Source organism: Nicotiana tomentosiformis, chromosome 7 (assembly GCF_000390325.3).
Source record: "Nicotiana tomentosiformis chromosome 7, ASM39032v3, whole genome shotgun sequence".
NCBI classification, from domain to species: Eukaryota; Viridiplantae; Streptophyta; class Magnoliopsida; order Solanales; family Solanaceae; genus Nicotiana; species Nicotiana tomentosiformis.
Window position 1 is genome coordinate 118,034,435 of NC_090818.1, and position 68,872 is coordinate 118,103,306.

At 38.8% G+C, this 68,872-nt stretch overlaps 6 protein-coding genes and 1 long non-coding RNA gene across 8 annotated transcripts; 1 reads left to right on the forward strand and 6 right to left on the reverse strand.

Moving 5' to 3' along the window:
• Window positions 1-1,976: 1,976 nt before the first annotated feature.
• Window positions 1,977-6,040, reverse strand: LOC104100456 (auxin response factor 18-like). 2 transcript variants are annotated; one of them, XM_009607683.4, is made up of 4 exons: window positions 5,334-6,040; window positions 3,980-5,215; window positions 2,536-3,437; window positions 1,977-2,429 (listed from the first exon to the last, which is right to left on the reverse strand). In XM_009607683.4, the coding sequence occupies exons 2-4, from the start codon at window positions 5,093-5,095 to the stop codon at window positions 2,354-2,356; spliced, it is 2,094 nt and encodes a 697-aa protein (XP_009605978.1). In that variant the 5' UTR covers window positions 5,096-5,215; window positions 5,334-6,040; the 3' UTR covers window positions 1,977-2,353. The 2 variants fall into 2 exon arrangements, with proteins under 2 accessions (XP_009605978.1, XP_009605979.1); XM_009607684.4 differs by lacking the exon at window positions 1,977-2,429 and having other exon boundaries at window positions 2,629-2,747; window positions 2,825-3,437.
• A 10,165-nt stretch (window positions 6,041-16,205) lies between these two features.
• LOC138896270 (uncharacterized) lies at window positions 16,206-16,831 on the reverse strand. The gene is made up of 2 exons (XM_070181066.1): window positions 16,396-16,831; window positions 16,206-16,273 (listed from the first exon to the last, which is right to left on the reverse strand). The coding sequence occupies exons 1-2, from the start codon at window positions 16,829-16,831 to the stop codon at window positions 16,206-16,208; spliced, it is 504 nt and encodes a 167-aa protein (XP_070037167.1).
• Window positions 16,832-26,492: 9,661 nt separating this feature from the next.
• LOC117279130 (uncharacterized) lies at window positions 26,493-33,102 on the reverse strand. Its single transcript, XR_004509536.2, has 2 exons — window positions 32,486-33,102; window positions 26,493-26,801 (listed from the first exon to the last, which is right to left on the reverse strand). It is a non-coding gene; the product is annotated as an uncharacterized lncRNA (long non-coding RNA).
• Window positions 33,103-35,286: 2,184 nt separating this feature from the next.
• Window positions 35,287-37,454, reverse strand: LOC138896271 (uncharacterized). Its single transcript, XM_070181067.1, has 2 exons — window positions 36,995-37,454; window positions 35,287-35,381 (listed from the first exon to the last, which is right to left on the reverse strand). Exons 1-2 carry the CDS (start codon window positions 37,452-37,454, stop codon window positions 35,287-35,289), a joined length of 555 nt encoding a protein of 184 aa, XP_070037168.1.
• Window positions 37,455-37,466: 12 nt separating this feature from the next.
• On the reverse strand, window positions 37,467-38,714 carry LOC138896272 (uncharacterized). Its single transcript, XM_070181068.1, has 4 exons — window positions 38,620-38,714; window positions 37,899-38,277; window positions 37,654-37,778; window positions 37,467-37,536 (listed from the first exon to the last, which is right to left on the reverse strand). Exons 1-4 carry the CDS (start codon window positions 38,712-38,714, stop codon window positions 37,467-37,469), a joined length of 669 nt encoding a protein of 222 aa, XP_070037169.1.
• A 1,137-nt stretch (window positions 38,715-39,851) lies between these two features.
• LOC138896273 (uncharacterized) lies at window positions 39,852-45,418 on the reverse strand. The gene is made up of 8 exons (XM_070181069.1): window positions 45,173-45,418; window positions 44,897-45,091; window positions 43,344-43,582; window positions 42,855-43,145; window positions 41,702-42,506; window positions 41,180-41,560; window positions 40,776-41,137; window positions 39,852-40,332 (listed from the first exon to the last, which is right to left on the reverse strand). The coding sequence occupies exons 1-8, from the start codon at window positions 45,416-45,418 to the stop codon at window positions 39,852-39,854; spliced, it is 3,000 nt and encodes a 999-aa protein (XP_070037170.1).
• Window positions 45,419-51,020: 5,602 nt separating this feature from the next.
• On the forward strand, window positions 51,021-51,773 carry LOC138896274 (uncharacterized). Its single transcript, XM_070181070.1, has one exon. The coding sequence runs from the start codon at window positions 51,021-51,023 to the stop codon at window positions 51,771-51,773; it is 753 nt and encodes a 250-aa protein (XP_070037171.1).
• The last annotated feature ends 17,099 nt before the right edge of the window (window positions 51,774-68,872 follow it).

Genomic DNA, 68,872 nt, shown 5'->3' on the forward strand with positions numbered 1-68,872 from the left:
CTATAAAAATCTATACTTATCTCTTCTTTACTCTTTTTACTCCCCACGCACCCCGTTACCCTTTCAAACAAAAAATAAATATATATATATATATATATATATATATATATATATATATAGTAATTTCTGATACTCGTATTAAAATCCGACAATATTCAGATTACGATGAAAAGTTCCACAGTAAAACGCTTTCTAAAAATTGCAGTTCTATACCCATGTTCAAATTTGAAATCTCTAGTTCAGAGGCGGAGGCGGGGTATTATTTACGGTTTCGACCGAACCTAGTAGCTTTTGCATAGGCCCTATATTTTCAGTAGAAAATCTATTAAATATATACTAATGTATAATTACGAACCCAATAATTAAGACATATTATGAGTTCGACGTCAAGTTCAAAACCTACAAACTACTCTGATTAAGTAGAAAGAATACAAAACACTCTTAAAAAAACAAAATACATAAAAGCCTTTTGTGGGTGTTGCTGATGTTGTCATTGCGTAACACATCTTTGACTTTGTGTTTGCTGCTGTTCTTATTGTTTGTTGCTGAACTTGAGGTCAATGTTTCATTAAATTAAATTAATACTTATTAACATTACCTCAAACCCAATACTAATCACGTAAACAAACAAATAAAATTATTAAACAAATGTTAATTTTTCCAATTCTTGCGGCAACAAAATAGCAGTTTTTAATGTTAGGACTACTTGTTCAAATGTTTTGGTCTACCATGTGACTTCTGCTCTTTTAGGGTCTGCAGATTACGTCGTACACATGGCACTTGTTTGGTTGTCAAATAAGTAATAATCATTTTCTCACTATCTTTTCTTTGGTTATATTTTATTAGACTTATACTTACTCAAAATAAACGAGGATGTTGAGATGAATGTGTGGGCATACCGAGAAGGATAGAATTAGGAATGAAGTTATTAGGGACAAGGTAGGAGTGACATCCGTGGAGCACAAGTTGCGGGAAGCTAGGTTGAGATGGTTCGGACACGTGAAAAGGAGAGACATAGATGCACCGATCAGGAGGTGTAAGGGGTTGTCCATGGCGGGTCTGCGGAGGGGAAGGGGTAAGCCTAAGAAGTATTGGGGAGAGGTTATTAGGCAGGACATGTCATTGCTTCAGCCTACCGAGGATATGACCCACGATAGGAAGGTGTGGAGGTCGAGGATTATGATTGTAGGTTGACAGTTAGTAGTGTGTTCCTCCTAGGCTTACGAGTAGTACTAAGACTAGTTTTGTATTATCTTAGTCATGGTTCTTTATTATTACATGTTATGTTTGTTGTTGTTGTTGTGTCATTCGGGCTCATCATCATAATACATTGTTGTCATCTTTGTTTACTACTTGGTTGCTTTATCTTATCTCTATTATTCCTTGAGTCGAGGAAACAACCTCTCTATCTGTATAAGGTATGGGTAAGGTTTACGTACACATTAACCTCCTCAGACCCCATATACGGGATTACACTGGGTTTGTTATTGTTGTTGTACTTACTCAAAATTAATAAAATCCAACTTCAAAAATACCAAATCTTTCTTTTATTTATTTAATATAAAAAGAATGCTTGGAATTTCTTCCTCCCTTTAAACATAACATTATCTTGCACGCAAAATATTCAAAATCCTTTAAATATATACTTTCTAAATCCCCTTATCCAAAAATGATGTTGACAAAAAGGCTTCTTAGATTCCTTTCTTATTTTTTAGGTTTAAGTTGTATTCCTAGAGCAGGCTCTGCCTTATATTCCCACAAGTTGAGTCTGGAAAGAGTGGAATATACGTAGCTTTACCCTACCTTGGAAAGGCAAAGAGATTGTTACCGATAAACCCTCGGCTGAAGAAAAGAAGAGAGAGAGCAGCAGCAACATATAGTTACAGTGGATGTCTGCACTCGCTGCCGGGCTAAGAGCTCAAGTCAAGAATGATAGCTTATAGTTTGTGAAGTTTTGAAACTGTACGCAATTGATATAAAAGAAGAACAGATTTCCTTTTACAAAGTAAACATAAAACTAGAAGTAGCATTACTTAGCCTTCTTAGAAGGCTTTCCATTAACAAATTCTAAAATCAGCAGACAAAGCCCACAAAAAGCAAGTCCATCTTGTTCTTTGTAGGTATTGTCTGAACAAAACTCAGAAACAATTCCAAGAAACATAGAAAGTAAACATACTGCTCTGGAGAAATAGCTAGCATTCGAACTGAAAATTTTGCTGAACCGCAAACTTCCACTCTTGAACTTGGTAAATATCTTCTTTAGCGTGTCCGAAATCGTTAAAATGTTAGGAACAGAGCACTCGATCATCCAGCTGTACAGCTCGAAAGGAAAGTGGAGATTTACTCATTCTCTCTATTCCCTGAGTCCTACGTTGTCGCTGCTTGAATCAGTTAGAATTGTTAACCTTCGTGCTGTTCTGATGAAGTCGCTGCAAAATAAAGGAAGAAAAGACACATAAGAAATATTACATTAAATTTGGATAGAGTGGATATAGAGTAGAGTATCTCGTATATATGGGAAAGTTAAAGACGCACCTATAGGGTTCGTCACCAAGTTGCTTGACCGTGCCAGTGATATCTCGGTATAGCACATGACTAAGAATCTCTGAGTTTTCAATGCCAAACATATTTGCCAATTTCCTGCATAACTCCTCATAAGATCCTATCGATGAAAGATCCAGAGTGCGACCTACATCTTCTGATTCCATAAAAACCTTGCAGTGTCCAATCTCAGTATTTGGTTCGGACTGAAATGTGTCACGTGGTGAGCTTTCCGTTAGACCACGTTGATTAAGTGCAGAGCCTGAGCCATCAGAAACATTACCTATTTTATCTGCATTCCCGTCCGAGGAACTATTCCCTGTACGAACAGTAGAAACAGTATCTCCCGAGCAGCTAAGAGAGATCTGCTGCTCAGTAAGTATAGGTTGACCGAAAAGCACGAGTTGTGGTGCTTTCCCAATATCAGATTTCTTCGTAGTTTCATGAGTGGAATTTCCCATGGTTAGCAAGCAAGAAATATTCTCGCTGTTGCATGGCTTGCGAATCATTGGACTATTCGGGGGTCTTGGGTTTGCTGCAGCCTGATCAAGTGGCGGAAAACCAACAGGAAACAAACTAGAATGCAACTTACTAAGGTGGATATCTGATAATGATAAACCATATTGAGCATGCCTGGCTCCCTGCATGCCAGCAGGGGTGTTGTCGGGAAGACAACCAAAGGGGCTACTAGGCCCTAGGAGGTGGTTGCCGGAGAAAGTCGGCATAGGAAGGTGGTGGCCATCAAGCGGAAAATCTGGATGTTGAGGTAATCTTAGTTTCTTTCGTGGGGGTGAGAAGGGAGAAAGATGAATAGTAGGCATGTTCGAGACTAACTCCACAAGCCATGGGCTGACACGTTTCACATTTTGAAGCAGATCAGGTTCGTCCCACGTCACCTGCAGCAATTTATCTCAACTTAAGAGAGGAACATATTAAATTAAGTAACAGTAGATTAATTGTCGGCTTCCATCCCCTTCTTTGGCAAGTAAGCACTAATTCAACCCCCTTTTGGGAAATATAAGCTACCATTTTAAGTACAAAACCTACCATTTTTACCACTCCGAAACGGAGGTAGCAGAAAAATTGTGCATTACAGAGTTTATACAGATAGAGCACTCCAAGTATTTTTCACCAATATACAGGATATATCTCCAACTTCAGAAGATCATAGAACTCATCAGAAATCTTGTTCTAGAACATAAAAATCCCTGATAACCAACACAAGGAGCATATTTCTCTCTTTCTATACAAGAAATATTAAGCAAAAGACATAATCAAATATGATTTACTCTAGAAAAAATGTTTGCCGCACACCATTTAAGTTTATCTTTTCTTTGAACAGATTAGAGTCGTTTTACTACTATGAGACTCTGTCTATCGAAACAAGACGAAATATGTGTGCTTACATCAGAGATGCTGTAAACAGAGATCATATTACCTGAAGAAGCCTCCACGGTGAATCTGGCCATCGCATGGGATCGGCAACCTGAACTGAAGATATAGTTCCCATGAACCAGCTTATCCGTGAAGAATCTTCAGTTTCGAAAGGCATCTTGAACCTCATCCCCGAGCACCAACGGATCTGCAACGCAGACTTCACAAGCGAGGCCTTAATGCAGAATTCTGGAGTGCTCGCACGAGGGTAGTAGATCACCTCAAATGACTGTCCACTGGCTGCAAGATTTGCAGATTCAATCACTGATTCTGCCTTCACCTTTCCCCTGCTCATCAAACTCCCACTATTGTTTCCATTCCCCCCATTTCTCATTAATTTATTCTCGTCTTCCCTGAGAAAACTGGAAAACCCTCCGTATGGTACCATACAATTCCCACCAGCCGGATTCCAGCCAGAAGAAGTCTCAGGTCCACCTCCGATTCCCCTCTTTGCCCGCCTAATGCCTACACAAAGGTCCCCGTTTTCGGCCCTCAAGAACACAATGGAATCGCCAGCAACAAGCTTTTTATGGTTCACAAAAGTACTCCATCCTGTTGTTAAAAGATGGCGCCTTGGCGTACCCCTGTAAATATGTCTGAATTTCCACGTCTCCCCGTGAACATCCTTAGCAAGGATAGTCTGGACAGGAGGATCCGCAGAGTAGTCCAAACGAGGAAAGATCGTCTCCGCACAATACCTCGGAACAGAAAAACCTCCACCATTATTTGCATCCGATTGCGTCAATGTCTTTGCAAACGAAGTAGGTTTATCTTGGTTATCCGAACCGTTCATCCCAACAACCCCATCATCATTAAATTCAACTTCATTCCTACTAACAGGAATCAACCTAATCTTGGCGAAAACCTCATCAGTCTCAGGATCTGCCATATATTTAATACCCGAGACTTTACAAGGAATATAAGACGGGATTCTAATATTGGAGCTCCTAAAATCGACATTTCCACAGGCGTGCTCTGAGTGTCCTTGAGGAAAGTAAAACACTTTTGAACTAATTGGGGGCATTTGTACCATACTACCAGCACAAGCATGCCATAGTTGAGAATCTAAGCACTTATCTATTTCCTTCACTTTGTCCTTTGGATCCATAAAAGTAATCATCTTGATTTCAACAGAATTTTACGGATATGACAATCAATTCAAAACCAACTCTTTAGCTCATAAATACTACTTACTTCCCCATTAGGATGACTTGTTCTCACACTTGCAATGGAAAAAATGCTGTCATCAAATAAAAGAAACAAATATTCTTTAGGCATATTAATTGTACTATACCCATTATCAAAACAATAATAGAAATGAAGCAAAGTAAATCACAATATAAATTCAAAGTCCATACCTTTTCTATATCTGTTCAACAAAGAAATCTATCTCCAGAGATACCAATTATAAGTACATAGTACTCTCTCTGCAAAAGCATCTCAAAATTCAGGCAATTTCTCCTACCACCAGTTTTCAAGTCCCAAAAAAAGTCAAATTTTCTTGAAAGTTTCAGGCCTCTAATACTCAAGAAAGGGTGTTGAATTACCACATAATTTAAAACAACTTGACCAAATTGAACCCAAAACTCCTCATTTTCTTCAATTTGACCGCTTCCAAACAGGAAATTCCCTTCTAATCATCCATTAAACACAAAAAAATCCCCTGCTCCACCAAAATTATTAAGGTTACCAGTAATCTTGACTCACTTTGAGTTCAAAATCAGCCGAAAAATCCAAACTTTTCTCCCCAAAATCAAGAAACTCAGTAATTTTGCTCCAAAAAATCAAAAGATTCCACCTTTACACTGTGTTTCCAACACCAAGAACAAAATAACAGCACCCCACTTCACAATTCACCAGACAGAAACACAACAAGGAAAAAAAGAAAAGAAAAAGAAAAACAAGAAAACCCTAAGAATCAATCAAAAGTCATGGAAAGTGAAAAACTGGTTTACAGTGTGGCTTTCACTACAAAACTCTTTGTCATCTTTTTGTCTCAAAAAGCAAACAAATATATTCACACAGAGAGAGAGCGCTCTGTTTTTGTATAGATGTATGCATGTATGTGTTACTATGTATACTAATGTCCACACATGTATGTGTGTGTCATGTAAAAGTTCTCTCTCTCTCTTTTAACTTTCACTATTTACCTTTTTTCTTTTTCTTTTTTCTTATAGAAAATTTCTACGGAAACCCGCAGAAGCTGTGCAACGACGAAGCTAAAAATTTTGTAAAGGTTGTTCAAATTAAATATATATATATAAAAAATAATTTTTTACACAATATAAGTTTCTATATATACAGTATAATTTTTCGATGAAGAGTGTTCAGTTGATAATCCTTTAGTGTATGTGGCTACGCAATTGTCGCTACCTTTGGTGTGCGTAATGGATAACCTGTTCACTGTATAATAATCACAAACTACACTGTACATGTAAATTATACTAGACAAACTCAGTGCAATTAGTTTTGACTGAGAAGGTTGCGGTGATAAATTTATTTTCATGGGGTTTGGTTGGTTGAATAAAATTTTATTTTTCTGACCTTTTTCTTCGGATCTGAAGAAACTCTGCTGTATCTTCAGAAGCCAGCAAAACAACAAAGATCTTTAAAAGCCAGCTATTCATTTTCCTTTATGTTTTCTTGAATTATAGTATTAGTAAAAAAATATAGTATGTTAGGAAGTGTCATTTTCATATTTGTTTAATTGATTAAAAAATAATTTATTTATTCTCTTGGATTTACTTGATCATTTTGATAAGGGAAGTTGGATTAATTTAATGTAATAATCGTTATAGTTTGATAATATAGATGCTGGTAGAGAGTCAGTGGAAGATGGGAAGTCAATACTACTCTAAAAGCAAGGCAAACGCTGTGATTTATTAATTAGCCAAAGAATATCAAAATATAGAGTTAGTTTGACTAACCATGGTAGGACACTAATTTAATTTTGACTGAGGTTAACTAACTGTAATTTGACATAACCACCTATTGGTTTGGTTTATTATTAAATTAGTTGCACCTACTATATAATTATACTGCTAATTGTTTGTGTTCCTCCATTTATGTGAGATCCTAAAGGGCTCGTGTGGTCTCAAAAAGGTATTTACCACGGCTGATAGCACATAGTTAGTCGGTTTTTATTTCCTAGATATCGTCATTGCTTATTTTTTGAAAAAAAAGTTCATGATCCGAGGACCTTCTACCTTCATGCAACATTGCGAAAAATTCTCAACTACCGCCTCCGGTAGGAATCTTGTGTTTAAATTGACAAAAGCACCTTAAAAATAGACATCCTTTTTACAAATAAATAAAATTTTGTTTAATAAAATTAGAAGGGAGAAATTATTTTTCTCCCTCTAACTTTATGTTAAAAACTGATCAAACATCCCATCTAACTTTGGATTTAGACATCATTTCCCTTGTATAATAATTGGCTGGTGATTTTATAAACACAACTCTATTTCACTATTTAAATTATAACTCTCTGCCTTTTGTAGTTTTTAAAATCTTTTTAGTATATGTTATTTTACTTGTCTACTAACAAATCAAATTATATATATAGAGTAAAAATGAACTGGTGACCAAATATGATAGTAATCGCTTTTAATAAGGAAAGATTTTCTAATAACAAAAGAAAATTGTTCGAAATAAAAATTAAATTAATATGGTATTATTATGGTTTATACCAGTAATTTTCAAAATTCAACGCATAACAATCTTATTTTATAATCCTAACAAATATTCATCCGCCTATAATTGATTAGAGGAAGCAGAAGTTAAAAGACAGCCAGATTAAAGTCAATTACTCAATTATATAAGAAAAATGCTGGTTAGCTAATATTACTGCCATATCAAGGAAAATAATCACACTCGCAATGTATACTTCAAACCGTATTAACTTATTATGCTTAAATAATAAGCTGAGGTAATAATAGATATTAATTAACCAACTTAAATGATAAATTGTACGTAAAAGACAAATATCTTGTACTTATAGTTACGTTGCATGCACTGCAGGCTGCAAACACGCATTTTCTGTTACATCTATGTTTGAATTTCTGTCCACATATATTTGATGTATCTGTTGGTAGCTAGTCGAAAATCAATGTTCTTAATTGGAGCAATTACTAGTTAGATAAAAGTAAGATTAGGTTCTATAATCTTAATAATGAGTGAACTTGAAACTTAAAGATGCATGTGTGTATACTGTCGAAATAGATTTCAGCCTTGGCATGTCCGGTATGATTCGAAGGGTGATGTATCGAATTAAGATTCTGAAGGGGGGACGACCTAACCTCGAACCCGGGGAGGTCAGTCTGTGTCGAGATCGATATCATAATCAAACTCGAACAAGAATCGAACCATGACGCAGGTAGAACTATCGTGCTGATAATCCAAAGACCAACCAACATTGACCTGGAATCAATTCGAGGGCTCGAACCAGGGTCGGGCTCGAACCAAGATCACAAGTTCGAGCCGAAATCAAGCTCGAACCAAAATCGAGAATTCTAAGCGAGATCGAGCTCGCAGACAAAAGCCGTTGCAATCCTACTAGAGGGAATCTTGGCAGAAATTATGGAAAAGCTGACTTATCATGGGTCTCCCACTGAATGTTTATTTTATTATGCTTGGAGCCGAATTCCTCCACTATAAAAGGGCTTGGTTATCATTTCTGGATGATAGGTTTTTTCTAAGACTTACATTGTAATGAAAGTATTATATTCCACTACAATAAAGAATGGCTATTCCGGTTTCTTAGATTGATTCTATTTGTTGAATCCTAAGGTTCACTGTTCTTGATTGCCTTGTCTAGATTACATTCTCTCCAGTCTACATTCACCTTTTATCTCTCCTTGCATTTTGTATTAAGTTGCACCACATATCTTCGGAAGTGCATACAAATTCAACTCTATCCATTTTTCGGGTAAACAGTTTGGCGCCCACCATGAAGCCGAGGATAACAATGGTCATTTGATATAAATCTAAAAAAGAAAATGCCATTGTGCCTCGCACTTATTTTCGAAAACATCTTCAATTCAGGGTCAACTACGAATAGCCACTGATCGAATGGCTTCACCGATCGATTACGAAGCCGGCCTTCAAGATGAAACCAACAACTTGGCACCACCCGAGGCTCGAATCGAAGTACCCGAGATTCGAGCCGAAATACCACTGGATGTCAATTCACAAATAGCTTTGGAAGCAAACCAGCGTTCCGAACCGGAAAGAAGCATTCAGGGCGGTACTCGATCCGTAGCCCAAGACACCTAAAACCCAGGGAAAATCGGGGCCAGCTTACGCATGATCTTCGAGATGTTGCAAGCCCAACAAGTAGCGATAGCTCAGCTACAGAGCCAAACTCGCGCACAAAGCAGGCCGGTTTCCAATCCACTTCGAGAAGTCACCCCCAGAACAGAGCCTGCCATACTGAAATCTAACAAGCAAGAATCGGGGACTACTCCCGGAATTACTAAATTGCTCGAGGAACTCACCAAACGAGTCGAAGCCAACGACAAAAGGGTGGAAACGTACAATGCTAGGGTCGACCAAATCCCGGGGGCTCCACCAATGATAAAAGGGCTTGATTCAAAAAAATTCATACAAAAGCCTTTTCCGTCGAATGCGGCACCGAATCCAATCCCCAAAAAATTTCGTATGCCCGAAATTCCCAAATATAACGGTACGACCGATCCTAACGAACATGTCACCTCTTACACATGTGCCATAAAAGGCAACGATTTGGAAGACGATAAGATCGAATCCGTGCTGTTGAAAAAGTTCGGGGAAACCCTCTCGAAATGAGCTATGATCTGGTACCACAATTTACCGCCGAATTCCATCGATTCTTTTGCCATGTTTGCAAATTCATTCATAAAAGCACATGCTGGTGCCATAAAGGTTGCAATGAGAAAATCAGACCTCTTCAAAGTAAAGCAAAGGCAGGGAGAAATGTTGAGGGAATTCGTATCCCGATTTCAAATGGAACGCATGGAATTACCCCCGGTCACAGACGACTGGGCCGTACAAGCTTTCACCCAAGGGTTGAACGAGCTAAGTTCGACAACATCACATCGGCTAAAACAAAATTTGATCGAGTATCCAGCGGTAACTTGGGCAGATATGCACAACCGATATCAATCAAAAATTAGGGTCGAGGATGATCAGTCGGGGGCCCCGTACGGACCCGTTCATCAGAACAAGACAGTTATTAATCAAAAGCAGATCGATAGAGAACAAAGGTCGAACAGAGACCGATATCGACCATACGTCGCAGATCGGATGAACAACGGTTTAGCACGCAACGCAGTTCGGAATAATCAAAAAATTGATCGAGGACAAAATTCTCGGGGGCTTATGAGTAAGAGCGGCTTGGATAAATATGCCGAGCCTATAGAGGCACCTCGATTATCAGAATATAACTTCAGCATTGGTGCATCCGCTCTCGTGTCGGCCATCGGACGCATCGAAGACACTAAATGGCCTCGACCAATGCAGACCGATCCTGCCCGAAGAAATTCCAATCAAACGTGCGAATATCATGGTACCCATGGCCACAAAACGGAAGATTGCAAGCAACTAAGAGAGGAAATAGCTCGCCTATTTAACAAAGGGCACCTTCGGGAGTTTCTGAGTGATAGGGCAAAGAGCCATTTTAGAAGTAGGGATCTCAGCAAACAAAACGAGCAAGAAGAACCGCAGCACGTCATCCACATGATCATCGGCGGCATCGATACCCCCCGGGGACCAATGCTTAAACGCACTAAAACATCGATGGTGAGGGAAAAGCGATCTCGGACTCAAGATTACGCACCCATGGGGACTCTGTCCTTTGGTGATGAAGATGCAAAGGGGGTCATCCAACCTCACAACGATGCGCTGGTAATATCCGTACTCATAAATAAAACTAAAATTAAGCGTGTGTTAATCGATCCAGGTAGCTCGGCCAACATCATCCGATTGAAGGTAGTAGAGCAGCTCGGCCTACAGGATCAGATCGTACCCGCAACTCTGGTCCTAAACGGGTTCAATATGGCATGAGAAACCACCAAAGGTGAGATAGTCCTACCAATAAACGTGGCCGGAACCATCCAGGAAACAAAGTTTCACGTAATCGAAGGCGATATGAGATATAACGCCCTTTTTGGAAGGCTATGGATCCACAACATGAGAGCTGTGCCTTCGACCCTACACCAGGCCCTCAAATTCCCGACGTCGGGAGGTGTCAAAATGGTGTACGGAGAACAACCAGCCGCAAAAGAAATGTTCGTCGTCGACAAAGCTAAACCAATGTCCTCACTTTCGCCGATAAAAGGATCGGGCCCGGAAGGAGAACGAGACACCAAATAGCAATCACAGACATCGGCTTCGACCCAGCCAGACAACCAGAAAATCGAAGAGGATGGAGATCAAAGGGTCCCTCGATCTTTCGTGATTCCCAATGACTCTGACGCCATAAAATCGACGATAGAGGAACTAGAGCAAGTCATATTAATCGAGCGCCGGCCCGAGCGAAAGGTATACTTGGGAACGGGGTTGAGCCCTGAACTCAGGAAGAAACTCGTTCAATTTCTTATCCATAACATCGATTATTTTGCCTGGTCCCATTTAGATATAACAGGGATCCCGCCAGACATAACGACGCATCAGCTAAGTTTGGACCCCAGGTTCAGACCAGTGAAGCAAAAGAGAAGACCCCAGTCCGATAGAAAGCACGCATTCATAAAGGACGAGGTAACCAAGCTTCTCAAAGTAGGGTCCATTCGGGAGGTGAAATATCCCGAATGGTTAGCCAACGTAGTTGTAGTCCCTAAAAAGGGGACAAACTTAGAATGTGCGTGAACTATAAGGATTTGAACAAAGCATGCCCCAAAGATTCCTTTCCGTTGCCCAATATCGATCGCATGATCGATGCCACGGCCGGTCACGAGATCCTCACGTTTCTCGATGCCTATTCCGGGTATAATCAAATACAGATGAACCCGGAGGACCAGGAAAAAACCTCATTTGTCACCAAATATGGAACGTATTGTTATAATGTGATGCCCTTCGGGCTAAAAAACGCAGGGGCTACTTACCAACGCCTAGTGAATAAAATGTTCGAAGAACAAATAGAAAAATCAATGGAAGTTTATATTGATGACATGTTAGTCAAGTCCCTGCACGCAGAGGACCATTTAATTCATTTGCAGGAAACGTTCGAGATTTTAAGGAAATACAAAATAAAGCTCAACCCCGAGAAATGTGCTTTCGGGGTGGGTTCGGGCAAGTTCCTCGGCTTCATGGTATCACATCGGGGAATAGAGATTAACCCCGATAAAATCAAGGCCATCGAAGACATCGTCGTTGTAGACAGCGTGAAGGCCGTACAAAGGCTAACGGGTCGGATCGCCGCCTTAAGCCGATTCATCTCAAGATCATCTGATCGAAGTCATAAATTTTTCTCTCTACTCAAAAAGAAGAACGATTTTTCTTGGACCCCGGAGTGCCGACAAGCATTAGAGGAACTAAAGCGATATCTATCAAGCGCACCACTGCTTCACACTCCAAAAACAGACGAGAAACTTTGTTTGTACTTGGCAGTATCGGAAGTCGCCGTAAGCAGTGTCCTAGTTCGAGAAGAGCAAGGTACGCAATTCCCCGTTTATTATACGAGTAGAACCTTAGGAGAGGCGGAAACTAGATATCCGCTCCTAGAAAAGTTGGCGCTTGCACTGATAAGCGCCTCAAGGAAGTTAAGGTCGTACTTTCAATGTCATCCCATATGTGTATTGTCCACTTACCCGCTTCGTAATATTTTGCACAAACCCGAGTTATCAGGCCGACTGGCCAAATGGGCTGTCGAACTCAGTGGGTACGATATCAAATATCAACCCCGCACGGCCATCAATTCTCAAGTTTTAGCAGACTTCGTGGCCGATTTCACACCAACCCTCGTACCCGAAGTCGAAAAAGAACTGTTGAAATCAGGTACATCATCGGAGGTATGGATCCTTTTTACGGACGGGGCTTTGAACGTAAAAAGGTCCGGGCTGGGCATAGTTTTGAAACCACCCACGGGTAGCATTATTAGGCAATCTATTAAAACTATGAGGTTGACTAACAACGAGGCCGAGTATGAAGCCATGATTGCAGGTCTCGAGCTAGCTAGAAACTTGGGAGCAGAAGTCATCAAAGCCAACTGCGACTCCTTGCTGGTGGTGAGTCAAGTAAACAAAACCTTCGAAGTTCGAGAAGGTAGAATGCAGAGGTATTTAGATAAACTGCTTATCACTTTGCGCCATTTCAAACAATGGACTTTACGGCATGTACCACGGGAACAGAATAACGAGGCCGACGCGCTTGCGAATTTGGGGTCGTCGGTCGAGGTAGATGATACGGGCTCGGGGAATGTTGTTCAACTTTCGAGATCGGTAATCGAAGAAGGTCACGCCGAAATAAATTCTACAAGCTTAACCTGGGATTGGAGAAACAAGTATACTGAATATTTGAAAAGCGAAAAACTCCCATCGGACCCTAAAGATTCCAGAACCCTATGGACCAAAGCTGCTCGATTCACTCTGGCTTCGGACGGAACACTGTACCGAAGAACGTTCGATGGACCGTTGGCGGTATGCTTGGGTCCGGGGGATGTCGATTACGTCCTACGGGAAGTGCATGAGGGTACTTGCGGGAATCACTCTGGAGCCGACACATTAGTCCAAAAAATAATCAGAGCAGGGTATTATTGGATCGATATGGGCAAAGATACGAAGGAATTTGTTCGTAAATGTGACAAATGTCAAAGGTTCGCCCCAATGATCCACCAACCCGGAGAGCAACTCCACTCGGTCCTATCCCCGTGGCCATTCATGAAATGGGGAATGGATATCGTCGGTCCTCTGCCATCGACCCCAGGTAAAGCCAAATTCATTTTATTTATGACTAACTATTTTTCTAAATGGGTTGAAGCGCAGGCGTTCGAGAAAATAAGAGAGAAAGAAGTTATAGACTTTATTTGGGATCATATTATATGCCGGTTCGGGATGCCCGCCGAAATAGTATGTGACAATGGAAAATAATTCGTTGGCGGCAAAGTAACAAGATTCCTCGAAGACCACAAGATAAGAAGGATACTATCGATTCCATTCCACCCCAGTGGGAATGGGCAGGCCGAATCAACAAATAAAACTGTCATTCAAAACTTAAAGAAGAGGTTGAACGACGCTAAAGGGAGATGGAGAGAAATCCTGCCTGAAGTCCTTTGGGCATATCGGACAACGTCAAAATCCAATACGGGGGCAACCCCGTTCTCCCTAGTATATGGATCCGAAGCATTGATACCAGTCGAGGTTGGTGAACCCAGTGCCAGATTTCGATTCGCGATGGAAGAATCAAATAACGAGGCTATGAATACAAGCCTCGAACTATCAGACGAAAGGCGAGAAGCTGCCCTCGTCCGAATAGCCGCCCAAAAGCAGCGAATCGAAAGATATTATAATCGAAGAACCAAGCTCCGCCATTTCAAGCCTGAGGACTTAGTGTTGAGAAAAATTACCATCAATACCCGAAATCCGAATGAAGGGAAGCTATGAACGAATTGGGAAGGACCATATCAGGTACTCGTGGACATCGGAAAGAGGTCATACAGGATCGGCGTTATAAACGGAAAACAGCTATCAAGCAACTGGAATGTATCACATCTGAAACAGTACTACTGTTAAGGTACAACCTTTCCATATTCGTTTATATCTTGAAAATGACCCCTGCAGAAGTCCGAACAAGGGACGGATCTCTCGCCAGAAAGCACGTGTTGCACTCTTTTTCCCTTAGGCCGGTTTTATCCCAAATGGGTTTTTCGGCAAGGTTTTTAATGAGGCAACCATTGGTCGTGCAGCATTTATAACAATATCCGAGGTCCCGCAAGAAAGTCATTTCACAGCAACAGGGTCCCAATAGGAAAACTGTAAAGAGCCAAATGGTCGAAGCGAACCATGCTCATATAGGTTGGCCCGAACCCAGGCGTGTAAAAACTTGCGAAGAAAGTTCTCTTTTTCATCGGCATCTTATATCCAATGAAAATTCCTCTATTTTGAGATTTATTGTGCAATCAGAATTAAGATACAATTCGACCATTACGCCTACAGGCTATCTTTTATTTCGAGTTCGAGCAAACACTCACTTGACCATTAAGCCTACGGGCTACATTATTTCGAGTTCGAATCATTCACTTGATCAAGCCTACGGGCTATCTTTTATTTCGAGTTCGAGCAAACAATCACTCGACCATTAAGCCTACGGGCTACATTAATTCGAGTTCGAATTATTTACTCGACCAAGCCTACGGGCTATCTTTTATTTCGAGTTCGAGCAAACACTCACTCGACCATTAAGCCTACGGGCTACATTATTTCGAGTTCGAATCATTCAATCGACCAAGCCTACGGGCTATTTTTTATTTCGAGTTCGAGCAAACACTCACTCGACCATTAAGCCTACGGGCTACATTATTTCGAGTTCGAATCATTCACTCGACCAAGCCTACGGGCTATTTTTTATTTTGAGTTCGAGCAAACACTCACTCGACCATTAGGCCTACAGGCTACATTATTTTGAGTTTGAATCATTCACTCGACCAAGCCTACGGGCTACATTATTTCGAGTTCGAATCATTCACTCGACCAAGCCTACGGGCTATTTTTTATTTCGAGTTTGAGCAAATACTCACTCGACCATAAAGCCTACGGGCTACATTATTTCGAGTTCGAATCATTCACTCGACCAAGCCTACAGGCTATTTTTTATTTCGAGTTCTAGCAAACACTCACTCGACCATTAAGCCTATGGGCTATATTAATTCGAGTTCGAATCATTCACTAGACCAAGCCTACAGGCTACTTTTTATTTCGAGTTCGAGCAAACTCTCACTCGACCATTAAGCCTACGGGCTACATTAATTCGAGTTCGAATCATTCACTCGACTAAGCCTACGGGCTACATTAATTCGAGTTCGAATCATTCACTCGACTAAGCCTACGGGCTACATTTTTGAGTCCGAGCAAACACTCGCTCGACCATCATGCCCACGGGTTATATTTCTTCAAGATCGAATCATTGACAACTAATAAGCCTAAAGGGCTACATTGCCCCAAGTTTGAGTAAACGCTCGCTCGGTTACAGAGACTACGAGGTCCAAATTTGATTAAGTTGTTTAAAACATTGTGGAAACATTCATAAAGCGAATAAAGTCCTCACAAGACGGGAAACAAAAATAGAAGCAAGTCGGCGAAATGGGAGATATGCCTATACACAAATTTATCTGCATGGGTGATTACAACGTAAAAACTGAGAACTAAATTTCTCGACCGGGAGCGGTCTCTTCTTTATCAGGTCCCCCCCCATTTTCGGATCCACTCTTGCTCCCATCGTCATCGTCATCACCATCAGAAACCAGAGCTTCAGCATCAGCTTCGAGTTCTTTTGCCCTTTTTATCTTTTCCGCGAGATCGAGGCCGCGAGCATGAATCTCCTCGAGAGTTTCCCTTCTGGATCGGCACTTAGCAAGTTCGGTGACCCAATGCGCTCGACTATCAGCAGATTCAGCTGCCTCTCTTGCCTGGACTTGGGCAGCTTCAGCATCGGCCCAATAGACGGTCACGAGCGCATCTGCATCGGCCTTCGCCTTTTCAGCATCGGATTCAGCCTTGGCGAGTACAGAGGCCAACCGAGCCTCAAGCTCCTCAATTCTTCTTGCTTGAACCAGGCATTTTTCCTTCATTTTCTGAAGTTGGGTTTCAGACGACGATAACTGTGATCGAGCAGTTTCTTTTTCTGCAGCAAAGCGGTCCATATCTTCTTTCCACCGCAAGGACTCCATCCTTATCACGTCGACCTCCTCACGAAGCTTCCCGATCATCTCGATTTTTTGCTGCAGCTGTGAGACCGAAATGTTAGCTATCGTTCCGGTATCAAGCCCATAGGCTTTCAAAAGCATCATTACCTGCTCAGACAAATCATTCTGATCTCGATAAGCCTTGGCCAGCTCAGCTCGGAGGTCTTTTATTTCCTCCTCTCTCTGCCCTAAGGAAAGTCTAAGGGAGTTCCTCTCGTCAGTAGCGCGGTGTAGGTCAGCCGCAATCGATGCAGCTCATTCTGGGAACGAGAACATTGTTCTCAATGGACTGTCATAGCCTACAAAGAAACAAGAAGTGAAGTTAACAAGAAACGAATATAAAGTCAGTACCGACAAAAAGAATTTTTTAAAGACTCACCTGATTCAAAGCCTGCCGCAATCCGTGAAAAAGTTCCGATTCATCACCGGCACCGGCAACGTCCTCGATACCGGTAAACAGGTCACGAAACGGATCTTCTTCATCGTGAGGCCTGTCTAGACCGAGCGCTCCCAGAGCTTGAGCTTCCCGAATCACCCTTGCGGAAAAAGCGGGAAAGGTAGGCGAATCCTCGATCGCTGCTGCCCCAAATGACTCGCTTGGAGCGTTCCCCTCGGCTTGGAGGGGTTCGAGGGGCTCTTCGATTGTAACCCCTGCCGGTTGACTCCGATGAGAGGCGTTTTCGACATCCGATAGTTCGGGGACTCTACCTTAATCTTTCTCCGGTATATCTTCAGTTCGAGGCGGAGCCCCATAGAGCATCGTCGATCCAGCCGGCGATGAGGCATCGGTGGCTCTCTTCGTTCGGAACGCCAGCGCGGACTCATTATCCTCCTCTTCATCTTCTTCTTCTTCTTCTTCTTCTTCATCTTCATCCCTTAGACGCAAAACGGATTCCACGGTCAAAGGAATGACATTATTGTTCGGCTTACGAGCCGTCCTCTTCTTCGGTTTTGGATATTCGGGAACTGAGGCTCTCTTCCTTTTATTTTCCTTCACCAGCTTTAGGACAGAGGTCGAAAACATCCTCCTCATTGGACAGAGGCCTCAAGACCGCGTCTTTACCCAAACCTGCATACGGGAAACCTTATAAAAAATATTTTGAGAAACGCCTCGTTCGGATCGTCAGAATCCGAGAAATGAGCTTACCGTGATTTTTGGCCTCCCACCGACCCTTTGACAAATCACGCCATGAGCGCTCGGCGTATGTGGAGGTCGAAACCAGAGCCCGTACCCAGTTCTTGAGATCGGGAATCGCTCCGGGCATCCAGAGAACCGCTACATCACAAAAGGAGGAGTGTCGATAAGAGAACAAATGGAAGAACAAAATAGAAACAACAACAAGATCGCACTTACGTTTCATATTCCACTCCTCGGGAAAGGCCATCTTTTCAGTCCGGATCAGGTCCGAAGTCCTTATTCGAACGAATCTGCCCATCCAACCCCGGTCCCTGTCCTTGTTAATACTCGAGAACAGAGCCTTGGTAGCCCGACGCTGGAGTTTTATTAACCCTCCTCGAAAAAGTTAGGGACGGTACAGTCGGATAAGATGATCGAGGGTGAACGACATCCCCTCAATTTTGCTCACAAAATATCGGATCATGATAACGATCCGCCACAAAGAAGGATGGTCATGGCCTAAGGTTACCTGATATTGTCGACATAAGTCAATAATAACGGAATCAAGGGGACACAAAGTGAAAGGGTAAGTATATACGTTCAAAAATCCTTTCACGTAAGAAGTGATATCTTCGTCAGGGGTAGGTATTATTACTTCTTTTTCACCCCAATTGTAATCCTTCTTTAAAAGATCGAGGTGCTTCTCGGTTATCGAACACATGTACTTCGATACCGGCTCACACCGATCAGAGACCGATGAACCTTTATCAACCTTAAAATCTGAAGTAAGGACGCACGCCTCGGGAACACACTCCTCAGGCCGTGATTCTGCCGGCGCCTCATCGGCGACACACTGTGAAGATGAAGCCTTCTCTTTCTGAGGAATGGTTTGCGATGTTTTCGCCATTTTTGAATTCAAAAGTAAGGAATAGAAGAAAGTGATAGAGATTTGGTAGAATTGAAGAGGGGTTTTTTCGGAAAGAAATCACGGCTTTACTGGTAAGTTGGAGAGTACGAAGAAGAACTTGGGAAATTTTGGAAGATAGAAGATGTAAAAATGGTAAAAGATAAAAGTAAGGGTTATTTATAGGTTCAAACGATGGCGGTTCAGTATCAACAGTGGCCGACCACCGCGTGACATGCATTAAATGCCTTGAAAGACTAAACCGACGGGGCAGCTACCGGATGCGTTGGAAACGACAAGATATAATCCGATCAAGCCGTTGGAAATCATATCGTTTCTCGCAATATTCTTTCTGAGAAACGAGGGGATTATCTGGATACGGTCAAAATAGATTTCAACCTTGGCATGTCCGGTATGATTCGAAGGGTGATGTATCGAAGTAAGATCCCGAAGGGGGGACGAACTAACCTCGAACCCGGGGAGGTCGGTCCGTGTCGAGATCGATATCATAATCAAACTCGAACAAGAATCGAACCATGACGCAGGTAAACCTATCGTACTGATAATCCAAAGACCAACCAACATTGACCTGGAGTCAATTCGAGGGCTTAACCAGGGTCGGGCTCGAACCAAGATCACAAGTTCGAGTCGAAATCAAGCTCGAACCAAAATCGAGGATTCTAAGCGAGATCGAGCTCGCAGACAAAAGCCGTTGCAATCGCACTAGAGGGAATCTTGGCAGAAATTATGAAAAAGCTAGCTTATCATGGGTCTCCCACTGAATGTTTGTTTTATTATGCTTGGAGCCGAATCCCTCCACTATAAAAGGGCTTGGTTATCATTTCTGGATGATAGGTTTTTTCTAAGATTTACATTGTAATGAAAGTATCATATTCCACTACAATAAAGAATGGCTATTCCAGTTTCTTGGATTGATTCTATTTGTTGAATCCTAAGGTTCACTGTTCTTGATTGCCTTGTCTAGATTACATTCTCTCCAGTCTACATTCACCTTTTATCTATCATTGCATTTTGTATTAAGTTGCACCATATATCTTCGGAACTGCGTACAAATTCAACTCTATCCATTTTTCGGGTAAAAAATATGTTAAGTGTAGAGTGATAATGGCGACCTAGTTACTAGGAACGATATGAGCAAGGGTTTGCAGGAAAAGAAAAGAAAGAACACACACTACATTGTGGATTTGATTTGTTAGCTCATTTGTAAATGGATGTTGCTTGAACTTCAGAAATGTCGTATGGTGTGTGTCAACTGTCAAGTCCTTTAAAAATAATATTTTCGGAGAATATGATAGAACTGTTATGATATTTTTAGAGAGTAAAAGAAATGTAGGTAAATGTACAAATACAATGTTCAACTCTTGTCGATGTCCTTTATTTTCCTTTCTCGTTTTCTACTCTAGCTAGGCTTCCAAAGATTTTAAGAAAATGTTTAGCATATTTAATTTAATTTAAAAGAAAATACCTATCTTTTTTTTCCGGACATAGACACTCATCTTAATTACACTTTGACCGTTTGACGAGTAAAACTGATTACTTAGTGAAATACACCACACAAAAAATCATATCAGTTCACAAAAACCATTTGACAGCATGAAGAGTCAATTATTCTTTTTCTTCAGAAAATAGCCTTAAATATAAATATAGTACTGTATAGTAATCTTTATGTAATATTTTAATATTTTTTATTTTTTAAAGATAATAAGAATTTGTGTCCGAATTCACTTCAAAATTTAAATGTATTGACCATCCTACTCTGGCTGTCGCAGTTTCTTTATAGAGATGGAGAGAGTAATTCTTTTAAAGGGGTGGAGGAGGTCATTATTATTTTCACAAATTTCTTGAAATCCAAAACAGATTTAAAGTGACGGGATACATGAAGAGAAAATCCCAAAATGTTACATTTAATAAATAACGACAACTAATTGAACGAACTCTAACAAAAATCTGTGCAAATATTACCTTTCCATGTCAAGTTTGTGCTACTTTACATAATAAAAAAAAACTAACTTTTTTTAAGCATGTGTTTAGAGAAGCTAATGAAGTTGTCGAGCTTATGCGAAGAATGGGAGTAGCCTAAATACTTTTGGTAGCCTAACTAGAGGTTTTGACCAATATTGTCCCTTATCTTTGAGGGTAGGTCTATTTTGGTCCTTCAAATATAACCCTGAGTATATTTAGTCCCTCAAATATAACCCCGAGCATATTTAGTCATTTAAGTATGCTAAAGTGGAGCACTTTTAGTCTCACTGACATAATATATTCAAAAACTAATGGTGTTACCCAACTCTGATTCATAAAGCAAATCTTCTGCTCTAAAGCAAAATATTTTCTCTCATTTTATTGGATAACGCAAATTATCACTTTAATTCCTCATTTTTAGATAATGCCTTCTAAAATTTTGATCTTGAATATATCCCATTCTGTGCCAGTTTTCAATGAGAAAATGACACTGTATAACCGCTGTTAAAATAATAGCCGAAAAAATATATAAAATTTGTAAATTGTTTTGTGTATATATATACATTTAAAAATTTCGGTTGATTTTTCCAAAAAGAAAAGATAAAATTTGAAAAAAATAGAGCTGTCAGGATCACTTCTAGGCATATTATTGAAGCAAACGAATAACCAGGTTGTATTATCATTTTTAGCCCGTGCCAAAAACTATTTACATCTGGTAGCGGAATAAGTATATAAAGTTGGTATATTTTTTGTATATTAACATACAAAAAAATATTAAAGAAATATATATATATATATATATATATATATATATATATATATATATATATATATATATATATATATATATATATATATATATATATATATATATATACAAATTTTATACATTTTTTTATATATATATATATATATATATATATATACAAATTTTATACATTTTTTTAGCTATTATTTTAACAGCGGTTATACAGTGTCATTTTCTCATTGAAAACTGGCACAGAATGGGATATATTCAAGATCAAAATTTTAAAAGACATTATCGAAAAATGAGGTGGGTTGCTCTGATGGTAAGCACCCTCCACTTCCAACCAAGAGGTTGTGAGTTCCAGTCACCCCAAGAGCAAGGTGGGGAGTTCTTGGAGGGAAGGATGCCGATAGTCATTTGGAAACAGCCTCTCTACCCCAGGGTAGGGGTAAGGTCTGCGTACACACTACCCTCCCCGACCCCACTAGTGAGATTATACTGGGTTGTTGTTGTTGTTGTTGTTGTTATTATTATCTAAAAATGAGGAATTAAAGTGATAATTTGCGTTATCCAATAAAATGAGAGGAAACATTTTGCTTTAGAGCAGAAGATTTGCTTTATGAATCAGAGTTGGGTAACACCGTTAGTTTTTGAATATATTATGTTAGTGAGACTAAAGGTGCTCCACTTTAGCATACTTAAGAGACTAAATATGCTCAGGGTTATATTTGAGGGACCAAAATAGACCTACCCTCAAAGATAAGGGACAATAGTGGTCAAAACCTCTGTTAGTGAGACTAAAGATGTTCCACTTTAGCATACTTAAGGGACTAAATATGCTCAGGGTTATATTTGAGGGACCAAAATAGACCTACCCTCAAAGATAAGGGACAATATTGGTCAAAACCTCGCCTGATGACATATGCTGTTTCACCTTCTTTTGTTATTTCTGCTTAAATTTGGAAAAAGACCACATAACAACTAAGTCTTGGCTTGTAATGACGCTTAGTACTTTTTAATAAATATCCGTATTACCAAAGAAAAAAAGAAAAACAATTAATTCAAATAGCCGTCCACCTAACCGTTAAAATTAAAAATAGCCGATAAAGGTATAATATATGCATAATTTATGTATTATATATGTATAATTGTGTATAATTCATTATAAACTATATATATGACTAGAAAAAGTAAACAATAAGTATGATTAGCTATTTGTGTAAAGATCCCAGAAAAGTTGTGAATGCATGCAACAGTCAAAAATGAGTATGGGATGGGTTTTAGATTAATTTAAATGTATTATATTCGGCTCGAAATATGTATACATAAGTAAAAAAAAAAATTAAACTGTTACATATAAAATAAGATCATGTATACTCACTCTCAAACTATCAATTTAGATCCTGATGAATTCGTTTGACGATAGTGTTAGAAGAGGCAGACTATATCCAACATCGAGGGGTTATCAGATTTTGTGAATTTCGATAGAAATCTTGTATATGTGTATATCTTAAAAATGGTTAATTTAAGTAACTTGACACCCGAACTGTATTAAAAGTCATTAGGGATCATTGGTTGAGTAGAATATTGGTGTCTCTGTTACGTTAAAATTCTGTGTCCGCCCTGAATGTTAACACAAGGATCACATTAGCAAATGGTCCATACTAATGACTAAAGAGGTTAAGACAAAAAGACACACAATAATGCAAAGGTACAGTGCCAAAGATAATTGAAAGACTTGTAGCTCAGCTATAAGATGTGGCTAAAGTTTCGTTACGCAAGAGCTCGTGTGCTATGCCCCAACGTATACTGTTTATTTTTGCAAAACTTTGTCCATTCAATGAGCAAAGAAAATAGAGAAAATGAATAAAAGATCTGATTGAAAAATCAATAGGTAAAAACAATTCACTAACTAACTCATGGCACCAAAAAATTTTAAAAAAATAATAATAAATAGAAAAGACGGAAGGTGGTTTTGGGACCAAAGTATTTAATCGTAGTAAAGCCGTCTTAGCTAACAACTATTATTAAAAGCTTAATTAGTTGGTCTAAGCTTTAAGACACATTATCACAAACCATAATTAACTCTCAAAACATATGTAACTACCCTACGGTACAATGTTTACAACCCAAACACTAACCCTTATTCCAACTTGCTTAACTTTAAAAGTACCCATTTTGCACAGTTCTCTCGTATCCCAAAACATAATGCACGACTAACCATATAGTACTAGTTTTAGTAGGGGATAATCTAGATTAAGAAACTCCCCACCTCTCTATGGCAAAATTTACCAGTAACCAAAGTGTCTAGGTTATGCTTAACTTTAAACCTTGATTTGATAGATTTAAATCAACTAATAACCTGCTAAAAAAAGTTGAAATACATTGATAGTAAAAAATTAATTAGATCAGTGAATATAAGTTAAATATAGTGTCACCTTCCCTAAAAAAATAAGTAAATAAAAGAAAAAGTGTCACCTTCCCTATCTATTGTCGGAGCTGAGTGATTGTGCGGTAAAAACATTGTGCAGTCCGGTGCACAAAACATTCTGCGTTTATTCAGGATCCGAGGAAGGGCTACACTCCAAGGAGTGTAATGTAGGCAGCTGACCTTGATGCACGCATTAATGGCTGATTTCACGGCTCAAACCCATAATTTATAAATCACACAAAGACAATTTGACCGTTACACAACTTGAATGATTGTGCGGCCATATATATAATAAAAGAAGGGCTCTATATGGGACTAAAAAAAATTGTAATTGGTTAACCAATAATTAATTCAAGTTTTTATAGAACATAATGTTATGTGACTTGTTACTTTCAAACCAAAAGCAAGATATCCATGTGATTACATATGGACCATGTCCAAAATATACACTAGTCTATCACTCTATGTATACAAGTCGGCAATACACACATACGCACGTACTACACGAGCATATATATATAGAGAGATGTACATATTATATAGGATGAGAAACAAAGAAGAAGACTAATATTCTAAGTCATGATTAAGACCTGACTAGAGGAGAGCCAAAAGACCACGCACGCCCATGGTTTCAAGATATTATTATGCCATGAAACTATGCATGTCCACCTTCTTTGTGAGTATTAGTAGTACTGCAGTTAAGGAGCACCCAGAATGAGACACTCGAACCATATCCATATATTTCTCTGACCCTACAATCAAAAGCGGACCCGGAATTTTAACGCGACGAGGGCACCAGTATTCTGCTCAACTGGTGACCCATAAAGGCTTTAAGTGTTTCGGGTGCCAAGTGATTTAAATTAATCATTTTCATGATACACACACACATATATATATTAAATTAACCATTTTCATGATACACACACACACATATATATATATATATATATATATATAAGATTTATGCCGAAATTTATGGAGCTCAGTGACCGCTCAAGGTTACACATAAGTCCGCCTCTGCCTACAATAACCACCGATGAAATCAGAAATTCTAAAAAAAGAAATCCAAAAAAGAAAGAGTAAGAATGTCACACCAATTTTTAACCTAAAGTAAATTTTTTTATATACCATTTTCATAGTATTAATTTTACTATATGGAAGATTCAGCGGGGGTAGAGTTCAATTTTGAGTTCATCGGAATCCAATAGCTTTGGTTGGACCATGTAAATGTGTTAAAAATTTCATAAAATAAATACGAATTAAATAATTAATTTCTAACCAAGAAAAATAAATGAGTTGTGGTAGAAGTACGAAATCAAACTCATACAATACTAAATTCAATTGTAACTCCTATATACAAGTAGCTTTGCCCCTGCCTACAACCCGTACCATCATCCAATGAAAAATGTAGTTACTTAAAGTTAGAAAACCAAAAAGATGAATGGGACATGCTCTTCCTCAACCTCTTTACAACTCAAGGCCTACTTCCCATTATACTGTGTTGTAAGTAATTATATTTCTGAGTTAATGCAAAAAAAAAAAAAAAATATGGTCCATATCAAAATGTTGGTGGGTTTTGTCCTTCAAATGCTTGATACATCCCACGACTAAGTTGTCTACACACTCTTTTGCCATACAGACAGTTAACCAACTCCACATGTACCTTATAAAACAATTCTAGTGTTAGATGCCCACAAAGTTTTAAGACACAACATGATGGTTTTATTGCTACCCTATACTAACTTTTAATTGCTTACCACCACAAAAATAACAGGAAAATGAAACCTAATTTAATGTTGTTTAATTAGTTGCATACATCTTGACAGTTCATCAGATATTGTTATTCATGATATTGATCCGATTCAAGATCATCGAGAGGTTATATTCATTCATTGAATTTATCAGCTAAAGATTTATCATTACTATAGGATTAAATCCCGAGTTATTGTGAAGTAAAAAATCGATGAGATTATGGAAGTAAATATTCTTGCATTTATTGCTACTTCATTATATATTCTAGTTCATGTCACTTTTCTACTTATCACTTACATAAAAAATTATCATTCAAAATGATTAATTATTAACTAATTTAAATGAACTTGACTTCTGCTTTCTTAGCCAAAATTGACGAAATAAAATGAAAAAAAATTTCTTTTTCATGTCTTAAATGAAATGAGTGAACTAGAATCGGCATAATTCTAATAGATGCATAGCATGGTAGAAAGAAATAAATTCATTGTGTTTCCATTTGTTTTTAAATTAAGTGCAATCCCTCATAAAAAAAAATACTTGTATGAAGAACAAAAACCTCAATTAGGGTTTCTGATCCAAACTATAGGATTTTGTCCGACAAGGCCGATAAATTGTAGCCTAAAATTGTAGTGATATCAACATAGGTGAATTCAAGATCTAGAATTAATTGGTTGGTTTCAGAAAGATATTAATCTTATTTATATGTATGCATTTAAACATTGATCATATATGTATGTATAGTTCGAGCAAAACAATAATGCATCTAGTCACGAACTAGAACCCACTTTAGTTCGCCTCTAGGCATCTATGAGAGAAAACTTCAGCGTACAATCAATAAAAGGAGGGTCAAGCATACATGCATGTTCCCTTCATCAACTTGCATTTCTAAAGTTTTGCACGCTTTATAATAATAACAACAACCCAGTAAAATCTCACTAATAGGTCTGAGGAGGGTAGTGTGTACGCAGGCCTTACCCCTATCCCGAAGGAGTAGAGAGGTTGTTTCCGAAAGACCGTCGGCTAAAAAAAAAAAAAAGACAAAAGGACAAAAAGAAGACAATATTAGTATCACAACAACAATCATATGATAAATAAAAATACCATGAAATCTAGAAGAAGGATGCAAAGCAAAGGGAGACAATATTAGTAAATATTAGTATCACCACAACAATCATAAGAACAATAGGAACACCATGAAATCTAGAAGAAAGATGCAAAGAAAAAGCGATAGCTAGTAAATAGGACATGCACTGAAAAGCGAAATAGTAAGCCACAATATTGCCACTAGCTATCTTAGACAAAAACCTTACATGGTTAGTCCCACAATGGTACGAAATAAGGCACGACTCAAGTACATCCTAACCTACAACCCTAATACTCGACTTTCACATCTTCTTATCTAGTGTCATGTCCTCGAAAATCTGGAGTCTCGCCATATCTTGCCTGATCACCTCTCCCCAATAGTTCTTAGGTCGCCCTCTACCTCTTCTCGTGCCCTTCATAACCAGCTACTCACACCTCCGTACCGAAGCATCTAGGCTTCTCCTCTGAACATATCTGAACCATCTAAGCCTCGCTTCCCGCATCTTGTCATCAATGGGAGCCACATGCACCTTCTCCCGAATTTCATCATTCCTAATCTTATCTATCCTAGTGTGCCCGCACATCCACCGTAACATCCTCATTTCTGCTACTTTCATCTTCTGGATATGTGAATTCTTAACGGGCCAACACTCAGCCCCATACATCATGGACGGTCTAACCACCGCTTTATAAAACTTACCTTTGAGTATTGGTGGCACTCTCTTGTCACACAGGACTCCAGATGCTAACTTCCACTTCATCCATCCTACCCCAATACGGTGTGTGACATCCTTGTCGATCTCCCCTCCCCCTTGGATAACCGAACCAAGGTACTTGAAGCTGCCTCTTCTCGGGATGACCTGCGAATCAAGCCTCACATCCACGCCCACTTTCCCTGGCTCAGCACTGAACTTACACTCCAGGTATTCCGTCTTCGTCCTGCTCAGCTTGAAACCCTTAGACTCAAGAGTATGTCTCCAAACCTCCAGGCTCTCGTTAACACTGGCTCGTGATTCATCAATCAGAACTATGTCATCGGCGAATAGCATGCACCATGGCACATCCCCTTAAATATGGTGTGTTAACGCGTCCATCACTAGGTTGAATAAGAACGGAGTGAGTGCAAAACCTTGGTGTAACCCCATTACAACCGGAAAATGCTCAGAGTCGCCTCCTACTGTCCTAACCCGAGTCTTAGCCCTATTATACATGTCCTTAATCGCCATAATGTACGGAACCGACACACCTTTTGCCTCCAGGCATCTCCAGAAAATTTCTCTATGAACTTGTCATACGCTTTCTCTAGGTCAATAAACACCATGTGCAAATCCTTCTTCCTCTCTCTGTATAGTTCCACCAACCTTCTAACAAGGTGTGTAGCTTCTGTAGTCGAACGATCCGGCATTGAACCCGAACTGGTTGTCGGATACAGACACTGCCATCCTCACCCTCACTTCAACTACCCTCTTCCACACTTTCATGGTATGACTCAGTAATTTGATACCCCTATAATTGTTACAACTCTGGATATCACCTTTGTTCTTATACAATGGAACCACCGTACTCCACCTCCACTCATCCGGCATCCTCTTCCCCTTAAAAATAATATTAAATAACCTAGTCAACCACTCCAAACCTGCTCTCCCCACACACTTCCAAAATTCCACCGGAATCTCGTCTGGCCAAGTCGCTCTGTCCCTACTCATCTTACGCATAACTCCCACGACCTCCTCAACCTCGATACGCCTGCAGTACCCAAAGTCACGGTGACTCTCAGAATGCTCCAATTCGCCTAGCACAATATCCCGATCCCCTTCTTCATTCAAAAGTTTATGAAAGTAAGTCTGCCATCTCCTCTTAATCTGGGCATATTCCATCAATACTCTACCATCTTTGTCCTTGATGAATCTCACTTGTTCCAAATCACGATCCTTCCTCTCTCTCAACTTGGCCAACCGGAATAACTTCTTCTCCCCACCTTTTTTCCCCAATTCCTCGTACATACGACTATAAGCCGCAGTCTTAGCCTCTGTGACCGCCAGCTTAGCATCCTTCCTAGCTGCCTTATACCTCTCCATGCACACTCGCCTCTCCTCCTCACCTATGCTCCCAACTAACTTCAGGTACGCCGCCTTCTTTGCTTTCACTTTACCTTGGACGCCCGTCGAGACCCCTAGCACCTCTCTCGCAGCCTCCCTAATACAGTCTGCTGTCGCTGACCACATAGTGCTCGCGTCACTACTGCTCCTCCAAGCTCCCATAGCCGACAACCGCCCCTCCAATGCTTGGGCTTTATCCTTAGTTAAGGCTCCCCACCTGATTCTCGGTCTTCCTCGAGTAGACCTTTTCCTCCTCTTTAACATAATACCAACGTCCACCACCAAGAGCCTATGCTGCATCGCGAGTATCTCACCCGGAATCACCTTGCAATCCTTGCACAACCCTCTGTCACACCTCCTGAGGAGGAGATAGTCAATCTGGGTCTTCACCACCGTATTTTGGAAAGTAACCAAATGCCCCTCTCTCTTCCGAAAGCTAGAGTTTGCAATCACCAACCCAAAAGCCTTAGCGAAGTCCAACAACGATGAACCTCCTCCGTTCCTCTCCCCAAAACCGAAGCCTCCATGCACCTCGCCATAACCACATGCGGTCGACCCAATATTCCCATTGAAATCCCCTCCTATGAATAGCTTCTCAGCAGGCGGAACCTAGCGCACAATCTCATCTAACCCTTCCCATAAGCATCGTTTAACCTCCTCATCTAGGCCCACATGCGGCGCATAGGCGCTAATGATGTTTAGGGTGCACTCTCCAACCACCAACTTAATAGTCATAAATCTATCATTCACTCGTCTAATCTCAACCACAGACTCTCTAAGTTCCCTATCCACTAAGATGCCCACTCCATTCTTACCTTTCTGGACTCCTGAGTACCAAAGTTTATACCCCGTCCACGTCCCTCGACCTTGACCCTACCCACCTGGTCTCCTGGACATACGCTATATTGACCCTCCTCTTCTGGAAGATCTTCACCAACTCTATAGATTTATCCGTCAATGTACCTACGTTCCATGACCCAATTCTCAACCTACAGATACCATTGTTCCCTTTACCTCCATTGCCTCCCGCCCTACCCCCTAAACCCTGCCCTACCTCCCGCCCTACCCCTCGTTCCCCCCAAGGACATGACCTCACTCGACCATCCTAGACCACAGCCACTATACCTACGGCAGAGAAAGGGGGATCACTATCACACAAGGCAACAGACCAAACCAGAAGAATACAAGTTACAACAACAGGCACACTAATACGGTAAATAAAGTAGTACGGTAAATAAAGAATACAAGTTTTACACGCTTTGCATGTTGAAGTTTGTATGATGATTATACGAGTTTGAGCTTAAGTAAAGACGTGAGAATTCATATACTCGATCCTAACTTATTTGCGACTGAGGCATAGTTATCGTGATTGTTGCATGTTGATTGTAGAGTTTGAGCTATACATTTTGCTTAAGCATCGCAATATAAATGGCAACATCAAAGCATTAAACTATGGAGTTTAAGTTTGTAACATGACAAAATAAGTGCAGATTTACCATATGAAACTTACTTCTTATATCTCTAGAATAGAACAATTTATTTGTCACTCATCATTTAATTAAACTAGCTAAAAAAAAAAAAGGCAACCCGATGCACTAAGCTCCCGTTATGCATGGGGTCCGGGAAAGAGCCGGACCACAAGGGTTTATTGTACGGAGTCTTACGCTGTATTTATGCAAAAGGTTATTTTCCCGGCTCGAACCCGTGACTTCCTGGTCACATGGCAGTAACTTTACCAGTTACGCCAATTAAACTAGAAAGTCTTTACTTTTAAATATTATGCAGTAGCTACCTAAAACAGTGTCTTTAATTGTATAGGTAATTAATTGAGCTCGCCCATAACTCCCAACTCCATGATTGAAAAACATACCTTTCTAAATGGGAATCACAGAAGGGATGTTTGGCGTTCAGAATTTTGTGGAGTGGTTTTCTTATAGCAAAGCTTTTCTATTGAATGAACCTACTTAATTAATTTTGAAAGCCTTTATCTAGTTGGCTTTTGCTGGCAAAGCCAAACATTTATCACAACATTAAGTGACGGGCTAACAAGTTTCCTTAGTTTTTAATTACCCACACAAAAGAAGAAGTTTTCTTAGTTTTTAATTACCCACAAAAAAAGAAGTTTCCTTAGTTTTATTGAGGAGTTCTATTCCAAAGCTAGCTACTTCCATAGGATGTTTTTGGACATATTGTAATAGGATGAATGGAATTCGCGATTAAAATATAGGTATTATGTAAATATTATTTTAAAATACAAATAATTTTATCGAATGGGAAAAGGGTCTCATTTTTTATCTCGGTGCATGATATCTTAATGTGCGTCTTCCATGGGGAAGAGAATTCAAAATCCTTCGATGAAGGCTGTCACACTTCCTTTTTTCCGAGGGGGAAGGGATAAGGGAGTTTTTTCAATTTAAGTGATATTAATTGAAATGGGATTATTTATTGATTTCAGAGTCGTCACTTGGAATAATTTATGGTGTCCCAAGTCATCGATTTATTTTAAATCCCAAATCGAGGAAATTGACTCTATTTTTACGGTCCGCGAACACAGAAGACCGAATAAGGAATTCTGTTAACCCGGGAGAGGGTGTGAGGCACTCCCGAATTCCGTGGTTTTAGCACAGTCGCTCAACTATTAATAATTGGCCTAATTATCTGATTTAATACATATTTTAAAACCTATTGCATTTTTATCTTCTAAACCACTTTTAATATGTATGGAATTTGTTTGAACAAGTCACGATGTCACGCACTCGCTATTTTGGTACACGTTGCAAACCGTGCCACATGAAATGCACCCGCGATTTACGACATATTTATTTTTATTATTATTGTTTGAAGTTGAGGTCGAGTCACGTGAAACGCACACTCGAATTGGGGATTACGTATCATGACTAGACCACGGGAACCATATCCATAGTCATGATGATTTATTCATCGCGCCTAAAGCAAACTACGATGTTCGAGTTATTTATCATATATTAATTTGAGATTATTGTAAGGTCATGGATTATGAAAGTTGTAGAAAAGAAGCAAATTAGTTGATGGAATAAACATGCTAGCATGTTCCTTCTCGTTATTAACCGAACCCAAAATCCAACTTCAATTTTTCTTTAAAAAAATCAACCTACGGCTTAAAAATGCTCTTATTAAGAGTCGAATTAATAAAAGCAAGGTAAAGAAAAAATAACAGAAATTAACCAAAGCTCGAATCATTTAATTTTGAGTTCTCTGCCAAGAAAAATTTGTCTCAAGAAATCAAAACCTCTCTTTTGCTTTTAAATCCAAACATTGTCATGGCTTAACCAAACAGATCGTAATCAATGAAAATTCAAACATTTGCAGCCATATTTTCATAAACTAATTAATTCATGTATGCTCCCAAATAACGCATCAACGGAAACTTTAACATAAATAAACCAAATTAAAAAAGTTTTAGACAAACAACAGAATAATCACACGGCATTCATAATCATCAGAGATTAATAGAGAGGAAACTTATCAGAGAAAGAAATTGACCTCAAAGAGTGACAGCTTTTCGATTACAGTAACCGTATATGAGTGGAAGCCCGGACTGGAAAACCCCAAAGGAAACAGAAACTCGAACTTAAGACCGAAATCGCACTGGTGATCCCAAACGGAAAACCTGCCGGTGACCTCGACTTCGAGCACAGAGCTTCAATGTAAGATTTCGGAGATAAAAATGGTGGCCTCCATTACTCGTCCGTTTCCCCTCTACTGTATCTGCGTGTGTGTGTGGCTGAGTGTTGTTGGGTTGAGAGAATGAGAGGGTGGTGGCAGAAGCTTTTGGAATTTTTTCCTCTTTTTGAGGAAGATAGAGATACAGAAGGGAATTGGATTTTTGGGAGTGGGCAGCCGTTCGAATAACGAAGACCTCCCATAGGTTTTGTGAAAATATGGGTTTTATATGGTTTGGGGAAAGAACCTTGGCCATTGGATGAAAGTAGATCGATGGCTATAATTAAGGAGGGGTTTTATGGGTGAGAAAAGGTTTGGGCTAAAAGAGATTGGGAAGAATGGGACTTTGTCTTGGTGGGCCACTAAAATTCGAAATGAGCTCCCAATTGGCCCAAACTTAATTCTTTCTTATTGAATAAAATAAGATTTTTGTGATCTATATATTAAAATAAAAATATTTTTGGTATTTTTTTAAGTGTTATAAATATTATAAAATACTAATAAGCTAGTGTGTGTGTGTGTGTGTGTGTGTATATATATATATATATATATATATATATATATATATATATATATATATATATATATATATATATATATATATATATATATATAAAATTATTTTTGTGTTTTTAAAACTTATGTTTTAAAATTAAAACTAAAAGCTGACTGAAATCCTATTAAAATAGAAATAAATAAATATTTTTAAAATACTACTTTTAAAAGTTGCGCGGGTCAAACATTACGTGCTTACAGCTGCCCCTCTTTGCTTGAAAACTCGAAGAGTTTTTGAGCAAAGAATTAAGCAACGTAATTGATTTATGACCCGACGCTTATTCAAAATAAAACAAAGACGGACAAAAGATTGTGACCGAGCCCTGGTATCTGAGTTGTCTACATATTCTTGGCTATAAAGTAATAAGGCCACGTGTAGTTCATAAGTGATGGAGTGTGTGGAGAGGATGAGAGAGTCGAGTGAGATACCGTTCCGTCGAGGTTCCGGTCCGCGGTCCCTCATTTTTCAGGTGGGCATCCTGTTGACTTGAATTTGAAGAAAACTAGAAATTGACTCTATTCTTCAGGCGGGCTCCCGATGCCTCTCTAACTTGAACTTGAAATAAATTCCCTCATTCTCCAGGTGGGCGCCTAATACTAACTTAAAACCTGAAATGAATTCCCTCGTTCTCCAGGTGGGCGCCTCATGACTTAAAACTTGAAATAAATTCCCTCATTCTCCAGGTGGGCGCCTGCTAACTTAAAAATTTGAAATGAATTCCCTCGTTTTCCAAGTGGGTGCCTAATGTTGACTTAACACTTGAAATAAATTCGCTTGTTTTCCAGGTGGGTGCCTGATGTTGACTTAACACTTGAAATGAATTCCCTCATTCTCCAGGTGGGTGCCTGATGCTGACTTAAAACCTGAAATGAATTTTCTCGTTCTCTAGGTGGGCGCCTGATGACTTACACTTGAAATGAATTCCCTCATTCTCCAGGTGGGCGCCTGATGACTTAAAACCGAAATAAATTCCCTCATTCTCCAGGTGGGCGCCTGATGACTTAAAACCGAAATAAATTCCCTCATTCTCCAGATGGGCGCCTGATTTTGACTTAAAACTGAAATGAATTCCCTCATTCTCCAGGTGGGCGCCTGATGACTTAAAACTTGAAATAAATTCTCTCGTTCTCCAGGTGGGTGCCTGATGACTTAAAACTTGAAATAAATTCCCTCGTTCTCCAGGTGGGCGCCTGGTGACTTAAAACCGAAATAAATTCCCTCATTCTCCAGGTGGGCGCCTGATGACTTAAAACCGAAATAAATTTCCTCATTCTCCAGGTGGGCGCCTGATTTTGACTTAAAACTGAAATGAATTCCCTCGTTCTCCAGGTGGGCGCCTGATGACTTAAAACTTAAAATAAATTCCCTCATTCTCTAGGTGGGTGCCTGATGACTTAAAACTTGAAATAAATTTCCTCGTTCTCCAGGTGGGCGCCTGGTGACTTAAAACTTGAAATAAATTCCCTCGTTCTCCAGGTGGGTGCCTGCGGACTTAAAACTTGAAATAAATTCCCTCGTTCTCCAGGTGGGCGCCTGATGACTTAAAACTTGAAATAAATTCCCTCGTTTTCCAGGTGGGTGCCTGATGACTTAAAACTGAAATAAATTCCCTCATTCTCCAGGGGGCGCTTGGTGACTTAAAACTTAAAATAAATTCCCTCATTCTTCAGGTGGGCGTCTGATGACTTAAAAATTGAAATGAATTCCCTCATTTTCCAGGTGGGCACCTGCTGACTTAAAACTTCAAATAAATTCCCACATTCTCCAGGTGGGCGCCTGTGCTGACTTAAAACAGAAATGAATTCCCTCATTCTCCAGGTGGGCGCCTGATGTTGACTTAAAACTTGAAATGAATTCCCTCGTTTTCCAGATGGGCGCCTGCTGACTTCAAACTTGCAATAAATTTCCTCTTTCTCCAAGTGGGCGCCTGTGCTGATTTAAAACTAAAATGAATTTCCTCGTTCTCCATGTGGGCGTCTGCTATCACGACAACACAGACAAAACAAAGAAAATTTTCTGCCCCAGTTTGTACCAGGAACGTTCATTGATTGTTAATTGCATCCCATTATCCAGGAGAGTCCTGAAACTTTAAAACTGAACTTATCTGGAACATGCTTTCCTCATGGGGATTCCTGGAAAAGCGAACAAGATTTCTTGGCCCTAGTTAAACAAAGAAAATTTTGTCAGTTTGAAAATGTGGCGGATAGTTTGTGGCATCATTGCTGAAAGTGTCTGCTTCTACCACTACCCTGCTTCATTTTGATTAGCTGCTGCGGGCTACAAAGAATTGTTTGACCTTTCAATCGAACCTCGACCACAAAACCTCTGAATGACTTGAATCCCTTACACTCAACTCGTCGTATGGCACTTTCATTCTGACAACTATTGAACCTTTGCATTTCCTACAAATTCACGAATCACTTGACCACCTGAACTTCAGTTACCACCGCATTGCTCATTCTAAATCATGTCACTTGTGATGTGCCTGGCCGAATTTCGCTTGGTGCAAATAAAAAGCTGGTAATGAGCTTTGAAGTCCTTTCTTGCTTGCTTAACAAAGACTAATTTGACAAAGACTTAGAAAAATAGACCCAAAAGAAACGAAGCGAAGTGACTTCGAGAATTAGGAATAAAAAGGGGAAAAAACAACTATTTGAAGAAAAATGGAAAAGAGACTTATCTGAACGAAGCAACTGGCTCCAATGATCATGACATGCATTTCAGATTGATCAGCCTAATCCATCCAACTAATCACATTTCAGTTCATGCCATGTCTTCATACTTCAAAACCGGGGTTTCCATAATTCAATTTCTCTGTAAAGTCATGAACCTCATTCGGCTTGTAATGCCCCGAGGGGTTTTCACCAGCAAGCCTCTCTCATTTGCTCCTCTCTCAACTCACTGTCGCCTTACAGTGCCCGTAAGGGTTTTCACCAATAAGACTCTCTCATTTGAATTTTCTCTCGACTCACCATCGCCCTATGGTGCCCGTGAGGATTTTTACCAATAAGACACTCTCATTTATTCACTTTTCCTTGTGCCCATGAACAAAGGTGCTACCCATGATGTAAATCGTACCTCCATCTCACTTGACTTGGCATCCTCAAAGCTGATCAGAAGGTCTTTCTTTGGACTGTAGTGTAGGTTTTGGACAGGGATAGAAAGAAAGGGTGGCATGCAGGCTCAAAATAATTTAAGATGAAGGGGTTCAAAATTACAACTTTTGGAATCAGATCTTTTTACAAAACTAAAACTTCTGCCCTAGTTTCTTCGAATCTAGGGAATTTTAAATTTTTATTTTGATGGGACTGAACCGTGTAAGGCTACCTACGTATCCTTAAAAGGAATCAGGTCGAACGTAGTTCAAACTAGTAAAAGTTGTTTTGTTTTTGTTACTTTGCTTTTCTTTTTCTTTTTCTTTTTCTCTTTTCTTTCTTTTGCTTTTCTCTTTTTTTTTTCTTTTCTATTTCCAGCTCTACTTCTGATTCCAAAAGAGGGGTATGAAAGAACATAAATAAGGCTCAAAAGGAGTAACAAATGATAAAAGTGCTTGGGATAGCAGAATAAAATGACTTCGTCATTCTAACTTTGAACATGCCTAGTACAAAATGCGATTAAAGATAAGCAAAGAAATCATACATAATATCTCTTGACTGCATCAGAATTGATGGCCATATCCACACATTTACCTTCTATGTCTGTTAAATACAAAGCACCATTGGGCAACACCTTTGTCACAATGAACGGTCCCTGCCAGTTTGGGGCGAACTTGCCTTTAGCTTCAACCTGATGTGGAAGGATGCGTTTTAACACCAGTTGACCCACCTCAAATTTCCGGGGACGCACCTTCTTGTTGTATGCTCTTTCCATTCTTTTCTGATTCAATTGACCGTGACATACTGCTGCCAATCTTTTTTCATCAATCAAATTCAATTGCTCTAGCCGGGTCTTGACCCACTCATCATCATCAATTTCAGCTTCAGCAACGATCCACAGGGATGGAATCTCAACTTCCGCAGGTATAACTGCCTCGGTTCCATATACCAGCAAATAGGGAGTTGCACCTATTGAAGTGCGAACAGTAGTGCGATAACCCAGTAAAGCAAAAGGTAAATTTTCATGCAATTGCCTGGAACCTTGCATCATCTTACGAAGTATCTTCTTTATGTTCTTGTTAGCAGCCTCAATAGCTCTGTTTGCCTTAGGACGATACGGAGTGGAGTTTCGATGCATAATCTTGAATTGTTAGCATACCTCTTTCATCAAATGACTGTTGAGGTTAGCAGCATTATCTGTGATGATTACCTTGGGAATTCTGAACCGGCAAATGATGTTTGAATGAACAAAATCTACCACCGCCTTCTTGGTCACGGACTTGAAAGTTACAGCTTCGACCCACTTGGTAAAGTAATCAATAGCCACCAGAATAAACCTATGCCCGTTTGACGCTGCCGGCTCAATTGGTCCAATGACATCCATTCCCCAAACAATGAAGGGCCAAGGTGCAGACATTGTGTGCAACTCATATGGTGGGGAATGAATCAAATCACCGTGTACCTGGCATTGATGACATTTGCGAATGAAGCTGATGCAATCTCGTTCCATGGTAAGCCAATAATAACCTGCTCGAAGAATCTTCTTTGCCAAGACATACCCACTCATATGCGGCCCGCAAACTCTGGAATGCACTTCGTCCATGATAGTCGAAGCTTGTTTAGCATCTATGCACCTTAGTAATCCTAGATCTGGAGTTCTCTTGTACAATATTCCCTCACTTAAGAAAACTCCACTAGCCAGACGTCGAATGGTTCTCTTTTGATCACCTGTGGCATGTACCGGATATACCCCTGATTTGATGTACTCCTTGACATCATGGAACCAAGTATCACCATTAGGTTCCTCCTCAACCACATCGTAATAGGCATGTTGATCATGGATTTGGATATGCAGAGGGTCGACATAAGTCTTATCCGGATGGTGTAACATTGACGCCAGAGTAGCCAAGGCGTCGGCAATCTCATTATGAATCCTAGGAATATGCCTAAATTTTACCAACCTGAATCATTGACAAAGATCATGCAGACATTGTCGATACGGTATGAGCTTCAAATCTCGAGTCTCCCATTCTCCCTGAATCTGGTGAACCAACAAATCCGAATCTCCCAAAACCAATATTTCTTGAACCCCCATGTCTATAGCTAGCCTCAAACCCAGAATACATGCCTCGTATTCAGCCATGTTGTTAGTGCAATAAAATCGAAGCTGAGCTGTTACGGGGTAGTGATGCCTTGTTTCAGAAATGAGTACAGCCCCTATTCCGACACCTTTCATGTTAACAGCTCCATCAAAGAAGAGTTTCCAACCTAGCTTTTCATCATGATCAACCTCGTCAACATACATCACTTCTTCATCAGGAAAATAAGTCTTCAGTGGCTCATATTCTTCATCCACCGGATTCTCGGCCAAGTGACCGGCCAGGGCTTGGGCTTTCATCGTGGTCCGAGTCACATAGATGATGTCAAACTCTATGAGTAAAATCTGCCACTTTGCCAATCTTCCTGTGGGCATAGGCTTCTAAAAGATATACTTTAGAGGATCCATGTGAGAAATGAGGTAAGAAGTGTAGGATGACAGATAATGCTTCAACTTTTGTTCCACCCAAATCAGGGCGCAACATGTCCTTCCAAGAAGAGTATACTTAACCTCATAAGGAGTGAACTTCTTGCTGAGATAATAAATGGCTCGCTCTTTCTTGCCCGTGATGTCGTGTTGACCTAACACACAACCGAAAGAATTATCCAATACCGTCAAATAGAGAATTAAAGGTCTCCCAGGTTCTGGCGGGACCAGCACAGGTGGGTTTGACAGGTAACTCTTGATCTTATCAAATGCTTCCTGACACTCATCAGTCCACTTAACCGTTGTATTCTTCTTTAGCAACTTAAAGATGGGCTCACAAGTTGTCGTGAGTTGAGCAATAAACCTGCTGATGTAGTTTAACCTTCCGAGAAGGCTCATTACCTCGGTTTTGTTCTTTGGCGGTGGTAATTCTTGGATGGCTTTGATCTTTGATGGGTCTAACTCAATACCGCGTCGACTGACTACGAATCCCAATAGTTTCCCAGACGGGACACCAAATGCACATTTTGCCGGATTGAGCTTGAGGTTGTACCTGCGGAGCCTTTGGAAAAACTTTCTCAAGTCTCCAACATGGTCGGACTACTTCTTTGACTTTATGATTACATCATCTACATAAACCTCAATTTCCTTGTGTATCATGTCATGAAATATGGTAGTCATTGCCCTCATGTAAGTTGCCCCAGCATTCTTCAAACCAAATGGCATTACCCGGTAGCAGTATGTCCCCCATGGTGTGATGAATGCTGTCTTTTCTGCATCTTCCTCATCCATCAGGATCTGGTGATATCCTACATAGCAATCCACAAAATACCTAATCTCATGCTTGGCACAATTGTCGATCAGAATATGGATGTTCGGCAATGGAAAGTTATCTTTTGGACTTGCCTTATTGAGATCACGATAATCAACACAGACCCTGGTCTTACCATCCTTCTTTGGTACTGGTACGACAATAGCTAACCAAGTGGGATATCGAGTGACCCGAATGACCTATGCGTCAAGCTGCTTTGTGATTTCTTCTTTGATCTTCACACTCATGTCAGTCTTAAACTTTCGTAACTTTTGCTTGACTGGAGGGAATGTCGGATCAGTTGGTAATTTATGAACTACCAAATCAGTGCTCAAACCCGGCATGTCGTCATACGACCATGCAAAAACATCTTTATATTCAAACAGTGCTTTGATTATTTCTTCCTTGATTTGTGGTTCCAGATGCACACTTATCTTGGTTTCCCTGATATTATCTCGATCTCCTAAATTGATTGCTTCAGTTTCATTCAAATTAGGCTTGGGTTTTTCTTCAAAGTAATTTAGTTCTCTATTGATTTCCTGAAATGCTGCTTCTTCATCATATTCTGTTTCATCATCACACTCTACTTCTTGGATTGTTGTTTCGGAATTAGATTGGCTTTTAAGATTTGGCTGAAAATTCCTCATGCATGTCATGTCATTGAAACTAGCATAAAAAGAACTGTACAGAAAAAAGAAACAAAACAAAAATGAAACGCTATCAGGAATAATGGAAAACAGGAAATTGTATTTCATTAAAAATAAAAGGATAGAAGGGTTTGTACATCAAAACAAGCAAAAAATAAAAAATCTGGATTACAACCCTGGAATAACCCATATAACAGAAAGGAAAACAAAGCAAACTACCAAAACTCCTTCCGGGTGGGGAGAGGAGTAGCTTTCCAATTGCTAAGCTTCACATTTGGCCCAACGAGCTGCACATCAGCATTACTGGAACCTTCCCCGATTTCCACCATATTAACCTCATCAAACAGACTCTGGAACCTCTTGATCAGCTCTTCATCAAAGTCGACCACAGGTTTTGGGACTGCTGATATTGGGCATTTTGCGACCCCTGGCTTGACAAAAGACTTGGAGATATCTGGAACATGCTTAGGAAGTTACCATGCCTTTCTTTTCAAATTTTTAGCCTTTTTCACGTCCTTCCCTGTGAATGTGAATCCCAAACCAAATGTACCGAAACTGTCACGTGGACACACCAGATGTGCAATACCCTGCAGAGATGAACCCAGGCCTTTTCCCGGCACAAAACCATTCTTTAACATTTCATTTGCTACCATGATGGACACGGATGGTAGCTTCGGACTTGGAATGCATTCTCCTTTAGGAATCTTCTCGACAGACACTATGTCGAACGTTTGGTAAACCCAAGGCCCTTTATCATCTTCAACTTCAATAAATGGAACAGTTGTGTCATTGTAAGTAGATAATTTCTCATCACCGTGCACAACTATTTCCTGCCTGTCCTATTCAAACTTTACCATTTGATGCAGAGAAGACGGGATTGCCTTGGCAGCATGTATCCAGGGCCTGTCCGACAACAAGTTGTAGGAGACAACCACATCTAGCACTTGGAACTCCATAGTGAACTCAACTGGCCCTATTGACAATTCGAGCATTATATCACCAACAGAATCTTTTCCTCCTCCATCAAAGCCTCGAACACATACATTGTTCATGTGGATCCTTTCAGTGCCGATCTTCAACTTTTGCAAAGTGGACAGAGGGCAAATATTTGCACTAGAACCGTTATCAACTAGTACCCTTGAGACAACAGAATCCTCGCACTTCACTGTAAGATAAAGAGCTCGGTTGTGCTCTGTACCTTCCATAGGAAGTTCATCATCTGAGAAAGTGATCCTGTTTGCTTCGAAAATCTTGTTAGCAATCTTTTCCAAGTGATTCACCGTGATCTTATCAGGAACATGGGCCTCATTCAAAATCTTCATCAGGGCTTTGCGGTGGTCATCTGAATGTATCAGCAAAGACAAAAGAGTGATCTGAGCTGGTGTTTTCCTTAACTGCTTTACAATGGAATAGTCTTGCATTTTCATCTTTTTCAGGAACTCTTCAGCCTCTTCTTCGTTGACCGGCTTCTTTACTGAGACGTGGCCATCCTTGAATGGCTTGGCTTTCCTCAGTTCTTCTGGGGTAAAACATCTCCCAGAACGAGTCAGTCCTCCTGTTTCATTGACTTCTTCCTCTACTTCTTTCCCTTTATATATTACTATTACCTGTTTGTAATTCCACGGGACGGCCTTTGTGTCAACCATTGGTAACTGGGTCACTGGCTTAATAATAATGGGGGTAATACGATCCCCTTCCACGATTATGACAGGCTTGCCCAGGACCTCTGGCACAACCACTTTTTGCTTTTCCTGGTTCGCTTCAACATCAATTGGAGGCCCTTTCACAACCAATACAGATGGCTTCACGTTGAGCGTGCTTAGCTTCTCCGACACCCCTTCAACTGTCAAGGGCATTGCTTTTGCAAAATCTGGAGCTTTAACTGGATTACTTTCGCTAGCCCGGATCATCATGACAGACTTGGAAGAATTCTTGGGCTCCCCGTCCTTAAGAACTATCTCAATCATATATGTCTCTGCATGGGCCGGCAAAGGATTTTGGTTGATGTTTGGCGTCTCCGGGCTCTGGACCACAATTTGATTTGTATCAATAAGCTCTTGGATCACCCTCTTCAAATGCCAACACTTCTCTATGTCGTGCCCTGGGGCATCAGAACAATATGTGCATCTGAAGGAATAATCAAGGTTCCTTGGAGGTGGATTTGGTGTCTTTGGCTCAATCGGCCTCAAAACGTCCAACTGCCTCAACCTTTGAAACAAACTGGTATACGACTCTCCAAGAGGGGTGAAGGTTTCTTTCCGTTGCTGCCTCTCTTTTCTATAATCCGGCCTTGCTCAAAAGATTGGACCAGTAGGGTTTCGGTATGGTTGTGGGGGTGGATAAGGATTTTGTGGAGTTGGAGCACGCCATTGCGGGTAAGGAGGGGGTTGCGCATATGACTGTGCATGGTGAACATGGTATTTGGGTGGTCTGGCTAAATATTGAGGGTCTTGTGGTGGGAAATAATGTTGGGATGGATTATATGGAGCTTGGGTGTAGGCTTGAGGTTGGGGTCGAGGTTGGGTGTACTGGTGAGGCGAACCCCTTGGGCCACACCCTGATCCAGAGACAAACATAGCGACGTCATCTTTCTTCTTTTTGCCTAACAGGCTTCCTGTGCCATTTTGAATTGCCTGTGTGGTTGCTTTTATGGCGGAGTAGCTCATGATCTTGCTTGACTTAAGTTCCTCTTCCACCATTCCTCCCTTCTTTACCACATCGTTGAAGGACTTACCTATGGCTGAGATCAAATGGCCAAAGTAAGTTAGTTCTAAGGCTTGAAGAAAGTACTCGACCATCTCATTTTCTTCCATTGGAGGATTGACCCGTGCAGCTTGTTCTCTCCATCTGAAACCATATTCCCTAAAGCTCTCACTGGGCTTCTTCTCTACCTTGGTCAAAGAGAGGCGATCCGGGACAATGTCTATATTGTACTGAAAGTGCCGAGCAAAGGCCTGAGCCAAGTCGTCCCATATGTATCACCTACTAGCGTCTTGGCGGGTGTACCATTCTAAAGCCGCCCCACTCAAACTCTGACTAAAATACGCCATTAATAATTCGTCTTTCCCACCGGCGCCTCTCATCTTGCCGCAAAAGCCTCTCAAATGGGCCACGGGATCTCCATGTCCATCGTACAGGTCAAACTTGGGCATCTTGAACCCAGAGGGCAGTTGGACATCAGGGAATAAGCATAAATCCTTGTAAGACACACTTACTTGGCTTCTTATCCCTTGCATGTTCTTCAAAGATTGCTCTAGACTCTTCACTTTCCTGAATATCTCATCCTGCTCCACGTTCCAGGATGGTTTCTAAGTTTCAACAGGAGGTTCAAAGTGAGGGGTGTAGGAATAAGGATCTGTGACTTTGAAAGTTGGTTCCGGAGCATAATATTGGGTATCTGGAGCTTGGAATGCGGGTTCACTAGAAGATCGGTGGAGGGTAGCTCGCGGAGGGGCTACAAAAATAGGAGCAGATATCGGAGCTAGGTATGCAGTTGTTTTGGCTGGTAGAGCATGGAAAGTTTGGGACGAGGTGCCGGGGTAGTGGTGAAAAGGGGTAAAACCCGGTGCATGCTGAGGGGAAAGATCAACGGTAGTGGGATTCTGAGCTTGTGCCAGTGGTGGGATGAAAGCGGGAGTTTCTGTGTAGTTAGCGAGAAATGAAGGTGGAGGATGCCCCCTGATCCAGGCTTGATACATTTCAGCCATTTGATGCTTCAACCTGTGGACCTCCTCTTTCAATTCAGACTCCGATTCTACAATCTCCCTCGGCGGGTCGACAATACCCGTGTCCGACTCTTTGCTAGTCATGACTGCCTTGCACTTTGATCTGGTATTATAGGGGTGACTTGCTAGGATGCCAACAAACTAACCACCTAAACAGAACCTGTCTTTTTATGCACACACAATAACTTGGTCAGTTTTGAAGCATTTAACAGATAGGAAATCGCATATTGGGGATGCAATGCACCTGAGCAGTTAAACGTTTCTAAATGCTTTGCGACGGCTTATGTGTTTCATCCCGACTCTTTTCCCAAATTTCGAATCTTGATTTTTCCTCTCTCCTTTTGCTGTGTTTCGCTCTTTTAATTCTCATTCTTTTTTTTCTTTTATTTGGCCCCTCTTTTCTTTCTTCCCTCTCTTTTTTCTTTTCCTCTCTCTTTTTCTCTTTATTTTTTTCTTGTTTTCTTTTCTCTTTTTTTTTATTTTAAGACTATGATCGAATCCTATGGGGATTGCCTACGTATCATGACACCGCATGAATCAGATCATTACGTAGTTCAGGGATATAAATGCGAAAGGAAAGAAAAGAAGTTTTTTTTTTTTTGGGTTTTTCAATATTTCATTAATAAAAGACATCTTTTTGGATTTTCTATAACAAGGACTTAAAAGTAATGATGACTACAAAAGAAAATCTACAGACTCGAAATAAAGCAATACACAACCTTGACAAAGACGAATAATACAGACTCAAAAACTGAACAATCAAAAATACATAAGAGCCTCCACTGGTACTCCAGGGGCCTGCGGGACATCGGCCGGTCTCCGCACGGGCCTACGGGCAATATCTTCTTGAAGGTGGTCTAGGTCAACCATCACCTGGCGAACAAATGTCATCACAAAAGCAAAAAACATAGGCCTGGTCATGTCTTCACATTCATGGCATTTCATTACAACATAATCAGCTATCTCTTTAATCCTCATTCTGATGACACCCTTTTCTTGAAGTAAACGTCCAATCTGCTGGGCCCGAGCCTCCAACACTTGTGCATCTGTGTTGTTTTGGTCTTGTAACTGCTGCATGCTTTATTGTAATTGATAAATCAATGCATAACAATGCTCTCTTTCTGTCTTGAAATCCTTTGTTTGCTTGACCATTTTATTTTCCAGGGCAACCAGCTTTTTCTGTAAAATTGCTACTTGTTTGTCATATTTCTGCTTCAACCGGTGGGTTAATCTAGCATGTTCTTCTGCACTTTTGGCTAACTTTGCTTGAGCATTTAACAAGTCCCTTTCGGCCTTTGTCAAGTCAAAACCATAATCATGCACTTTCCGCCTTAGGTTGGTTATAATTTTCTCATCTCTCTCACTTCTTACCGGTGTCTCGGCGGCTATTTTCATTCTCTAGATTTGGGCTCAAAGGGCTTCATTTTCCCTAGCCAACCTTTTCTTTTCCCCTTCATCTTCAGCTGCCTGCAAACTACTATCAAATTTGATTTTTTCAATTTGTTCTTCTAGTTTGTTTATAGTAGTCCGGTATTCCTTATCTTTAGCTAACCAAACCCATTGTTCTCGTGCTCCATCGGTGAATTATTGGACATGGGGCCTTTTGGCGGGCTGTTCTGGCTCTTGATCGACCCGAATTCTTTTACCATACCATGTGGCGTAGTTGGATCCTACTTCACCCATGGACAAATCTCGTACTTGAGTCTGTGGTTCCAGGAACCTACATTGGTGCCAAATCTGGCGAACCCTTTCTTCTGGAAATGTGGCTTTTGGGCATAGTTAAATAACCTGTGGACTCAAATTTTCGTCATAGGGGACCGTTTGGTATCTGCCCAATTGACATAGGACCCGATGCGGGGCATATGGCTGAATACTCCGAAGACCCATTAATAAAAGAAAGTACACCCCGGCGGACATGTAAATAACTTCATCGACCGGGAGCTAACCAAAAGTCCACTCAATTCGATTTGCGTTTAAAGAACCCAAATACGCAAACCATGCCTCAGTACCTTCTGGCAACTCATGACCGTTTACTCGGTTTTCATATTCTTCGATGTAATTGAGTCCGGTCAGACCATAGTTCATGTAACCTGGGCGATGACAAAGATGTTCTACCAACCACATTTGTAAAAGCAAGTTGCAACCCTCAAAAAACTTTGTCCGGGCTCGACAAGCGGTTAAAGCTCGGTAAATTTCTGCGAGAATCGTCGGTATTGGGCATATCAGAGTGCCTAAAAATGCCACCACAAAGGCCAAACCCCTGCGTGTTTCCCATTTGTCTTTATTTCCCTGATGATTCAAACCAATGTCCGGAGCCTCAAATCCGTGGGGGTCCCCATACCGGCTGTATAAGAAACGGAATGTGCAGAATCCTCTGGCTAAATTTTCATCTTTAACCTACCGGCTAATACTCAAGAGGTCCAAAAACTTATGAGGGGTTACAGTTCTTGGTGCTACTGGATATTGATGCCTTAGCTTCCCTTCAAAACTAGCATAACCCGCTATCTCCTCTAGTGTAGGGGTCAACTCGAAATCAGAGAAGTGAAAAACATTGTGTGTCGGGTCCCAAAACGGTATCAAAGCTTCGATTATATCAACCCTTGGTTTAATCTCCAGAAGACTAGTGAGCCCACCTAAAACCTTTGTCACAGAACGCTTGGCGACCTCCCCCAGGTTGTTCCACCACATGTGGAGTCCTAGGGGAATCTCGTTTACGACTCAAAAAGGTATATTTTCAACAGTGCTCATCCTGCACATTTTAATTTAAGGAGACTGGTTAAAAACAAGTGATTTTTGATTTTTCTTTTTTGATTTTTGACCCCAAAAGAAAGATTATTTTTTTGCAAAATAAAACTCAAACAACTCAAGGCCACCTTTGCAAATACGGCCCTTCAGCCCTTCAGAAATGAAAATTTTAAAACTATGCTTGCTAAGTGGTTAAAATTAGGAAAAGAGCCATAGGTGGCTATTTTTGCAAAACAAGCCTTTCGGCGTCACGTCGGGACGTTTCTGGCTATTTGGAAAGAAAATGGCATCCCCTAAATTTATTTATGACAAAATGACGCATTTTTTGGTTATTTTTACAAAAACGGGGCCGGACCCGATGAGGGTTGCCTACGTATCTCACATCCGGTAAGAATCAAACCCGCGTAGTTCGGTCAATTTCGATGCACAGACAAATATGATTTATTTTGAAATGCTTTTCTCTCTTTATTCTTAAAATTTCGACAGAGTAACGGGATTTTTGAATACCGGAATTATCAAAACCAGGCATTTTTCTATCCTACCTCACTCTTTGGTTCTTCTATACAAGCCAAGCAAATTAATGCACAAGTAGTACGTAAAGAATGCATCAGGATGGTCCTTTAATTTTGGGTACACCTATCCTAGACGGACCCAACCCCTGTGTTGAGTCCCCTAAGTCAAATACACGTGATGCAAGCAAACATACCTACTAGGGATCCGGCATGAGGTGTTATTCTAAGTTTAAATTCTGGGTGTATTGTTCTAGACCTGGCTTACCCGAGCATATAACTCGAGCCGGGGAGGCAGCGTACCGAGAATATAGAAGCTTCACCGGCTTTGCAACTTGTCCGAACCTCGTTCTAAAATTAGGGTATGACTCTAACAGAAAAGAAGTCACGCGAAGCGCACGCTTCCTAGAAGATTTAGAAGACTCAGAGAGAAGAAGGGTTTCGTAGCAGTTTATATACAATTCACACAATATCAAAGCGGTAAAAAATAGCATTTAGCACATTAGGCTTAAACACGTAAAAATAAGACAATCATGAAAGCCAATCATAACAGCTATTCTAAGCTCAAATTCTGAACCCTGAACCCGATATTCTGGGTTCTTATCCCCAGCAGAGTTGCCAGAGCTGTCATACCTCCTTTTTTCCGAGGGGGAGGGATAAGAGAGTTTTCCCAATTTAAGTGACATTAATCGAAATGGGATTATTTATTGATTTCAGAGTCGCCACTTGGAATAATTTATGGTATCCCAAGTCACCGGTTTATTTTAAATCCCAAATCGAGGAAATTGACTCTATTTTTACGGTCTGCGAACACAGAAGACCGGGTAAGGAATTTTGTTAACCCGGGAGAAGGTGTAAGGCACTCCCGAGTTCCGTGGTTTTAGCACGGTCGCTCAACTATTAATAATTGGCCTAATTATCTGATTTAATACATATTTTAAAACCTATTACATTTTTATCTTCTAAACCGCTTTTAATATGTATGGAATTTGTTTGAACAAGTCACGATGTCACGCACTCGCTATTTTGGTACACGTTGCAAACCGTGCCACATGAAATGCACCCGCGATTTACGATATATTTATTTTTATTATTATTGTTTGAAGTTGAGGTCGAGTCACGTGAAACGCATACTCGAATTTGGGATTACGTATCATGACTATACCACGGGAACTGTACACATAATCACGATCAAGGTAAAAAAAAATAACAGAAATTAACCAAAGCTCGAATCATTTAATTTTGAGTTCTCTGCCACGAACAATTTGTCTCAAGAAACCAAAACCTCTCTTTTGCTTTTAAATCCAAACATTGTCATGGCTTAACCAAACAGATCGTAATCAATGAAAATCCAAACATTTGCAGCCACATTTTCATAAACTAATTAATTCATGTATGCTCCCAAATAATGCATCAACGGAAACTTTAACATAAATAAACCAAATTAAGAAAGTTTTAGACAAACAACAGAATAATCACACGGCATTCATAATCATCGGAGATTAATAGAGAGGAAAATTATCAGAGAAAGAAATTGACCTCAAAGAGTGACATCTTTTCAATTACAGTAGCTGTATATGAGTGGAAACCCGGACCGAAAAACCCCAACTGAAACAGGAACTCGAACTTAAGACCGGAATCGCACTGGTGATCCCGAATTGAAAACCTGTCGGCGACCTCGACTTCGAGCACAGAGCTTCAATGTAAGATTTCGGAGATAAAAATGGTGGCCTCCATTACTCGTCTGTTTCCCCTCTACTGTATCTGCGTGTGTGTGTGGCTGAGTGTTGTTGGGTTGAGAAAATGAGAGGGTGGTGGCAGAAGCTTTTGGAATTTTTTCCTCTTTTTGAGGAAGATAGAGATACATAATGTAATTGGATTTTTGGGAGTGAGAAGCCGTTCGAAAAATTAAGACCTCCCTTAGGTTTTGTGAAAATATGGGTTTTATATGGTTTGGGGAAAGAATCTTGGCCATTGGATGAAAGTAGATCGATGGCTATGATTAAAGAGGGGTTTTATGGGTGAGAAAAGGTTTGGGCTAAAAGAGATTGGGAAGAATGGGCCTTTGTCTTGCTGGGCCACTAAAATTCGAAATGAGCTCCCAATTGGCCCAAACTTAATTCTTTCTTATTGAATAAAATAAGATTTTTGTGATCTATATATTAAAATAAAAATATTTTTGGTATTTTTTAAGTGTTATAAATATTATAAAATACTAATAAGCTAATGTGTGTGTGTGTGTGTATATATATATATATATATATATAATAAGAAAAGAAATATTATAAAACTATTTTTGTATTTTTAAAACTTATGTTTTAAAATTAAAACTAAAAGCTGACTGAAATCCTATTAAAATGAAAATAAATAAATATTTTTAAAATACTACTTTTAAAAGTTGCGCGAGTCAAAAATTACGTGCTTACAAAGGCAGTAATGGCACAGGAATCGAATGCGTATGGCCTCGCGCAACAAAAAAGAAGGGATACCAAGCAAAATTAGTTGTGGAACCAAGTAGCAAATTGGGGAAAAAACACCAACTAAAATTGATGAAACAGTAAAAACGAACATTGATGAAACAGTAGAAACTCCACTACAATTGGACTGGAAGGAGATGATACAGACATCGAGTAGCAAAGGCAGAATGTCATGGGCTGATGAAGTAGAAGTTGAAGCTGAAAATGAAACAAGGGCATCAATTTGGCACAATTTTAACATCTCGAAGGTATCTAATGCTGGTTTCAAATTGGAATTTGTTTCACCTACAGTAATTGGTGAATCACCTATTTGTGAAATTGCACATTAGTTCTGAGTATTGGAAGAATGCTATTGTTTGTTATGTGCTGGGGGCTCATCCTCCCTTCTCTGTTCTGAATGGATACATACAAAGATTATGGGGAAAGCTTGGAATTAATAAGGTATCAATGATGAAGAATGGAATCATTTTAGTGCGATTTGATTCAATGAATGGAAATTGAAGAATGGAATCATTTTAGTGCGATTTGATTCAGTGAATGGAAAGAATGAAGCAATACAAAGGGGGATTTACCATTTTGATAATGAGACTTTTATAGTGATGGCTTGGAATCCGGATATGAAATTCACAAGGAAGGAACTCTACATTGTCCCAATATGGGTAAAACTACCAGGGTTGGACTTCAAGTATTGGAGTCCAAAAGGACTTAGTAAGATTGGTAGTTTAATTAGAAAATCATTAATGGTGGACCAAAATACTGAGAAGAAGGTAAGTTTGAATTTTGCAAGGTTATTGATTGAAGTAGAGGTGGATACCAAATTGCCTGATAAGGTATTTTTTAGGAATGAAAAAGGAATGTTGATTGAACAGAAAATCAATTATGATTGGAAGCCAATACTATGCAAATATTTTCACAAGTATGGACACAATGAGGAAGATTGTAGAAAGAAAAAAGGGACACAAGCTCTTGTACAACAAAAAGAGCAGGAAAAAAGCAAAATGGTGAAGACACAAGTAGAGACAGAACTGGGAGGGAAGAAGACTCGGGTTCAAGTAGTGAAGGAACCTAATGGGAAAGGGGAAAATGGAAAGAACAAGGAAGGATGGGTAACACGTCAGAATACAAACAAACAAACTAGGAGGTAGCAACAATAAGAGACTCTGTAAAAAAACTCATTTTAAGCTCTGGATAAGCTAGAACTAAATAGACAAATACATAGCAAACCAAGTTAAAATAGAGGAGGTAAGACTGTACCTCTCTCTGGAAATGGATAATATGTTGAGTTGGAATATTAGGAGATTGAATGCCCTTAACAAGCAAAAGGAAGTAAGGCTCCTATGCAGTAGAGAAAATGTAGGATTAGTAGGTTTACTTGAAACAAAAATAAAGATGAAAAATATTGAAAGAATGGCAAATAATATGTTCGGAGGATGGCAATACATAAATAATCTTGACTACCATTATATTGGCCGAGTATGGATAACTTGGAGACCAAATTACTTCCAAGTGAATATAATAAGTGGTACAGCTCAAGCACTTACTTGTCAAGTCCATAGTATCACCTATCCAGAAGGAATTTTTACTAACCATGGTGTATGCTCACAATATCAAGGAGGAAAGGAGAACTTTGTGGAGTTAAGTGGAGAATATAGGCAGGGGAACCAAAGACCTTGGGTGATAATCGGAGACTTCAATGTAGTTTTGAATATTGATGACAGAGTAGGAGGGAATCCAGTTAGCTTAGCAGAGGTAGTGGATTTTCAGGGATGTGTGAAAGTATGTGGATGGATAGAATTGCCTCATCAGGGAAGCAGATATACATGGAATGATAAGCAAGGGGATAATAAGACGTTCTCCAAAATTGATTGGGTATTTATCAATAATAAATGGTTAAATCAGATGCCAGATTTCAATGCCACTTTCCTAATAGAAGGAATCAGTGACCATAGTCCAATGAAGATAGCACAAATCAGCACACCTAGGAGAGCAAGAAGGCCTTTCAAATACTGCAATGTGTAGTCCACACACCCATAGTTCAATAGCATTATCAAGGAAGGGTGGGAACAGGAGGTGGAAGGCTGTGAAATGTTTAAAGTAGTAAAGAAACTCAAGGGGTTGAAAGGGAAGATGAGACAACTTAATGGACAACACTTTAGGAACATTATATCTGAAGCCAATGAGGGCATAGCAGCATTAGCTATCATACAACAGTAGATGCATAGCAATCCAAATAATGTAGAATTGCAGCAGAAGGAAAGAGAATTGCACCAGAAATTCAGGAGATCTTTCTATCTAACTGAAGTGTTTTTACAACAAAGGAACAAAGTATCATGGATTAAGCTAGGAGATGATAATACCAGGTATTTTTTCTCCGTAATTAAACATAGGAGGCTATAATAGGCTATTACTCAATTGAAAGACAAGAATGACAGATTACATACAGAGTAAGATGAGATTGCAAAGGTGTTTGTAGAATACTATGAAGAACTTTTGGGGAAAAAGGAAAGGCATAGAGGCAAATCTTGGCCAAGTGTTATGAGATATGGCTGCATGTTATCCATTGGCTATCAAATGGAATTGGTAAGGAGTTATTCAGGAAAGGAAGTGAAGCAAGCAATGTTCAGCACTGGCAACACAAAACGCCCTGGACCAGATGGCTATGGAAGTGATTTTTTCAAAGCTGTCTGGAATGTAATTGGACAGGATGTAAACAGAAAAGTCTTAGAATATTTTGAAAACGGTAAGTTGTTACAATAGCTTAACACTACTATTATATCCCTGATTCCTAAAGTCCTTGCACCACAGTATGCCAGCCAATTTAGGCCCATAAGCTGATGCAGTGTGTTGTAATAATGCATCTCCAAAATGATATGTGCTAGACTCAAGAAGGCTATTGTACAAGTAGTGGCTGAAAATCAAACATCATTTGTAGAAGGTAGATCCCTAATACACAAAATATTGATATGTCATGACCTACTCAGGCACTATAATAGGAAAACCTCACCTAGGTGCCTAATGAAGATTGACTTAATGAAAGCCTATGACATGGTAAACTGGGAGTTCTTAGAAGAAGTTCTAAGGGATTATGGTTTTCCAGTCTCTTTTTTCCAGATGGTAATGACTTGTGTTTCATTAACTAAGTTCTTTATTAAGATCAATGGTGAGGGGTATGGGTATTTTGAAGGAAGAAGAGGACTTAGGCAAGGTGATCTCATGTCACCTTTGTTGTTTGTCCTAGTTATGGAGTACCTATCAAGAACTCTAAGGAGAATGAGTGATTTGCCATACTTCGAATTCCATCCAATGTACAAGAGCACTAAGCTAACTAACTTAATTTTTGCTAATGATTTGATGATATTTTGCAAAAGAGATATGAAATCAATTTCTAGGGTTATGGAAGCATTGCAACATTTCAGTAAAGTATCAAGCCTAATTGCCAATCTGGATAAGTCTAGTATCTTTATTGTTGGTGTAGATGAGGAGGTCAAGCAGAGTATACTGAACAAAATAGGGTTCTCTTTAGGAAGTCTGCCTATGAGGTATCTAGGATTGCCACTATTTTCAAAAAATGGAGCAAGATGGAATGTCACCAGTTGGTGGATAAAATCACTGACAGGAAAAAAAAATGCATACTCCATATAATTATCATATGCTGGTAGATTACAAATAATCAATGCACTGCTGTTTTCAATATATAATTTTTGGGGTGATGTGTTTATATTACCCCAGAGTGTGCTAAAAAGGGTAGATAAGAAGTGAAGGGACTACCTGTGGAGGAGCTCTGAGGAGAAGAGGAAGTTAGCTCTGGTATCCTGGGAGAAAGCCTGTAATCTGAAAGAGTTGCAGGGAGTGGAATAATGCATCAGTAGGGAAATTGTTATGGCAGTTAGCTGATAAACAGGACCTGTTATAGGTAAAATTGGTACATGGAGTTTATATAAAATACAGAGGCAACATATGGGAGCACATGCCACCAACAGACTGTAGCTGGTATTGGAAGAAATCGAATGCTTTGAAAACACAAATGATAAACTGGTATCATAGAGGAGTGTACCAATTGACTGATAATGGAGTGTACTCAGTATCTAGAAGTTATAATGCTTTAAAGGGGAGCCTAGTAAGAGTTAAAGAAGCTGACCTTATTTGGAGCTCACTAATGCTGCCAAGACAGAGAGTTATTGTGTGGATTGTAGTCCAGGAGAAGCTACTTATAAAGGAAAGACTACACATGCTCAATATACAAGTAGCAAGTGATAGTTGTTGCTTATGTGAGGAAGGACTCAGGGAAACTCAAAACCATTTGTTTGTTGAATGTAGATGGATCACAGAAGTAAGCAATGCACTGTCGACTTGGACAGGGATACCAATACAGAAGAAATGAGTGATGCAATGTATTCAATGGATAAAAGAAGACATCGGAGGCAATTCAAGAAAGAGGTGATGGCAGCAATATGAGGTGCGATGATTTACCATACATGGCAAACACGAAACTTGACGATTTTTAGAAATACAAAATTTTGCTATAGCACAGATTCAGAAGGAGATAAGAGAAAGGATAGGATTAATGCAACATTCAAAAAAAGCTAGTAGATGTTATAGTTTGATTCAAAAGCTATGTAATTAGTTTGAGGTTTCCTTGATAATTTGAGGTTTTGGATGGTCATAGAACCCTTCATAGAAGGTGGCTAATGACACTAGATGCTCTTGAGATGTATAAAGTTTGTTGTTAATGATAATTTTACAGGTTATTACCAAAATAATGCAAATAATTATTACTCCTCTTTTTCTATTTACTTTAATCCAATCATAAAAAAAATACCAAATTAAATTATATGATCATTGTATCGAAAGACCAAATACGCTGTGTTTTTGTTTCATTTTTAATGCATATGAATTTTGAGTTGCGAAATAAGATACGGGAAGCAAGACTAAGATGATTCGGAAATATGAAGAGGAGATGCACAGATGCCCCAATGAGGAAGTGTGAGAGGTTGACTATGGTAACTTAGGAGAGGTAGAAATAGGCCGAAGACATATTGGAGAAAGGTGATTAAATAGGACATGACACATTTTCAGCTTACCGATCGAGGACATGACCCTAGATAGGAGGGTGTGGACGTCGGGGATTAGGATTGTAGGTTAGTAAGTAATCGAGCGTATTTATTTTCATACCTATATTGCTTTTCCATACATGTAGTACTGTTATTCTCGTATTTCCTATTTTTAGATTATTATTATTGCATATTATTTTTTTGCTTCGATTTTCTTATTTTTCTGGCGATGGTTACTGCTTCTCTTTTCATGGCTTCTTCACTACCGTATGTTTTTTCCAAAATTGTTGTGATTATGCCTTCGTTGGGCCGATAATTATAGTCTATCGGAAATAACCTCTCTACCTTCACAAGTGAGAAGTAAGGTCTGCATACACACTAAGTACTTTCCTCAAACTCTACTTATGTGATTATATTAGGCATGTTATTCTCGATCATTATTTCTAGATGAATTTTCATGAGGGACACATAAAGCTACAAAAGAAGAAGAAAAATAAGAAAAACAGAATCATTTGGAAGATGAAATTATATTACCCACGGCTAGTCCTTAAAAGTAACGAAAAGGAACTAAATGGACAAGATTTGCGTCAAAAATGCACTCTTCTTTTGCTTTTTCTAAAGTTTGAAACAATTGAATGTCAATTTGAAAAAGAAAATAAACGTGAATATAGCGTTTACTTTATTTGCAACATCGTAATTTGTAAAAGTACTCTATGCCTATTAAAGTCTATGGACTTTAGCCTCGGCTAACAACTAGAGGCAACAAACCGAATTAGTACTTTTTGGATTAAGTGAAAATTCTCCAACTAACACGCCTCAAACTACTAAGCTAGTGTTTGACCATATATTTTCAAATTTGTTCTAAAAAATTTAATTTTGGTGAAATTTGGTTTGAAGATGAAAATGTGTTTGGACATCAGTTTTCAAAACATATTTTCCAATTTTATTTTGGAAAAATATGAAACATGACTTATGCACACAAGTTCTAAAAACTATCACAAATATCCAACAATACCATTATCAATAACATTCATTATATTAACGCAAACCATAGTCCTAAACATAAATAAATTTGATACAAAATTATTATTTTTATAATGAACTACATGATACATTATTAGGTGACCGAGAAGACGAAGCAACATTGTTACAAAATAATAAATGATGAGTTCTTTTATAAAATACAAAAATTTAGGGCAATTTTTAAAAAACGTAATAATGATATTTTGGCCCAAAAAATTTGAGCTGGTTTTGAGATTTGGGATTTGGGATTTTGTCAAAATGTAGACAAATTTTATGGCTAAACATATATTTGCCAAATAAAACCCAAATTTATTTTGACAAAATTTATTGCCAAATGGGTCCTAAATGTACATATTATATCGAACTCACGTATTGTGAAAGGGCAAAAAAAAATGTGTTCTCCAAATTAACCAATTGAACATAATATTCTTATATTACATGTTATCATGGGCGGAACTAGGGATGTAAGGGGTTCATTCGAACCCTATTCTTCAAAAAATTATATTGTATATATAAAATTAAAATTATATTTATGTATACATAATAGACGTTGAATCCTTTTGACACAACCTAATAATCTTTAGTGTTTTACTTCATTATATTTTGAATTCCGTTAGTAATAATTTTTACTCATTAACGAGAAGGATACATGAAGCGTGAAATAGTCTTGTCACTAAGCGATTAGAGATGGGGACATTGATTGGCCCATCTTCTTACTACTATTTTGACAAAAGTATGAAACACTTGTCGTGAAATGTTGGGTAGATGGTGTATTTGATGCAACCTCTTTGGCCACTTTGTTAATCCAACGACTGCAACACCTTTCAGAATCTCTGTCGTTTTTGTACCCACCCCTTTTCCAATTAGAAAGAGCCACTTCAAGTTTTTTCTTATTTTTTATTCCGTATCTAGTATAGGTTCGATTAATTCAAATTTCATTGAACAAAGCCTATTAAAAGAGGTTGCTCATTCTACCAAATTTTTTTTTCATTTATGAGACTCGAATCCGATATCTCTTATTACTATCTTAATCATAACTCTTGGGTAGTACTTGAAGTTAGTAAAACCTAAGTAACCATTTGGTTGCTTGAAAAGGAGAAGGAAAGTGTCATAAAACTTGTTTCGTCTTCTGTTTAGAATAAGAAAAAGAAAATGCTAGTTAAGAAGATTAATTTTGGATGAATAATTTTAGTTCTATGTCACGACATTGATAGTTGACGATTGATACTAAAAGAGATTTGTGGTAATAGTCATGTTTGTCTAGTTCCATTTCGTACGGAAAAAATAATTCTACTTCGTTGAATATAAGGAATTAGTATAAACAAAACCAAAAAAGAAAAACAATAAAAAAGAAGTAAGAGGGAAGAATGCAAATACACGTACAGAATGCGTGGATTGGACCCATGTTTTGTAAAATTAATTGAAAGAAATGAGGAGAATAAGACTTTGGTTATTTTTAGTTGGCCTAAATGATGTTGTCATCAGAATTTAGTGACATCATTGCCATGGCTTCTTCAACTACCGCATGATTTCTATGTAGTTTATCATATCCAAACAATAATATATTAGGTTTTTAAGTTAGAAAATGCGATATAGAACATAAAGAATAGAAGATTTGATCCAATTTTGATAGTGGAATAGGTCCACCATTGAGCTCAAGTGTTAGGGCCAAAATTTGGAGACCAAGTCCACATTCCTTGAAAACAAATAAAAATGTCATTGTTAAAAACTGTGGACAGCCTGGTTCAATTGTTTGAAACCCAAATCACACTTCCCTTAAAACTGTGGACGGAGTACGGACATACTTCAACCTATTCTAGTCCATTTTGCTTTAGATATGGCAAATGTTTTTTTTTTCTTATTTTCCAAAATGGAACGAGTTTTAATATTTTAGCCTACTAAATAAAGAAAAACTACCAGTTATGTCCATTATAAGCAGCTTATTATAAAAATCATACAATTTATTAAATATTACTAATATTAGTCAATTGTTACCAATATTAGCCAATTAGCTATTTGTAGCAAAAAAAAAAGTCAATTTTTTGCTTTCTTTTGAGTGGGTGCTATTAGAATAGATTGGGTACATCATAATGAGTTTGAATCTCAGTTTTGGGATGATTTGGCGAAGTTTTGAGGTAGTTTGAATTGAAAATTCGAAGTAGAAGATGAAACATGAAAAGAATAATATGTTTATCATTTGTGTATCACATATGTATCATATTTGTATCAAATGTGTATCACATGTATATCCATGTATACCTATGTGTGATACCTGCGTCATACATGTTTGATACATGTGTCGTAGAAGAATTTTTTGGCTCGATTTTAACTACGAATTTTGATACCAAATCAATCGATCACCTCCAATCTTCCTCAAAATTTATATATTGACTCATCTATATGTTTTCAATGAATTTTAACCATACCCATTGAAAAAGATTTTTTTTGCTTAGATTTTTGGAATCTTGTATGTAAATATATATATATATATATATATATATATATATATATATATATATATATATATATATATATATATATATATATCACCTTGTTTGCTACCTCATGCATGAAATTTCCTTTCCGTCTTGCATCTAATGTTGCTTATCACGCTTAAAAATATGGAAGGAGATCTTTGCATGTAATTCTTGGAGAGAAAGAACCTTATTTATTTGGATTTTTAATTTTTATATGTGCTTGGCTAGTTTTGATAAGTTTATGATTATTGACTAGAGATTGGTGCGTTAGAACTTATTTGGGACATTTTGTTTGACCAAAAAGTATAGAACTTGGTTCAAATACTTAAATGTAGAAATAAAGGCTAATCTTAAAGAACAATAATATCCCTAGATGGAGTTTTTAAAGAAACAACATATATTACGTAGATCTGGTCGAATAATAGAGATAACATGCAATAAATACTCTAGAAACCAGATGTAATAAACTAGCATTTAATGGTAAAGAATAACAATAAATGTCATTTAAGTAAATAGAGTGGATGGGTCACCCAGGAAAGGAAGGAATAAGTGAATGTTCCTCCTCACAATGATGAATGATAGACAAATTCTTGAATATTCAAGTTATTCTCGGATCTGATGGAAAAGTATGGACAAGAATCTCAGTGAAAAGATTGTGTTTGTATCTTAGCAAGTGAGAGCCAAATGTTTAAGTCAAAGTGTGTTTTTTACAAATGAATATCACATGTCCCCTATCATTGTCTCTTTTTCTGTTTATATGGGACATGTTTCTAAGATACCCGAATAGTACAAGTGTAGAGAATATCCACTAGAATATTCTCTTTAATATCCTATCTTGAAAGCTAGTCATTACAGCTATGTCAACGGTACTCGACCTTGACCTCGACCATTGTTGACACCTCGACTACGACTCTCGTTAACTCTTCGACTATAGACTTCGCTGCTTCTTGGGTCATTTAGACGAACGACGACTTGGGAACTCTTCCCTTAATGCTATCTTGGCTCAAATATTCTAAATATAAATTTTGGCACATGCAGTTAATGCCTCCGCTTATTGAGACCGGTTTCAGGCGGGGTCGATGAGTGGATTTTGTTTGTTGTGGTCGAAACAATCGAGCGAGTTGTGCTAGTCATAGTGATTGCGACGAACTGGCAACGTGGCCCTATGTGGGCCTCTCATTTCAAACGCTTCCATTTTCTCGGTCTATTCGTTGGAGTTATGCTGTCCATGAATTAGGATGACTCCATGCGTTATTATGACACATATTCCTGATGCGTTGCTTCATTTCGCGTGTGACCCCTGATTGATCCTGCCGGTTTGGTTCCGGTGCTAGTAATGATGAACCGTATTCAATCCTGGTACCAAGGTCCTTATAAATAGAGGTATTTGGGTGCGATTTTGATGTTTTGAGATTTTTGTTGTTTAGAAACCCTATATTACTCTCTTGCTCTTTCCTTGCTTAAAACCTCTCCTCTCTATTCTAGTGATTTGTATTGCTCTCAGTTCTTCATCGCTCGATACTTCTCTCTCTCTTTTCAAAACATGCCTAACATGCCTTTTGAGTCTAGTGAGGGAAGTGATGCTATCCCTTTCGCGATGGTGTTCCCTCCCCACGAGGAGAATGTTCCCACCGTCGCCGAGGAAGGAAGTTTCCCGTTGGTGGATGAGATAATTCCTCGCAACCCTGATACTAGATCTAATTTATCCAAATCACCTGATGTTGACCCTGGAGCCTTTCGATCACTGATGATGGAGAAGGAATTGGGAGAGCTTAAGTCCAAGTTCGGCCTTCCCGATCACATCGAATTAATCCCAACTGGGTGGGATATGGTGCAGGTCCACCGTCCTGGGTACTGCACCTTCTACGCCTATACGGATGCTTACCAAATTTACCGAGCTAACCGAGGTCGAACTGACTCTTCAGCATTTAATACATCTGTCCGCCTCCAACTTTTATAGGGGGGGCGATGTTGAACCTTCACCATCGAGGAGGCAAGTGCTTGGTGGTGAAGATGGATGATAAAGCTAACCGCCAATTCTGGTTCAACTTCTTCTTCATCAGAACCGAGGACATGGTGGCCAACGTCAATGGTTTTCCTGAGGCGTGGAATTGTACTCGTAAGTACCTAATTTCCTCATATGTAGGTGTCTGTTTTTTTCTCCCGTGCTTGGTCGTGGTCTTTGACTTCTTGCATTTTTCTTGTGCAGCCAAGACCCGCCTCCTCATTTGGTCGAAGACATTTCTGACTGGGTTGGTCGGCTCCTCCCTCACATCGTAGGGATCCGTGAGTATATTCAACTCAAATCCAAAATCCTTCATTACATCCCGAAAGAATTCCTATTTGATTTCAAGCCGAGTGAGTTTACATTAGTGATGATCTACATGAGGGGCGAGCATATGGTACTTGAAGCCGTACTTGCGACATTTTCTTGAGAGAGATGAGTGAATCTTTCATAAATCTTTGGATTGAGTGCTAAAATTCTTAAGCGAACCAGGCAACTGGAAAGTAAAAGTGGAGAGTTTGGAATCCACCATGACCTACATGATAGAGAAAGAGTCCTTGATGAGTAAAGTCAACTTTTGATGCTCAAATGTCACCCTAGAACTATATGTGCACAAATGTTTAACTTGTCGCCTTGTTGATAATACATAAGTAGTTTGGGTAATTGTTGGTCCCAACTGATATGCGGATGGCTCACCTTCGACTCGCTGAAATGATCCTTAACTTTTGGAGGTGGGAACTAATTTACTTGCTTGAGGACAAGCAAAGACTTAAGTTTTAGGGAGTTGATAAATGGAGATTTTGACTACTTATTAGCGCTTTTTAACTTTTGTTTTAGTTTAAAAGCATTGAATTATGCTCCCGAAACTAATGAAATTGTACAAAATTGCAGGAATGCTGGAAGTTGGGCTCCTGAGATGAAATCTGACTCAAAGAGGAGTAGTCCAAGTACAAGGCAACAAAGGGCACAGAAGCAAACAATGTGCGGTGGCAGAAGGAATTCTACGGCCGCAGAAGAAATTGCGTACCGTAGAATTCCATTTGCGGCTGCAAACAAAGAAGGAAAACTCAGCAGACATTTGTGTAAATTGCGGACAGCACATGAATTGTGCAGCCGCAAAAGCTGGGCTAGGATTCAAGATTAGAGAGTATGCAAATTTCCAAGTCCCGAGTCTCTGTTGCGGACCGCATAAGATTGGCTTGCGACCGTAGACCTAATTGTGCGGACCGCAGAAGATTACCTCGCGGCCACAGTTCAGAAATGTGCGGCCGCAAAACTCCACTTTCTGCCAAGATGAAGAAATCTGCGAATCGTGCATGGAATTGTGCGGCCGCAGAATCTTCCGAGGGGCATTTTTGTCTGAAATTTTCAGACTTGTATAAATAGAAGAGTTTCACGAAATTAGGTCAAATTTTGAACATCAGCAATTACTGTAGCCATTTTTCTTTGGCATTTTTAGAAGTTTACTTTGCTTTGGTGTATTTTACAATAGATTTAATTATTTTAAGCTTTCATTATAAGTTTAATTAGTCTTTCTTCTTCATTTTCTTCATACCTAAGTATGAGTAGCTAGATTTTTACTAGGGTTGTGACACAACCCTAATGTGTAAACCTTATGGGTATTCAATTTAGTGCTTGTTTATGATTGAGTATTTATTATTTAGCTTAGTTCATGCTTTAATTTGAGGAATTAATGATTACAAATATTAGTTCATGCCTATTTGACTTAGTCTCTTCTTGAGAAAGAGAGACCTAGTCTAGGATAACTTGGTTGACAATGAATTGGGTCAATTGAGAGATTGATTTACCCAATTAAAGAGTTCAACCTAGAGATAGTAATAACCCGACTTCAGATTTTATCAACTGTTTTGTGTGACACCCATTTGGTCTTGAGAAAGCCAAATTGGACAAAACCATTCTCTGACCGAGAGGTATTGAGTGGTTGATAGCTATAATATACCCCAGTCAACAGAACAAGCATTAAAGTCCTTATCTCATTAGGCAAACACCTAGGTAATGGTCACAACCTTAGGCTTTTTATCAATTTGGAAAACCCCAAAAATAATTATCTCTAGTCTTGACTTCGATCAACATTTTGAGAAAACGACCTCGGAATCGGGATTTGACGGTTCCAATAGGTTCGTATGATGATTTCAGACTTGGGTGTATATTTGAATCGGGTTTTGGATAACCATGGAGCGTTTTGGCACTTAATAGTGAAAATCAACTATTTGAAGGTTTAAAGTTCTTTAAATTTGGTTTGGAGTAGGTTTTTGAGTAATTGAAGTCCGTTTGGAATTCCGAGTTTGGGAATAGTTCCATATGGTAATTTAAGACTTGCACACAAAGTTTCGTGTCATTCCGAGTAGTTTAAGTATGTTTCGGCGCGTTGGTAGTAAATTGAAGAACTTGAAGTTCTTAAGTTTGAATCAATTTGGTTTGGGGTATGATTCTTAGATTTGATATTGTTTTACACGTTCCGAGAGTTCGAGCTAGTCCGCTTTATGATTTCAAACTTGTTGGTATGTTCGGGCGGGGCCCCGGGGGCCCCGAGTGTTTACCGGACGAGGCTCGGACCAAGTTGGAAATTTGGAGCCAAAAGCCGAAGCTTCCAGTTTCTGCTACAACCACATCTGCGCTTGGGAAGCCGCAGATGCGAACTCGCAGAAGCGAGCTCCAAGCCGCAGATGCGAAAAAGGGAAAGGTTGCCACTGGCCGCAGAAGCAACCAAGGAAGCGCACCTGTGAGCCCGCAGGTGCGAAGACCATGACCGCAAAAGCGGAAAGGGCGCAGGTGCGATGGGCGTAGCCGCAGAAGCGGGACCGCATATGCGGTCACAGCTCCGCATGTGCGAAAATCATTGTTGGGCAGAACCTTAAAATGGACGAGCTCAGTCCATTTTTATTCATTTTTCTTCCATGTTTGGGCGATTTCAGAGCTCTTTGAGAGGAACTTTCAACTAGCAATTTGGAGGTAAGTTAATTCTACACACCTCGAGTTAAATACATCGATTTTGGGTAGATTATAACTAGTAAATCTTAGAAATCAAGGGTGTAGGTGAAAAACCTAAATTTTTATAAAAATGAGATTTTAACCACGAAAATGGTTATGGAATTGGATAGAAATTATATATTTGAGTTCTTGAGATTATGGGTAATATTTTTATCCGAAAATTTTTGGAATCCGAGCACGTGAGCCCGGGGTGAATTTTAGAAATTTTATCATTTTGGATAGGGTAATTTATTTAATAGATGAATTTCGAATTATTGAACATATATTAATTATTGTGTATAATATTTGGATAGCTTCAAATTTTTCGGCGTCGAATCGAGAATTTTACGCGACGCGGTAATCGGAAAGTGGACTTTGAGACAAGGTAAGTCTCTTGTCTAATCTTGTGGGGGAAAAATTACCCCATAGGGATTAAACTAAATAATTGTCGCTAATTACGGGGCCTACGTACGCACGAGGTGATTAGAGTCCGTGCGTAGCTACTATTAATGCTAAAAGCCGGATAGTTTAGGACTTAGAGCATGAATTACTTGTGTAAATTGTATTCTTTATTAATTAAATTATTTAATGTATATATTGTGAATTGTTATGAAAGGTAGTAAAAGATGAAATTTTCATATGCTTAGTTTTTATTTAGATTAATTAATTGTTGAGATAAATTGTTATCCTCTCGAATAAATTTTTCAATAAATACTCTCATTCCGGAGGTACATAAAAAAATGTCCTCCTTTCTTGTGGAGCGGGCCTCAGCAGGATAGATGCATCTATGGATCGTGTCGCACGTCCCTCGGCAGTGTACACGAAACTCTGGATCGGGTCGTACGACCTCGGCAGAAATCGTGCTTAATAGTAATAATAATTACACGATACTTAGACAGTTTGTTACAACTTGTAAAGCTATTTGATAAATTGAAAATTTATTGAGATTGAATTGCAACTTGTAAAGCTATTTGATAAATAAAAATTTTTTCTTGAAATTGAAAGATTTAATTAATAGATTGGAAATTGTTGCATTTGAAGAATTTTTATTATTTCTGCTAATTGAATAAAATTATTGTTAACTCTGTAAATCATGCTGATTTGAACAATTATAATTTATTCTATTTATTATTGTTGACCCTTAGTGAGTATCAAAGTCGGTCATCTCGTCTCTACCACTTCTAGATTAGGCTTGATACTTACTGAGTACACGTTGTTTACATACTCATGCTACACTTGCTGCACTTTTTGTGCAGGATCTGAGACAGATACTAGTGGACCTATCATCGCACATCTTCGTTATCCAGGGGCGTAGTGGTGAGTTGCCTTGCCATCCTGCAACTACCAGTGCCTCTTCTTGTATTGTTTTTATTCTGTCTATTTTCATTTCAGACAGTATGTGGAGTTTTGTATAATCTACTAGATGCTCATACACCAGGTCTTGGCACACACATTGGTAGAATTCAGTGTCTTATTATTTTTCTTGGATTTAAATTTTATTAATATATATTTAATTTATTAGTTGGCTTGCCTAGCTATAGTATTGGACGCCATCACGACCTACAAGTGAAATTGGGTCGTGACACAAAGAGTGTACCTTGTGCAGATAAAAGGACATTTCTCCAATTTCAATTGTAATGTCACTTGGAGGTCCTGATTTACAACGCTAAGTTTACGCATAAGTTTCATAAATTCACTGTTGATGTTAGCTTAATCAACTGAAAAAAAGACTTTCAACAAATTATTGGATAGTATTTGATAGGTACTGGTTATTTATCAACTTATTATCTACTAATAAGATATCCATATAATCAACATTAGGTTACATAATCAAAACCAAAACGCCCCCGTATCTTCGTTCCTTTCATTCTTCAACTAGAATATATGAAAGTTAAATCAAACATCTAATGGTATGTATATCTTTGACCACTAATCAGCTAATACAAAAGTAAGCTGGAATTTTATATTACTCAGATTAACACACTAATACACTTGGGAGTACTGAATCAATTATTTAAACTCTACTAAAAAATAACAAAAAATAAGAATATTATGAACAGGAAAAAGAAATATGAATATAATACTGGAGATGTTCACATAAAAAATTTAGTGATCTGACTCTCATACTCTTGGAAAAAAAGCAGTCCGGTGCACAAAGCATCCTATATTCCCGCAAGGTCCAGGAAAAGGCAGCTCCTCAAGAGGGTGTAATGTAAGCAACCTACCATGATACAAGCATCATTGGCTGATTCCACGATTCGAACCTGTGACCTATAGGTCGCACGGAAACAACTTGACTGTTGCTCCAAGGTTCCCTTCCATAAAATGGAATGGATTGTTTACCCGAAAAACGGATAGAGTTGAATTTGTACGTAGTTCTAAGGGTATGTGGTATAACTTGACACAAATCGTAAGAGTAAATAGAAATATCGAATATTGACTATAAAAGATGAAAAATAATCGGGTTGAAATGAGGATGATTTATGGATTAAACAAGATGAATCAATTTATGAAGCTAAAAAAAGGATAATTCTTCAATATGGGAGTATATGATATCTTAGTTACAATGTATGTAAAACTTGATGCTTTTACAGAAATATAGTCATTCCTTTTATAGTGGGGGGATCTTACTTTAGATATAATTAAAAATATATAGTGGGAAACCTATGATAAATCAGTTTTTTCCTAATTCCCGCTGAGATTCTCTCCCTTAGTGCGGCTGTAACGGCTCTTGTCTATGAGCTCGATCTTGATCGGATTCGGTATTGGTCGGTATTGGCCGGTTTCCAGTTTTAGAGCTCGATGCGGGTTTGAGCTCGATGCCGACTCAGGGTCCGGTATTGACTTAGGCTCGGTATTGGTTGGCCTCTGGCTCTTAAGCTCGATTCCGTCGCTTCTCAGTATAGTTTGATTTGGACTCGAGCTCGGTAATGGCGTCGAGCTCGGTATTTAATCTGACTCTGAAACTCGAAATTTGTTCGTGCCTTCTTCAAATCTTACCTCGATATTATGAAGATACTCTTCGGTCCATCTTCACCAATCGTACGAAGGTTGAAAACGGTTTTGACAATACATGGATTGAACCACCTATGCATATAAGCTCATGTAACTCAAGAATATTTCCCTCATAAATTACTTCTTAAAATGTAGCGTTAAGAAAACACAGAGGAACCTGCCATTTTATCTAAGTTGTGTGAAAAAACAAGATTTCAAATAATAAGGATGGATAGACTAACATGTTATATATAACCAACAACAACAATAACATATTCAATATAATCTCAACAGGACAAACTCTGGGGAGGATGGTGTATACGCAGACCTTACCCCTATAATGTGAAAATAGAGAGGATATTTTTAATAGACCTTCAGCTCAAGGAACATATAAGCACAACGGTAAGGGAAAAAAATGATAGTGTAGAAGCCATGAAAAATAAGCAGTAACAAGAGCAAGACAATAAGATGACTGAAACGAAAGAAAGAACATGTAGTAATTGAATCCTAAGAATAGAAAAATATGAGAATACATACCACAGTTAAACCTCTCTATAACAACATCCCTATATAACAACACTTTTCTATAAAAGCCAAATTTTTCGAAATCAATTTTTATGTTATGTTATAATATATGTTTTCTATAATAATACTTCGCTATAACATCTAAAAATATTTGAAACAAACAAGACTGTTATAGAGATGTTTGACTGTAATATTACTGGTATAAAAAAGAGGAACGTAACAAGTAGTAGTCTAAACATGTTACATATAACCAAGATTGCAAAAAACTCCCCATAATAAATTACAGCAAAATATTACCAAATCTGGCCTTCACAACAGAAGGCTTCGGATGTAGAACCAAGCTTCAGAAGTGCCATTTTGGTTGCATGAATCTTTGGCTAAGAAGGAGAAATCAATTTATTTTGAGTAATGCTTTTTTTAAAAGTACTTTTGAAAAAAGTACTTTTGGACAGAAGCAGTTTGTGTTTGGCTAATCACTCTGAAAAGCATTTTTGAGCAATAATTTGTGTTTGGCCAAACTTTTCAGAAAGTGCTTTTAAGTATCAAATTACGAATAAGGACATGAATATATTTACTTAATATTTAATATTATAAGTAAATAAATAATCTCAAAATTTTGTTATTACAGGCAATAATTAAATTTTTTTATTTTATTTAAGTAAAATATGAAAATAAAATTTAAAAGTACTTAATTCCTTTAATATAAGTTAAATGTATTAAAAATTATTCAACAAATATAAAAGCATTCACCCCTAAAGTCACTATATATTAGAAAGTTATCCTAAAAGTAATAAAAAATATGTATACATTAATATCCTAAGTATTAAGTTTAATGGTTATTTTGGTATACACTATATTTTGTTAAGGGTATTCTTGGTAAGAAGAAAAGTCAAAACTACTTCTGCTTCTGCTTCTGCTTCTGCTTTTGGAAAGAAACTATTTTTTTCTGCTTCTCCTTCTGCTTCTTCCCAAAAGTATTTTTTTTTTCCCAAAAAAGCTTGGCCAAACACCTCAAGTTAGGAAAAAAAATATTTTTGAAAAAAAAAAATACCCTCTTAAGAAACTTGACCAAACAGGTTATAAGACAAATACAGTAAAAACTATATTTAGAAATAAGAAGGAAATAGGAATTTGGTGTAGTTTGTTGTAAGTAGAAGTAAAGTTTGTGATTGAATAAGTCCCGAGTCTTAAGTGATAAAAGAGAGAAAATCGGTTACTGAGTTGCTGAAATTGTCCTCACTTTCCTCTTACTTCTCACTAGCTAGGTGTGGATTTAGTCTACGTGCTATACTTTAGGTGCCAAAATCAATTCATTTTTAGTAATGCTGGCAAGGGATCTTTATCCAAATAGTTCTATCGGATTTACTATTTACTTTTTCTAGCAACAATTAAACCTCTGTATAAACAAGCTTATTTATTCTTAAATTTTTTTGCTGTTATAGAAAACATATATTATCATATAGCATGAAAATTAGTTTCATAAAAAGATTGGCGTTTATAGTAATAACTGTTATAGAAATGTCTGACTGTAGTATACAAAGATTATACACGGATTATATACAAATTATGCATCCACTAGTTATATTTATTGTTTAGTTTAAGTGGTTGAGTGAATAACTATTTTTTTACGGCTAGAAGTAACAAATATAATATTTACTGAATTGTAGTCTCTCCCCCGGGGAGAAAAAAAATAAACTGCATTACTACTAGCATTTAACTCCCTTCAAAGACATTTGACAATTTAGTGCTACAAATGATTGTAACTGACCTAATCGACCCGTTTATAAAAAGGATCATTAAGTTTTAATAAAGTGAAAATCAGAGGTGTCATAATACTTGATTTTGGATTTTGATCAATATGCAAAACTAAGATTACATATATTTGTAGTTAATTTCATCGTTGTACTTGTAGATGTATGTTAATAGCTTAATAGAAACCTTGCCATGAATTGAACAATTTCAAAGTAACTAAAAATGAATATTTCGAAAAAGAAAATGAAACACACCCGGTGAGTGATATTTTGTGAAATCTTTAGTAGGCGTTTGAACATA

Excerpts from the sequence above, each read along its gene's own strand:
- LOC138896270 (XM_070181066.1), bottom strand. The coding sequence starts at position 16,831 with ATGGAGTCCTTGCGGTGGAAAGAAGATATGGACCGCTTTGCTGCAGAA. Across the intron at positions 16,274-16,395 it reads TGAAGCTCTGGTTTCTGATG|ATAAATTTGTGTATAGGCAT; the intron begins GTGATGACGATG and ends TCACCCATGCAG.
- LOC138896271 (XM_070181067.1), bottom strand. The coding sequence starts at position 37,454 with ATGCATCGAAACTCCACTCCGTATCGTCCTAAGGCAAACAGAGCTATT. Across the intron at positions 35,382-36,994 it reads ACATCAGGTTGAAGCTAAAG|GGCCAAGAAATCTTGTTCGC; the intron begins GCAAGTTCGCCC and ends TTGTTTAACTAG.
- LOC138896274 (XM_070181070.1), top strand. The coding sequence starts at position 51,021 with ATGGATAATATGTTGAGTTGGAATATTAGGAGATTGAATGCCCTTAAC.
- LOC104100456 (XM_009607683.4), bottom strand. The coding sequence starts at position 5,095 with ATGATTACTTTTATGGATCCAAAGGACAAAGTGAAGGAAATAGATAAG. Across the intron at positions 3,438-3,979 it reads CACCGTGGAGGCTTCTTCAG|GTGACGTGGGACGAACCTGA; the intron begins GTAATATGATCT and ends AAATTGCTGCAG. Across the intron at positions 2,430-2,535 it reads CTTGGTGACGAACCCTATAG|CGACTTCATCAGAACAGCAC; the intron begins GTGCGTCTTTAA and ends TTTATTTTGCAG.
- LOC138896272 (XM_070181068.1), bottom strand. The coding sequence starts at position 38,714 with ATGAAAGCCCAAGCCCTGGCCGGTCACTTGGCCGAGAATCCGGTGGAT. Across the intron at positions 38,278-38,619 it reads TTTCCTGATGAAGAAGTGAT|GTTGGTAAAATTTAGGCATA; the intron begins GTATGTTGACGA and ends TCAATGATTCAG. Across the intron at positions 37,537-37,653 it reads GCAGCGTCAAACGGGCATAG|AATTCCCAAGGTAATCATCA; the intron begins GTTTATTCTGGT and ends TTGCCGGTTCAG.
- LOC138896273 (XM_070181069.1), bottom strand. The coding sequence starts at position 45,418 with ATGAAAATAGCCGCCGAGACACCGGTAAGAAGTGAGAGAGATGAGAAA. Across the intron at positions 43,583-44,896 it reads TGATGACATTTGTTCGCCAG|GATGAGATATTCAGGAAAGT; the intron begins GTGATGGTTGAC and ends AACGTGGAGCAG. Across the intron at positions 42,507-42,854 it reads ATGTTTGTCTCTGGATCAGG|GTTGAGGCAGTTGGACGTTT; the intron begins GTGTGGCCCAAG and ends TTTGTTTCAAAG.